Source organism: Neofelis nebulosa, chromosome 13, assembly GCF_028018385.1.
Source record: "Neofelis nebulosa isolate mNeoNeb1 chromosome 13, mNeoNeb1.pri, whole genome shotgun sequence".
Classification (NCBI taxonomy): Eukaryota; Metazoa; Chordata; class Mammalia; order Carnivora; family Felidae; genus Neofelis; species Neofelis nebulosa.
The window spans coordinates 29,250,391-29,317,230 of NC_080794.1; the positions used below are offsets into that span (position 1 = coordinate 29,250,391).

At 40.8% G+C, this 66,840-nt stretch overlaps 1 protein-coding gene across 3 annotated transcripts; it reads left to right on the forward strand.

The window, feature by feature from the left end:
• Nucleotides 1-23,850: 23,850 nt before the first annotated feature.
• Nucleotides 23,851-59,543, forward strand: NRBF2 (nuclear receptor binding factor 2). Of its 3 annotated transcripts, none has more exons than XM_058696454.1 (4): nucleotides 23,852-24,086; nucleotides 42,531-42,615; nucleotides 47,588-47,628; nucleotides 58,019-59,543. In XM_058696454.1, exons 1-4 carry the CDS (start codon nucleotides 24,057-24,059, stop codon nucleotides 58,727-58,729), a joined length of 867 nt encoding a protein of 288 aa, XP_058552437.1. In that variant the 5' UTR covers nucleotides 23,852-24,056; the 3' UTR covers nucleotides 58,730-59,543. The 3 variants fall into 3 exon arrangements, with proteins under 3 accessions (XP_058552439.1, XP_058552437.1, XP_058552438.1); XM_058696455.1 differs by lacking the exon at nucleotides 23,852-24,086 and adding an exon at nucleotides 47,058-47,118; XM_058696456.1 differs by lacking the exon at nucleotides 42,531-42,615 and having other exon boundaries at nucleotides 23,851-24,086.
• The last annotated feature ends 7,297 nt before the right edge of the window (nucleotides 59,544-66,840 follow it).

The following is a 66,840-nucleotide window of genomic DNA, read 5'->3' on the forward strand; positions in this document are numbered from 1 at the left end:
TGGTGTAAGAAAGTGGTCCAAGTTCATTTTTCTGCAATGAACTTGCTGTCCAGTTTTCCCAGCACCATTTGCTGAAAAAATTGTCTTTATTCCACGGGATATTCTTTCCTGCTTTGTCAAAGATTAGTTGGTCATACGTTTGTGGTCCATTTCTGGGTTCTCTGTTTGTTCCGTTGATCAGAGTGTCTGTTTTTGTGCCAGTACCATACTGTCTTGATGATTATAGCTTTGTAATACAACTTGAAGTCTGGAATTGTGATGCCTCCAGCTTTGGTTTTCTTTTTCAAGATTGCTTTGGCTATTCAGGATCTTTTCTGGTTCCATACAAATGTTAGGAATGTTTGTTCTAGCTCTGTGGTGTTATTTTGATAGGTATTGCATTGAAAATGTAGACTGCTTTGGGTAGTATTGACGTTTTAACAATATTTGTTCTTCCTATCCAGGATCATAGCATATTTTTCCATTTTTTGTGTATCTTCTCCAATTTCTTTCATAAGTTTTCTATAGTTTTCAGTGTAAAGATTTTTCATCTCTCTGGTTAGATTTATTCCTAGGTATTTTATGGTTTTTGGTGCAATTGTAAATGGGATAGATTCCTTGACTTCTCTGTTGCTTCATTATTGGTGTATAGGAATGCAACCAATTTCTGTGCATTGACTTTATATCCTGCAACTTTGCTGAATTCATGGATCAGTTCTAGCAGTTTTTTTGGTGGAATCTTTTGGGTTTTCTATATAGAGTATCATGTCATCTGTGAAGAGTGAAAGTTTGACCCCTCCTGGCTGATCTGGATGCCTTTTATTTCTTTGTGTTGTCTGATTGCAGAGGCTAAGACTTCCAATCCTATGTTGAATAACAGTGGTGAGAGTGGACATCCCTGTCTTGTTCCTGACCTTAGGGGGAAAGCCCTCAGTTTTTCTGGACTTTTTAAACTTCTTAGTGCATTTATCCAGGCCAAAAACCCATCTTATATAATCTGTCTTGTTGAAAACAGTTTATAAACAAAATAATAAATGCAACCTTTAGTTTTAGAATAGGCTAGCCAGGTTCTCATAACTGTCCGTTTTTGAATATAAATAAAATGTATACATTTGAGAAGTATATGTTTTTTTAAAAAGTATATGTTTTCCTATGATCTGTTCTGTTGAATTCTCTGTGAATATTATTAGACCAAAATTTGGAAATACTTAACTCTTTCATTATTCAATGTTGACTGAAATCATTGCTCCTTATAACAGACCACAATGAAAGATCATGGCAATTATCGGGACACCTGGATGGCTCAGTCAGTTAAGCATCTGACTTTCAGTTTCAGCTCAAGTCATGATCTCACAGTTTTGTGAGTTTGAGCCCCGTGTCAGGCTCTGTACTGTCAGCATGGAACTTGCTTGCGATTCTCTCTCTGTCCCTCTCTTTCTGTCCCTCCCCCAGTCACGATGTCTCTATCTCTCTCAAATAAATAAATAAACTTTAAAAAAAGATCATGGGAATTATCAAAATCAATAAATTCATCAAAGCTTCTGTTTTTGTGCATTCTATTGACTGTACACGGTTTTTTTTTCCTTTACTATTACTTTCATCCTCTGTTTTCTGTTTCTTGTTTCAAATGTCTTGATGATCATAATTGCTTTTATCCCTTCTGTTAGCTATCATGAATCTTTCCCTAATCTTCATGATTCTGAATACCAGGGCCTTTAGTTTCCGTTGTGATGTAATAAAAAAAATTTTTTTTGGCATTTTAAACCTTCTACCTTCCCTTTCTTTTTTTCAGTACCACCTCATCATAGTTGAATAGTGAAATAATCACTAGTACCAAAAAATAAAGATCTAAAATGAACATATACACAAGAGCAATTCAAATAAATTGTAAATTGCTGTGACATTGCATAGAGCAATGCAATTGTGAAATCAAATCTCTTTTATTCTACATACTTATAGATGACAACGTACAAGAATTTTGTGTCTGAAACACGAGTTTCTTCCAACCACTTCAATCTCTTGGTGCCAATTTCGGGGCCATTTCATCTGGAACCACTCAATTTTGAAGGACAAGAAGTGGCAAGCACATTAAAATGTAATCCAACATGACAAGATGCATAAAACACTCAACTTTACACACATGTATACTCACTGCAGTGCTGTTCAGGTTCCTGCCCTATAGTTTGCTTCTGATAAATTGTTTTGCATGATTCCCATTTGTTTAATGTTTATTTATTTTTGAGAGAGAGAGAGTGCAAGAGGGGGAGGGGCAGAGAGAGGGAGACACAGAATCAGAAGCAGGCTCCAGGCTCTGAACTGTCAGCACAGAGCCCTATGTGGGTCTCAAACTCACCGAAATCGTGAGCTGAGCTGAAGTCGGATGCCTAACTGACTGAGCCACCTAGGTGCCCTACATGATTGCCATTTGTAAAAGCACAGTGTGTTTTTAATGCATGTGCTGTATGATGAAGCGCATACCTGATAGGAGAGGACTTCTAATTGCATAAACTGTCAAAGAGAATCCAATTCCCTTGCTTACAAATATATGTGTGTGAAGATGGGAAGTTTTTTTTTTTCACAGATTAGCTTCCGGCTCAATCTGTTTCAAACATTATCCCCTACATCCTATGTACTTACAGAGAAGGTGCCATAGGACATGTTGATGCCATGATAAGACCCCAGGTCCGCATTTTCATGTCACAACTCTGGGTGAGGGATTGGCAAAGTGGGCTGAATGAATATTCCCAGAGGTCCCGCCATACTGGTACCACTACACTGGTGTGACTAAACCCAAACTAAATGTGTTTGCAACTCAAATCCCCTGAGCTGGATCCTTAATGCAGGGAGAAATATGATGAAGTGGAGATTGGAATGAAAAGAGACAGTGGTCTTGACTGATTGCAGTGAAAGCATTTTGCAAATTGAACAAAATTACCTGATCCTGTGAACACCTGGCTAGAACTCCTTGGAGGTCCTTGGGAGGAGCAGGTGCCAGTGAGGGTCCTTGTGGCCCATGCTTCATGCACTGTGCAGCAGATTCTTTTCTGCAAGGCGATAAAGTGTGAGAGGGAGAGAGTGTTTGCTGTGTCAAGGGCTGCCAAGAAGAAATAGGATGAGGACTTGAAAGAGGACTTCAACTACCTCCATTTTTACTTCAGTCTATACCTTCTAATTGGATAAGTTCTTCCTTCCAGCTTATCTCTTAACTCACATAAAAGACCTTGCAGGCACAGCATCCTCTGACAGGAACTGAATCTACCGCTTCTAGAACAGGGACTACCCTGACCGGCAAGCTCCTGCCCACCTGTGATTGACCCCAAGTCAATGATCGGCCTGACTTTCACTGCCCACCGGCACGTATTCCCTGACCTTTGTTCCACATTTTCCTTAGATAAACCTAGAAGTATTTTGGGCACTTTGGAGACAGTCTTTGAGATGCTAGTCTGCTGTCTTCCTGGGCCTCACTGAAATAAATTCCTTTCTTGTTTCCCCACCACTCATCTCTCTGCCTTTGGATTTTGTCAGTGGCGGGTGGCTGAACCCGGTCTGTGTGGGACCCCTGGAGCCAGGTGTTCTAGCACCCCTGTACCCCGGTTATAGATGGCCCTGCAACATTTAGATTTAGCAAGTGGAGATTTCTGGTGACTTTGAGGTAGTCATTTCACTGGAAGGGGCAGCAGCCACTTTAGAATGGATTAAAGAGAGAATGGAAGGTTAGAAAAGTGAGACAAAAGACGTCTTTCAGGACTTCCTAAAGTCTTCCAAAAGTTCCAAGCCTTCCAGGATCTGTAGTTCAGTGAAAGGAAAAGAACAGTATGTGCACTATGGTACTATTGCTAGATGCTTTGGTATGTATATCTCTCCAAGTACAGGAAGCCAAGAGGATGCACAGTGGGAAGAGATGGGCATTTAAGGATGGGTGGGATTGGGTGCTGATCCAGTAGAGAGAAAGAGAATAATAATGCAGAAGACAAAGGCTAATTCTAGAAGGCGAGTGCCTGCGGTGAGAGGGGAGCCGAGCCATCCAGCTCTCTTGAGGAAGTGCTGCCTGTTGGTAAGTTTGTCTTCACCAAATTAAGGGAGTCTCCACCTGCATAGTCTAAGTGTCTTAGAGTGGGGGGCAGGGCAAACTCAGAATATTTATGAAGTTTTGCGGTCTGTTTGAGGCAGGACTTTACATAGGGGCCACAGTGGGGCTTTGATTAGGATTAGATAAGAATCGTGATATGACAGTTCAGGGTCTGTGGACACAGAGAAGGAAGACAGAGAGGGTACAGCTGAAGGCAAATTGGCAGATTTGGTTAAAGGAAGAGGTTTAAAGGAATTACTTGCAACTGAGTAACTCTATTTTCATTAATTTTCCTGGTAGGGGCGCCTGGGTGGCGCAGTCGGTTAAGCGTCCAACTTCAGCCAGGTCACGATCTCGCGGTCCGTGGGTTCGAGCCCCGCGTCAGGCTCTGGGCTGATGGCTCGGAGCCTGTTTCCGATTCTGTGTCTCCCTCTCTCTCTCTGCCCCTCCCCCGTTCATGCTCTGTCTCTCTCTGTCCCAAAAATAAATAAAAAACGTTGAAAAAAAAAATTAAAAAAAAAAAAATTTTCCTGGTAAAGTTTGAAGCAAGGTCATCAGTTAAGAGTGAGGGGGTGCCAGGGGTGCAGAAAGCCTGAAGAGGAGAGAAAGGGAGAAGCCATCACTTTGGAGAGTAACAAGAGAAGGTTCTATGCAAGGTAGTACCAATATAGGCGTTTGACTGGTGTGCTCCTGGTCTCTCAGCTAAAAGGCAATCCCCTGAAAAGTTACTAATCTCCCAGAAGCAATCCACCTTTCCCCACAAAAAGCATTTTAAAACCATGGTCACTCCCAAGGCAGCTGTGCAGCTGCCCAAAGTGAAGTTCCTCAAAATGTCACTATGTCAACAAAGGTTTTTACTTCTCATTTTAGGACTAACCACCTATTAGAAGACTTTTCCAGATTAGGAGGTAGTTAGCCACAAAAGTGACTTCAGGTTTCTACAACTTCAAACATGGAGAATCATCCAAAACTTTGAAATTACAATGTTTTCTGGTTTCCAGTCTTCTCAAGGTTTTAAGGATCTTAAGACCAAGGTTTTTTGTTTGTTTGTTTTGTTTTGTTTTAATGTTTATTTTGAGAGAGAAAGAAAATACAGAATACAAACCAGGGAGGGACAGAGAGAGAATCCCAAGCAGGCTTTGTGCTGTGAGCACAGAGCCCAACACAGGGCTCAATCTCACAGACCATGAGACTGATAAAGTTTGGGTAATGGGGGTTCGTGGAGTTCAGAGCTGATGGCCAAGAAAGAATTCTATAAGATGTCTTTGGTGCAAAAAAGTGATTTTATTAAAGCACAGGGACAGGGCCATGGGCAGAAAGAGCTGCACTGGGATTGTTGGGGAGGTGACTGTTTTGTTGGGTCAGGAGAGATAAAGTCAAGAGAGAGTTTCCAAAGAGACTTTCATATGCTAAAGACTTACTGGAGGCCTAGCTATTGCCAAGCTAAGGTTGTTTTTCCCTCTAGCAAAGCAGTAACATTAAGATAGTAGGGAGTTCCCAGACTTTAGGCTACAAAGGGATTGCCTTTTTCTGGTAAACTGGTGGAGACTTATCAGTTTAACCATTTGTTTTTGTTTTTGTCCTTTTCTGTTTTGGGGTAGCTGGGAGTGTCCAAAAAATATCACCATATCCCACGGGAGATGGGGGATGGGAGGTAGTAGTGTGCTAGCTTGTGCTTTGCCCCTCACCCCGCCTCACATGCTCCCTCATCAAGATCATGACCTGAGCTGAAATCAAGAGTCAGACACTTAACCGACTGAGCCACCCAGGCTCCCGCTTAAGACTAAGTTTTAATCAGATGTCAATGGGCAATAAGACTTCTTCCCCAGAGTCTCTACAAAGAACAGGGGAATGTCTGCTGCCATTTCCAGGTTGCTCCTCTCCTTGTGACTTGTGTAGCCTTGACACATAGCAAACATTCAATAAATAGTAGTTGTCATAGAATCCACGTCATCCTTTATTTGCTTTCTAGTATCTTAGCCTAAGCAGAGAAGACAAAAGAACTCAATGCATGGGACACACTTACACACTTGAGGCACTGGGGATTTCTAGACCTATTTGGAAAGAATTTGAGTTTCCTCAGAGATGGGGTTTAGAGAAATGCTGCTTTGGAAGGTTGGGTTTTTTTTTGTTTTTTGTTTTTTTTTGACCCCAGTTCTCACTCAAGGTGAAGCTGGTGAGAAATAGGGAACAGACATCCCAGGTAAGTCTGACAAAAAAATGCTTCATAGGTTGTGTTCATTCAATAGTGAACAAAATGAGACAATCAGTAGTTCTATAGGCTCCTTGTGTGTGTGTGTGTGTGTGTGTGTGTGTGTGTGTGTGTGAGAGACAGAGAGGTCCAAGCCTCACCATATTGAATGATGAAGACATGCTAGGTATAAAATTGGGGCATAAAGATTCACATCTAACAAACTTAACCATGTCATTCAAAAGATAATTGGAAGATTCATAAAACATATTAATTCATAGTGCACTATAAGGATGGCAACCAGGAAGGGATACACATTTCAAATTGTGTGATAAATGCCTTCTGTTCTCAGTCTTTTCTGTATCTCTGGGGGTGGTAAGAGTAATTTCATTTGGAGACAAGTGTAAAAGTCTACATTCTGTTAAAAAAGAAACAGCAGGCCCAAAATGGAGTCACTTCTGCGGAGCTGGGTACCAGCAAACCAAGACTTAATACCTAACTTAATTGCAGTTTTAGCCTCTCCCAGGAATGGAATTTTACACCAATCAGTCTGGAATTTCCTGGTCAACACTTCTGAGTTAATCTGCAGAGTATATCTCCACCCTTTCCCCAAGGAAGGTGACCTTGCCTGAAATGATCCTTTCTTTTCTTTATGACATTCTTGTTCCTGCCCCCTTCTGCCTATAAACACCTTCCATTCTGTATGGTTCCTCAGAGCTTCTTTCTACTTGCTAGATAGGATGCTGCTCACTTCATGAATCAACGAATAAAGCCAATTACATATTCAAATTTACTGTTGGGTTTCAGTTTTTTAACAACTCCAAGCCTTGAATGCTAGCCCTGGGTAGCCCTGTTCTGGGGATGCCCTCGTCATTGCTTATTGCAAAGAATATATCTCCCTTAATGACTATAAAATGGAAAATAACTAAATAAAATAGCACAAAACAAAACCAAAGTTACTCATTCTGCCAGAATTACAAAACCAAATCCAAATCCATTCAGTTATTTCTGAGCATTTTGGAGTTTGCTATTACCTATTAATTTTCTTATGGTTTGTGTACAAGAGGTTGTGAGACAGGGAAACTGAAGGGACCTCCATAAAAGACTTTTTTTTTCCAGCCTCTGTTCTTGCTAGGACCTACATCACCACCTCACATATACCTTAATGTATGCCCTCCTTGTACAGGTCAAGGAGCTAATGATTTCTTTGGAGTGTTTCAGCATAATAGGAGTGACAGAGTGAGATCCTCATGAATGCCTTCCGAGACCACTGACCCCATACAACTTGACACCAAGAACTCTGGCTCCAGGGCAAAAGTGACTTATGGAGGACACCTGAGCAATTGTCTTTGTTCTACCAGTTCCCAGATGCCTGAGAAGACACCTGCACTAGACCACATTCCTTGATAAAATCCCCAGACCCCAATAAAAGATAAGACTTTCTCCTTTTCTTTCTGAGTCTCCCAGACACTCTGTACCTGCTCTCTTTCTATATCTTCAGTAAACTCTTTTCTCACTTCCTCTTGGCTCATGTTTGATTTCCATCCTGTGTAAAGCCAAGGACCCTCTTGTCTGGTCCTGCAAGACCCACTCTGGGTCCTTGGACCCAAGCAGGCTGCATCAGTTGGAACAAGTTAATTAGTTTTTTAAAGTCTGAAGTACAAATAAAATAATTTTTTCAATTACTTATTCACAAGTAATATTGACAATGCAGGATGATGAATGAAGTATTCTACTCTGAGAATCTCTGGAACACACCATAAAACACCTCTGGGAGTGGATATATTCTGATTTGAGAGGTCTTGACATGAAACTACAGGTATAGACCACTAAATGCACATTTTAGTTTTCATTTAACTGTTTAGCATGTTTCAGCTGTATTGAAATTTATTTAAGAATTTCACCTACTATCCTACACACAAAATACTAGGTGAGCCACTATAGGTGGAGGGGGGAATAATAGAGGTAATTAAGACTGACTCTAGGGTCAAGGATTTTGCACTTGAATCAAGATGATGCTTACCATCCATATAACACCATGCTCAGTCTTAAACAAATCTATAGTTCCTTTCCATTTAAAGTTAAAGAAGTATCATGCTATGAAACTTCATTCAGCTTCATTCTGTGAAGTTGAAAATGGGGAAAGACTTGAATTCCCCTTCAGGACAAGGAATGGTGCAGCAGGAAGATGAGTCTTCATACCTATTAATGTATTTCCAAGGCAATACACCTTCATCAGAACTGCTACCTGGCTGACAGTGATTGTATGATCACCTAATTTCAGAGATGGTAAAGTGGGAAAAATTATAACAGTAAGCACCCACTACCCGCCACTCTGTTGAGATACAGATCAGTTCCCCATACTGTCATGGCAATATGTCAAGATAGATATGGATATAGATATAGACAATGTGTAGGCTGCTATTCATTTTCATTGCTATATAGTGCCTCACTGCCTGCTTATTCCAATATTTCTCAATTTTTCTCAGGTCCTGCTGTAAGTCTAGCTATGACTAAAGCTGAGAAGAGTGAGGCTTATTGTGGCCGAAGCCTCATCATCATTATCATCATAATTTATGAGGGATTGATTGGAATGCCAAGAAAATTTAGAAGCCATTTAATATGAAAAGTTTGAAAGCTATTTAGTAGAACCAGTGAGAAATCATGAATAAAAGAAAGCATCCTTCAGAAAAGTTAGAGAGGTAGAATCTTTATGATTAACTTTTGGGATCTTGGAAGTGACAAAACCAGAAGATCAAAGATGAAAGAATGTTTGGCTTATGAACTAAAACAGGAAAGCCAGAAGCTAGAAATAAAGTACAGGTAGAATATCCAGGTATAGGAAATAGGTTGAGGATAATAAGGGAGTACTTTTCATTAGAACCTTTGAAAAGGTGATCATCACAATTTGAAACTGCGCACTGTCTAGGGGTGCCTGGGTGGCTCAGTTGGGTAAGCCTCAGACTTCAGCTCATGTCATGATCTCACAGTTTGTGAGTTCAAGCCCCGCATCTGGCTCTATACTGACAGCTCAGAGCCTGGAGCCTTCTTTGGATTCTGTGCCTCCCTCTCTCTGCTCCTCCCCTGCTCATGCTCTCTCTCCCTCTCTCAGAAATAAAGAAACATTAAGAAAATTTTTTAAAAAAATGAAATTGTGCACCATCTAAAGGGAGTTTAGGGTAGAGGGCTAGGAACACAGTCTTGGAAAATGCCAAAGTAACGTATCACAGCAGCTTTTTCCTGTTAGAATAGGACACAACTCTCTCTTCAGAGTTTCCCTCAAGTGTTTCTGGAGTTCTTGAGAACTTCCATTTCCCCTTTTCTGGTTAGTTCTTCTTTGCTGGCTACCGCTGTGGCTTCCTTCTCCTGTGAGTGGTCCTATCGCCTCTGCTAGGCAATATGCCACTTCTCTGGCTCCTGTCCCTGGTGTGGTACTCAAACTGCAACATTCAATGGCAGTGTAGACATGACTTAGGAGGACCCCAATGCAACATGACAGGTGTCCCTCAAAGAATAGCCTCCAGAATTTAGAGAAAATAAATTTCTGTTGTTTAAGTCACCAAGTCTGTTGTACTTTGTTATGTCAGCCCTAGCCAAATAGTACACTCCCTTTTGGAGATGGCCTGTATTAGAATGGAACCAGGCTGGCAGGCTCCCCTACTAACAGACGTCACACTACACTTTGGGTCACTTCTCCCCACAGACAAAGGCTTGTTACTCCTAGGTCAAATGTGTCATGCTGGATTCTCAGGAGACACACAATATCTCATACATAGACACAGCTGGTGGGTTTGTCCTATAAGATCTTCAGACTTGCGTGGGCATGTCTAAATTTAAATAGTAGACTTGGGGCACCTGGGTGGCTCAGTTGGTTAAGTGTCCGACTTTGGCTCAAGTCATGATTTGTGAGTTTGAGCCCCACATCTGGCTCTCTGTTCTCAAGCACAGAGCCCGCTTCAGATCCTCTGTTCTCTTCTCTCTCTGCCCCTCCCCTGCTCACACACTCTCTCTCAAAAATAAACATTTAAAAAATAAATAAACAGTAGACTTCAACTGCAGTAACATTTATTGGGTGGGTAAAGGAGCTTGTGATAGGAAGAAGCAATTAGAAACAGGAGAAACAGAAAGAAGCAACAAACACTGAGTGTTAATACGTATTGTTAACCACACAAGAACATTTACATGTTATTCTATTAATTAATTTATTCATTCAAAAATATTTATTATGTGCCTATGATATGCTAGCTATTATGTGAGGAGCTAGGCTACAAGGCAAACAATAAAAGAGAAATCCCTGCCCTGGGGTGGGGGTGGGGGTGGGGGGGCGCGTAGCTTCCAGTCTAAAAGGACATACAGAGATGTGGAAAACAAAGATAATTACAATGACACATGATGAAGATTCTGATGGAAGAATGATAGCATCCATGAGAAGACAGAGGAAGGATTATGTATTAGTCTGCTAAGGCTGTCAGAGCAAAACACCACAGATGAAGTAGCTTATACAACAGAAATTTATTTTCTCAGTTCTGGGGGCTAAAAGCCCAGGATCAAGTTTGGCAGAATCGGTTTCTCTTAAGGTCTCTATCTCCTTGGCTTATAGATGGCTACCTTCTCACTGTGTCCTCACATGGGCTTTTCCCTGGTGTCTCTTCTTCTTAGGAGGATCCTAGTCTTCCAGGATTAGGATCCCACTCTTATGACCTCATTTAACCTTCATTCCCTCCTTCACGACCCTCTCCCACAGAGAGTTACATCGAGGGTTGGGGCTCCAACATATTCATTTTGGAAAAACACAGTTCAGTCCAAAACAGACTAATTTTTCTGAAGCAAGTCTCATTCAAAGTAAAATCTTAAGTTTGCATGAAAACGATCCCAGGTAAAAGTGTGGGAGAAGCATGCTTCAAACTACAGATAAAGCATAGTCAAAGACCAGGGTGAGGGAGGTGCTTTGGTGGCTCAGTCGGTTAAGTGTCTGACTTCAGCTTGGGTCATGATCTCACAGTTTGTGGGTTCAAGCCCTGCACTGGGCTCTGGGTTGACAGCATGGAGCCTGCTTGGGATTCTATCTCCCTCTCTCTGCACCTCCTCTGCTCACTCATGCTCTCTTTCTCTGAAAATAAATAAACATCTTTTTTAAAAGCATTTAGGGGTGCCTGGTTGGCTCAGCCAGTTAGGCGTCTGACTTCGGCCCAGGTCATGATCTCATGGTTTGTGGATTTGAGCCCTGTGTCAGGCTCTGTGCTGACAGCTCAGAGCCTGGAGCCTGCTTCGGATTCTGTGTCTCCCCCTCTCTCTTTCTGCCTCTCCCCTGCTCATGCTCTATCACTGCCTCTCAAAAATAAATAAACATTAAAAAAAAAATCTTTAAAATAAAAGCATTTAAATTGGCAACATTGTGAAGAATTAAAAAAAAGAAGATCAGGGCACAAGAAAGGATATGGCAAGGTAGGGAACTGAAGGTAGTTTCCCCATTAATCTAGAGAGAGATAAGCAGACAACTTGGGAAGACCTTGAACATCATGATAGAACTGGGGCTTTATCTTAGGGCAGTAGGAAGGCAATAGCTGTAAGCAGGAGAGTGCCATAATCAAATTTGCACTGATCACTTTGGCTTTAGCATAGACAGTAAACTGAAAAGTGGCAGCACTGGAGACAGGAAGACAACCTAGAAGTCTCTTATAATGAGATAGGCAAGCTGGTAGAGGGAATGGAGAGAAATATGCAGAATTGAGAACCCCTCATGATGTAGAATTGACAGGACTTGCTAATGGACTGGGAAAGGAGGACTAAATGGAGGACGGTGCCGGGTTTCTGAGTTGGGCAAATGGGTGGGAAGCTGGTGCCACGCCCTGAGATAAGGAACAAAGAAACACGTGGTCAGGGACAGGGAGGATGGTGAGCTCAGTCTTCAATATATTGAGTTTTAGCTGTATGAGTCATACAAGTAAGGATGTTCACAGCCTTATCAGCTAGTTATTTCGGCCCCTGGTGTAGAGATGAGATTAAAAAAACAAAACTGATATTTCAAGAGGTTGAATTAAGAGGTTGAATGAAGTGGAATCAACACGTTTATCTGACTCCAAGGGCTATGCTTTTTCTACAATAGCCCACAAAATTTTACCCAAAGATCTAGGGTGGCTGAGTGGCTCAGTCAATTGAGCATCTGACTCTTGATTCCAGCTCAGGTCTCATGATCCCAGGGTCCTGGGATCAAGCCCCAAGTCAGGCTCTGCACTAAGCGTGGAGCCTGCTTAAGATTCTCTCTCTCTCCCTCTGCCCCTCTCCCCCAATCACATGCATGCTCTAAAATCAAAAATAGAAAAATAAGAGTCAAATATACTTCAAAATTCAGAATTTTCTGAATTTTCAAAAGTTCATATGGTGCTTATACTGCATATTACAGAACAGAGACTGGGGCAGTATCTCATAATAAATATTTGCATTAACAAATCCTCAATGAATCATGTAAACATGAGTGGGATAAAGAAGGAGTAAATAGTCTCATAATAGGTCAGAATGGGTTTTGCCACCAAATAATTAATATAAAAACTTTCTGTTTTCAGGGAGTACTGGATTCTGGAATTGTGGCTAAAGGTGTACTTTCCAGGGTAATGCAAAGTCATGGAAGTCAATGAAACAGAGTTTCCAGAAGAAAGTGGTGGCTAGTGATATCAAATGTTACTGAGAGGTGAAGGGCATAAATTGAAGAAAAGTCATTAGATGTGGTGATCAAAAAATTAACAGAGATGTCAGGAGAATATGCCTTACCAGGATAAAGTAATGGGAGCACAAATCAACTTTGAAAGAGGTGAACAGTAAGAAAAACTACACATCAACAGATGGTTAAAATGATAAAGACAAAAAACACAATGTATTGACAGCAATTTAAAGCAAATGGGATTTTCATTCACTGTCAGTGTTAGTGTAAATTGGCATAAGCATTTTGGAAAACCGGCTTTATCTACTAAAACTGAACATACACATACCTGTTATGCCCGGAATTCATGATCCCCAAAGACCACTAGGGAGCCGAGTCCGATGCAAAAGCAAAGGGCCTTTATTCGAGCTAGCTGGAGCTCAACCCGCTACCTGCACCGACCAGTGGTGAGGTGAGATGAGATGAGATGAGATGAGATGAGATGAGATGAGATGAGATGAGATGAGATGAGATGAGATGAGAGTGAGAGTGAGAGTGAGAGTGAGAGTGAGAGTGAGAGTGAGAGTGAGAGTGAGAGTGAGAGTGTGGGGGAGAGGGGGAGGGGGAGGGGGAGAGTGAGAGAGTGAGAGTGAGAGTGTGGGGGAGAGGGGGGAGAGGGTTAGCAAAAGCACAAAGGTTTTATAGGGATCATGACCTTAGCCGATTGGCTGGGGAAGGGTCATGGCCTCAGCTGATTGGCTGGGGAAGGATAGCACAATGGCTGCCAAGGTGTGGTCCCAGATCAGCAATTATCAGCTTCACCTGGAACTTGTTAAAAATGCAAATGTTGGGCCTGGTGGTCACAGACCTACTGAATCAGAAACTCTGGGGGTGGGGTTCAGCAATCTGTGTTTGAACAAGTCTTCCAGGAGATTCTGATGCACCTGAAGTTTAAGAACCACTGTGTCTGAGGATCTCTAACATGTTTGGCCTTGGTGTATACAGAACATTTCTCACTGGTCACCTATTAACCATTGGCTGTCAGCCTTGCTGTGCTATATAAATACCTAGCACCAAACACCATCCCCAGAGACTCTGATTAATTGGTTTGGGTAGTGGTAAAATGCTCCCAGGTCATTCTAAGCCTGGACAGGGTTGAGGGCTCCTACCTCTGACCCCTACCTGAGAGAAGCCCTCCTTCTTCTACTCACACTTTCCACGCCTCTCACACTCCCCTTCCTCCCACCTCAGACTTAGGAAGAATGCATCAATCGGTAGCCTGCTTTCTTAGAAAACATAAGTTACTCGAGGGGAGGATGCGTGGTCTGAGGTTTGAGCAGGAACTTCTTTCTGTGGCCATGTTGGGGACATAGTCACTAGTCAGCCGGCCTAGGTCTGCTCTTCATACCCAGCAATCCTCGCCCTATGTATATCCTCAGCAGAAATGCATGCATATCTGCTCCAAAATATATGGACAAGAATGTTCATATTAGCTTTGTTTTGTAGTAGTGGTGGGTTCATGGGTGTTTATTATATTCCAAATACATCAGTTACAAATAAATAAAAAAGTGCCCTGCATGGATTACTAATGATGTATGGTCATGAACTAAGGATTATAATTGACTCAAATCTTCACTGAGGTCCACAAGAAAGGGGAGAGGTGTAAGTTGTTAATGAGAATGGTCCCTGAGGAGGCACTACTCCTTCCAAGCAAAGGAAGAGGTAACAGGTTGAGAGTCAATCTTGAGATGAAAACTGTGTGACTGCACGTGTAGTGGAGAGAGAGCTTGGGCCCCTGTTATAGATCTTCTATGCCAAGCCTAGACTGCTCTTCTCTCGAGTTCTTTTGCAGACTTCTATCTTAAGTCATTTTTATTCTGGGACTTTGTATTATATGCAGGAAAATACAATTCATAACTAATAAGTTCTATTAAATTCTCCATTTGATTTGGTCTAGTCAAGGCTGGTTTCTGCTATTTGCAACAAAAAGAGTAACAATTAAAATAGGTGGCACAAGATTCATGGTCATAAAATCAAAATTTGATGTTCTTTATATTACTTACTTTAAGGCTTCTTATAAGTGAATATACGAAGAAAGTACATTTAATATATATATCTAGGGGTGCCTGGCTGGCTCAGTCAGTAGAGTGTGCAACTCTTGATCTCAGGGTTGTGAGTTCAAGCCCCACGTTGGATGTGGAGTCTATTAAAAAAAAAAAAAAATATATATATATATATATACACACATATACATATACACACGCGCACACACAATGGTTTTATTTATTTTTTTATGTTTATTTATTTCTGAGACAGAGAGACAGAGCATGAGTGGGGGAGAGGCAGAGAGAGGGAAACACAATCAGAAGCAGGCTCCAGGCTCTGAGCTGTCAGCACACAGCCCAAAGCGGGGCTTGAACTCACAAACCATGAGATCATGACCTGAGCCAAAGTCGGTCACACAACAAACTGAGCCACCCCGGCACCCCCACAATGATTTTAAAAAGTGTAATCAATGATTAAAAACAGAGTAGGAGATAGGGGTGCCAGGGTGGCTCAGTTGGTTAAGCATTCAGCTTTGGCTCAGGTTATGATCTCATGGTCCATGGGTTTGAGCCCAATGTCAGGCTCTGTGCTGACATCTCACAGCCTGGAGCCTGCTTCAGATCCTGTGTCTCCCTCTCTCTCTGCCCCTTCACCACTCACACTCTGTCTCTCTCTGTCTCTCAAAAATAATAAATGTCAAAAAAAATTTTTTTAATAAAAAAAATAAAAATAAAAATAGAGTAGGAGAGTGGACAACTGGCCAAGACTCTCAAAAAGTAAATGTCACGAAAGAAAAAAAAAGTCAGGATTTATCTAGATCAAAAGGAAATTAAGAGAATTAAGAGACACAACTATTATATGCAAGATGTGGACTTTGATGGGATCTTGACCTGCTATAATTCTGGCATTTTGCAGGCAGTTGGGGAAATCTGACTATGGTATAGGTTGATGTTAAGGAATTGATGTTAATTTTGTTATGTACAACTAAAGTATTATAAAGTAGGGAAAATGCTCTTATTTTTTAGAGATGAATACTAAAGTAATTAGAGGAAAGTAAAATATTATTTATAATTTACTTAAAAATTTTTTAGCTAACAATAGATGGAGTTGGGGCGCCTGGGTGGCGCAGTCGGTTAAGCATCCGACTTCAGCCAGGTCACGATCTCGCGGTCCGTGAGTTCGAGCCCCGCGTCAGGCTCTGGGCTGATGGCTCGGAGCCTGGAGCCTGTTTCTGATTCGGTGTCTCCCTCTCTCTCTGCCCCTCCCCCGTTCATGCTCTGTCTCTCTCTGTCCCAAAAATAAATAAAAAACGTTGAAAAAAAATTTAAAAAAAAAACAATAGATGGAGAAAATATGGTAAAATGTTAACTGCCAAATACAGAGTTTGTATATACTGGTGTTCGTGATACTATTATATTTGAAAATTTTCATATGTGATACAAACAGTGCATCTATGCAAAAAAGGCTTTGTTTATACAATTACAAAATGTACTTCCTATGTAAGTACCATGTGCTGTGCGCTGATTGAGCCACTGGATCTCCTAAAATATACTTCCTATAAAACACAGACAATAATTACGATTTAATTGAGTAGGATATTTACTCTGTCATAATTGAAGAATTTAAGAGAGTTCTGTAAATTATTTCACCACTGTAACCAAAAATTCTCCAATTGGTTTATTTCCCCGATTATTTTTCTCCCTTCCCCCAACACCCAAACTGGAAAAGAATAGTGTGATGAACATGGCAGTCAAGCCATGGAAGCCAATCAGAGTCCCTCAGGTTTTAGAACTGGTGAGAGAGAATTCAGCACGGAATAACCTAAGTGCCTGGTCAAGGCTGAAGACTGGCCAGCCTCCAGGTATGCTATGAAAATTCTCTGGCCGTAGTCCCAAGGTCCTAACATCTGAGGTTTACCATTCTCCCCACAGTTGCTTCTGGACTGAATGTCAACAGCATATGATGTAAACATGTCAAGATAGAAAGTACAATGTATTTGTCATACTTTCCTTCCTCCCCCTTCCTCCTTCTCCTCCTCCTCCCTCCCTCTTCTCTCTCTCTCCGTTTCTCTCTTTCTTTCCCTTTCTTCCTGTCTTCTTCTGTCTTCCTCTTCCTCCTCTTTTCTCTTTCTCTCCCCCCCACCCCCCCATCCTCTCCCTCTCTCCACCCCCATCTCCCCTGCCTTTTTACTGTTTGTTTGTTTTAGAATCATTTGCTACAGGATTCTAAGAGGGTTTTCCAGTTCCTTGAAGGGTGGGGAAAGTACAATGACTTGTGGAAAGACCATCTCAGAAGTAAAGAGTACAGTGAAAGTGAGAGGTAAAATATCCAATTAGTGGTAAAATTCTTATTTTGTCTGTACCACTTTGCTATGACCCCTTCCTTCCCTGAAGCCCTTACATGTCTTCTCAGAACTGTCAATCAAAGGTCTCCTGTGCTAGTGCTGCTTAGGTAGAATGGCAGCAGGAAGCATGGACACAGAGGCACTAAATAGGTTAACAATGGACTTGAGAATTTTGACAACCTTGGAAAATACTTTTTAAAAGGAAACTGGAGGCAAATCTTTCCTAGAAACTTAAGGAAGAAAATTCTCTAAACTTCTGCCTTATGACTTCAATCATTTCTTCTCTACCATTCAGTTTCTAAGTCTCCCCTCATCTATATTTATTTAAGAGTAACCAAACCTTATCATCTTCCAATATCTCATGATTCCCTTAATCCCTTCTCAATGTGTGACCCCTCAGTTTGAAACAAAGTCCACGTGAATCAGCACTTTGCCACAAAGGGTCAGAGCAAGAGGTAGAAATGGAAGTTTGAGGTCAGTGTAATTGGGGGTGGTGACTATAATGGTTGAAGAGTTTTTGATTATACATGTCTCAGTGTTCTGAAGTGCTTATAAAAAATATATACGGGGGAGTGCCTAGCTGGCTCAGTCTGTAAAGCATGCAAGTCTTAATCTCCAGGTTGCAAGTTCAAGTCCAACACTGGGTGTAGAGACTACATTAAAAACAAATTAAAAATCGTGTGTGTATATATACACACACACACATATACACACACACACATGCACATGTATATACATATATATATATGAAAAGGGTTTCCTTCATGCCACCACAAATAAACACAGAAGTTATTTTTTCTAGATGGAAACAAAGGAGCCCTGCTGGTGCACCAGCAGATACATAGTCCAAGGACATTTTGGGATTCTGGAGAGTTCTCTTCTGCTCCCTTGTTTGACAAACACTAACCTAATACAAAGTTGGTTGAATCATTGCCTTTCTGCCTTTATTTGACTGACTTTTCCCAGGTGTCAGCTTACTGGGTAAGAAACCTGCCCTGAAATTCTACTTTCCTTGGCCTCTCCTCTGTTGAACTTTGTTGAATAGAATGCCTGACTCCTGCCTAACTTGGCTCTCTTCATCCTGGCTCACGCTGAAGCAACTGGACAGCTTGGCTCAGAGACCGAGGAGTTAGAGCCTGCTACTTCACAGCTACCCTCCCCCTCCCTCACAGAGCCTGTTCCTGCCCAGTCTGGTTTGTGAATAGTTCTTGGCAAATACCCTGGAGGAAAACAGAGCCACTAACAATAGAAACTCCCTTTTTAGCTTGACTGGCTGGGTACTCAGGACTGTGAATTTAGGAAAACCCAAAATAACCTGTGTAATTACAGTGGGTTACCCTAACGGTCTATTTCTGCTATTACCAACATTCAATGTCAATCCAGTAGATATTCAGCGGCTTGTAGCGGAAAGAGTACTGGGCTTAGAGCCAGACAGACCCAGATTTCAGACCTAGTTGGGCTACTTAGCAATTTTATGACATTGGGCAAGTCACTAATTTGAGCCTGCTGGAATTGAATGAGCAACTGTACATGTAAGTGCTTGGAACCCTGCAAAGTGTTCTACAAAGTTAAACCCATTGCTTTTGAGAAATGGGGATTAAAAAAGTTTCAGGAAAAAGAAATTTAAATCTTCAAGAAGCACTTGAATCAACTTGAAGCAAGATAGTGTTCACCCTCTGTTCAACATCAAGCTCAGTCTTAAAAACAGACATCTAAAACTATAGTTAGTTTTCATTTAAAGTTGAAGGCAGTCCTACTTTTGTTTATGATGAATCTGGAAAGGGGAAGAATTTGGTGGCTCCTTTCAAATCAAGGATGACGAAGCAGGAAGGTAAGTCCTCATACCAAGCAATACAGGTAAGAGGGTTATCCACTTACATGCTAACTGTTCCAGCCAAGTGGTTTTCTCTGAAATTTAGCCATTGTTTCAATTACTTAAATTTTGATTTTATGTATAGTGAAAGAGGTTGGTTCTTCAGACTAAGACATATTTTTGTCCCATATCACTCTTGTTCATACATAAAAAGCTAAACATAAATGAAAGAAATTTGGTTAAAAGTTTTCTTTTCTCCTTTTTTTTTTTAACGTTTTATTTATTTTTGAGACAGAGAGAGACAGAGCATGAACAGGGGAGGGACACACAGAATCTGAAACAGGCTCCAGGCTCTGAGCTGTCAGCACAGAGCCTGACGCGGGGCTCGAACTCATGGACCGCGAGATCATGACCTGAGCCGAAGTCGCCACTTAACCAACCGAGCCACCCAGGCACCCCATCCTCTTCTTTTTTTAAGTAGGTTCCGTGCCCAGTGCGGGGCTTGAACTCACGACCCTAAGATCAAGAGTGGCATGCCTCTGGTTAAAGGTTTTCTTTAAAAACATTTTTTTTTTTTTACATTTATTTATTTTTGAGAGACAGAGCACAAGTGAGGGAGGGGCAGAGACAGAATGAATCCAAAGAGAGAGAGACACACAAAATCCAAAGCAGACTCTCTCAGCTGTCAGCACAGAACTGTGAGATAATGACCTGAGCTGAAGTCAGACACGCAACCGACTGAGCCACCCAGGTTCCCCTCTGGTCAAAGGTTTTCTAAGGCAATGCAACTTCATCACAACTGCCACCTGGCTGTCAGTGATTATAAGATCGCTTTATATGTCCTCAGACATAGGAAAATAGGGAAATTACAACAGTAAGCACCCATCTACCTGCCGCCCTGCTTGGATACAGAACAATTCCCCATCTAGTTGGGACTTGCCATCACGTCTGGAAGTACCTTTCAAGGACGTGTGGGAAGCACCTGCCACAACCACTTAAATACCCATTGAGGGCACGCCAGTGGTTCTGCCATAACCATGCTGGCTCTTCACCCTCCTGGGCCCTTGCTGGCTGCTCCTGACATTGCTGTGTTGATGATCTGTCCTCGGCCTGCAGACTTGGTTGCTGCCTTGCGCCCAGCACTGTTGCTGCTGCCCCTGCTGCTACCCTTGTTATTGCCCCTTTGGTGGCCCTGTAGGTTTCCTGACTACAGAAGAGACTGTGCTTTGGGTGGATTCACTGGGCAGTCTATAAACGAAGCAGGTGTGGGAGGCATATTGGACTCCCTTTTCCACGATACAGTCAGAGGGGTCCCCCCGGCACCTCAAGGACCATGTGAAGTTTCCTGATACTAACCTTATCCTGATGCCCTTTTCCATGGAGTTCCTGTGCTGAGCAGAAACAACAAAGGTAGAGAAGATGGAGCAGGAGACCAGAAGGGTCTGCTGTCCTCTCCTCCTGTAAATGAGCACACCAAAGGCTTATAACTACACAAACTTTTGAGGTCATCAATCGAGGTGACAACAGGTGTGCCTGGGTGGCTCAGCTGGTTAAGTTTCTGACTTCAGCTCAGGTCATGATCTCAGTTTGTGAGTTCGAGCCCCACATTGGGCTTTCTTTTTTTTTTTTTTTTTTTAATTTTTTTAACGTTTTATTTATTTATTTATTTATTTATTTATTTATTTATTTAATTTATTTTTGGGACAGAGAGAGACAGAGCATGAACGGGGGAGGGGCAGAGAGAGAGGGAGACACAGAATCGGAAACAGGCTCCAGGCTCCGAGCCATCAGCCCAGAGCCCGACGCGGGGCTCGAACTCATGGACCGCGAGATCGTGACCTGGCTGAAGTCGGACGCTTAACCGACTGCGCCACCCAGGCGCCCCAACGTTTTATTTATTTTTGAGACAGGGAGAGACAGAGCATGAACGGGGGAGGGTCAGAGAGAGGGAGACACAGAATCTGAAACAGGCTCCAGGCTCTGAGCTGTCAGCACAGAACCCGACGCGGGGCTCGAACTCACTGACCGCGAGATCACGACCTGAGCTGAAGTCGGCCGCTTAACCGACTGAGCCACCCAGGCGCCCCCACATTGGGCTTTCTGATGTCAGCATAGAGCCCACTTCAAATCCTCTGTCCTCCTCTCTCTCCTCCCCCTACTCATGTGTGTGCATGCTCTCTCTCTTAAAAACAAATAAACATTAAAACAAAAGATTTTAAAAAACCCATCTGCTTTGATTGGAGTAGTAAGCATTCAAGAAGAGACTGAACTATCATGATGTTATAGATGGGTATGAGATTAGAGCAGGTAATATATTAATTTTTTTTAACATTTTTATTTATTTTTGAGACAGAGAGAGACAGAGCATGAATGGGGGAGGGGCAGAGAGAGGAGACACAGAATCGGAAGCAGGCTCCAGGCTCTGAGCCATCAGCCCAGAGCCTGATGCGGGGCTCGAACCCACAGACCGTGAGATCATGACCTGAGCTGAAGTCGGACGCTTAACCGACTGCGCCACCCAGGCGCCCCAAAGAGCAGGTAATATATAAGGAATATCTGAAATTGAGTCTTGTGGTAAATTCTGGAACCTCTCCAATGTGGCAAGTCTGTCAGTGGTGGGCCATTTAGGAATGGATTCTTTAACATGAAATATATTTTCCAGGTGAGCCACAGAAAGCAGAAAGCTTTGCAGCTTTTAAATGTTCTTCCAAAAGCCTCTGGCCCCATCTTGCGAGTTACAGCAAAGACCTAGTGTGAGCTCTTCTCATCTGACTCAGTAATGGGCATGTCCACTATGTTCCCAGTCAGGAGAGCCTGAGGATTTCTTTTTTTTTTTTTTTTTAATTTTTTTTTTCAACGTTTTTTATTTATTTTGGGGACAGAGAGAGACAGAGCATGAACGGGGGAGGGGCAGAGAGAGAGAGGGAGACACAGAATCAGAAACAGGCTCCAGGCTCCGAGCCATCAGCCCAGAGCCTGACGCGGGGCTCGAACTCACGGACCGCGAGATCGTGACCTGGCTGAAGTCAGACGCTTAACCAACTGCACCACCCAGGCGCCCCGAGCCTGAGGATTTCTATAACCCTCCACTGATGGTCTCAGGAGATAAATGGGTTTTTCCCAATAGGCAAAGAAGTCGTCCACGTGTCTGAAGGAATACCTACCTGCAAGTAGTGAAAACAGCCATTGGCAAGCTTCAAGTGCAGCTGCTGTTTCCCAAATTTCAAAGGAATCAGCTGGGATAGCTCTAAAGTCTTTGCAGGCCTGCAACCTTTTCCTTTGATGACATGGCCATGTCCCCAGTGCTCTTCATAGCCTATGACTGGTCAGGTCAACAGCATGACAGCAAGTGGCAGAGAACAGGGCTGGTGGATACAATGTCTGTCTCACCACTTGGCTGTGTATATCCATCATGTCCTCTCTTTTGCTGATCTGAAGTTTCTCTCAAACACTGGTGAGTGCTTGAACACCTCATACTCTCCTTCCTTCCTTGCCCATCTGCCACTGAAGTTTCCTTTAGAGGTATTAAAACTGTCCACTAAACATCCACTAGTTATTAGTGCAGTAACATGAATTTACTACCCACATTTATGGTTTATCAAGAAAAGTTCTGCCTCTGGATTTTACTGCCTCAAAGGAGTCTGTAATAGGATTCTTTGCCATATAACAGATTATCTCAAACTTACTGGCTTAAAACAACACACATCCATTATCTCACAATTTCCATGGGTCAGGAGTTTGGGCATGGCTTCAGTGAGTCCTCTGCCCAGGATCTCACAAGGCTGCAATCAATGTGTACACCAGGGCTGTGGTCTCAACTGAAGCTTGGGGTCCTCTTCCAAGCTCACATGACTCTTGATCAAATTCATTTTTTTGAAGCTGTGCAACTCATGGTGCCTCTATCACAGCTCCCTGTCTGTTCCCTTTACAGCATAAATCACAACTAATTTTTTTGTCAGTGAATTCCTTGACAGAAAGAACCTAGCGCAGTGGTTTAGCGCACAATTGTTAACTTAATCAAGTATTATATTTGGCTATTTGTAATCCATATTATTTTATTAGTTTGCCAGCACCTTCAGGGCTGAGCCCGTAATTATCTGTTTCCCTAGTCCAGGGCCTGGCTTAGCGTTGCTCAAATCTGATTTTTGCTTTTGCTTTTTTTTTTTTTTTTTAACATTTATTTACTTTTGAGAGAGAGCAAGTGAGGGAGGGGCACCAAGAGGGGTACAGAGGCTACAAAGCGGGCTCTGTGCTGACAGCAGAGAGCCCAAAGAGGGGCTCTGACTCACAGACCGCGAGATCATAACCTGAGCTACAGCCGCAGGCTTAACGCACTAAGCCACACAGGCACCTCTCAAATCTGATTTTTTTTTTTTATTTTTTATTTTTTTTATTTTTTATTTTTTAATATATGAAATTTACTGTCAATCAAATCTGATTTTTGAAAAATATCAATCAGGTAAACGAATAAAGGTGAGGACTGGAGAGCAAGAGAAGGCGTAGCAATCTGAGGGATTTGGGGGAAAAAAAATCATGCTGGAAGAAAACCTGAGAGGCCAAGAGCACAACTCAGCCATTTTACTCAAGTTTCAGCAAGGCTGCCCACCCCCGCGTGACGTCAGAGAAGACTTCAAGCAGCTGAAGATACCCCTCTCGCGAGAGGAAAGATAGCCCGCGAGCGAGTGTACGCCCGTCCGGCCCCGCCTTCCCTGAGCCCCACCCACTCCCACCTTGAACCAGTCACGTGTGACGCCATGACGCATGCGTGGCCGCGGCGCGGGGGGCGGGCCCGCGGCGCGCCACCGGAGGAGGAAGTGGTGCGGTTGTTGCTCCCTCTGCGCCCACTGCTGGCTCCCGGGGCGCGGAGAGGGGTAGCTGCCGCCGCCGCCGCTCCGTCGCCCTGCTTACTACTGTTTCCCTCCATGTGCTCCGGCGCCGTCGCTCCCCTTCCTCAGGCCGCCGTTTACCCCGGGGTCTATGGAAGTAATGGAAGGACCCCTCAATCTGGTGAGTAGTCCGCTGAGGGTCGTGTCCGCCCTCGGGAGCCTTTGCTTCAGGAGTCCTGTCGCGTCCAGCGTGCTGCTGACCCTCGAGGCCGGGAGGCGGGTTTGGCGGGGGGTGGTCCTGAGGGGTGGAGGAGGGAGGCAGGCGTGGTCCCACATCGGCGACGCGCGAGGCGCCCCAGACGTTGCTCCCTCTGGCATCCCCGGGAAGCTATCACGTCTCATTTCCCGGCTCCCCGAAGCGTACCCTGCTGCAGTGCAGTGAGTGAGGGGCTTCCACCAGCCGGGAAAGCCACCTACTCTTCGGGCTAGAGGAAATGCTTCAACGCGCCACGTAACCACCTCTCTGCAGCCTGGAGGGGCACTGAAGCCGGCCAGCGCAGCAGTGGTGTGAAATACTGGTTTTAACTTCTAATACATAGTGTCTGAAGTCTCAGCTTCATTACGGTGGAGAGTTCGAGTAATACCCCCTCTCACCCCCTTCTCTTCCTCCACCCATTCATTTCTCGCCTACATTCAGATGCATAAACTGAGGATCACCCTTCTCGAATAAGTTGGAGACAGCTGGAAGAAAACAGGGCCGTCCCTGATTTTAGCTCCGTTTCATCACTTTAGGCATCGTGAAAATACGGTAGATGTTTGCCCCTTCAGAAAAAGCGCTCATAGGCCATTTACTTATTACTTACTCTAGGCATTTCTGATGATCTCATTAAAACAGAAACGAGAAGCACGAGTTCTTTTCTGACTGACCACTGCATCTTTTGGTTTCCTAGAGGGTACCTATTTTGGTTACTTAAGATTCCTTAAGGTTGTAGCCAGACAGGAGGAACTTGTACAGGCACAGGTTTGCATGCCGTTCACTTGCGCTGGTGGGCGATGTTGGCATTGGGGAAAGGGGTGTGTGGAGAATTCGCTTCTCAGGTTGGAACTCTGAATCCTAGTGTCGTGAAAGACCCCCGGCTTCATTTAAACCATTCTATAGAGAAGCAATGGAGCACGGTGGCTTAAGACTATAGATTCTGGAGCTCTACCGCTTCGGTATCAGTTCTGGCTTTGACACTTAATAGCTGTGTGACCTTGGGTACATTTGTTGACCTCACCCTCTTTCCTGGTTTGTTGTGAGGATTAAAGGAGTAAATAGGTGTGAACAGTACCTTGTCCCTAGTACAGTGTAAGAGTTAGCTATTATAGTAATCAGACCATAAGCTCTTAATTTAAAATCTCATTTGTAAAATGAGGTTTGGATTTGCTGAGCTTGAAAAGCCTAAGATTCTAGGACCTAAAGCTGTTTTTCCCAAATGACTGGTGCCAGGTTAGCTGCTCTGAGAAGCGCCTCCTAGTTTTAAGTTAAGCCCACCCCCACTGGTAAGAGTTGTTTACACTTAAAAAGAATTGGACTAGATTTTTGAGTTTTTAAAAACCAGGGACACATCTTGCACTTTTTGTTTTTAAGGTCACATATAGTTTACAGTGAAATAGAATGGGTGGCTCAATACTGCAACTTCACAGGAATATTATTAGAAATAACCAGCAGTTTACAGAGTGCTTCAAAGTTCAAGTGTCCTTGCAAAATGACCATTGGTTCAGTTCCAGTTAGCTTCACTTTATTTGGCCAGAGGCTGCAGTATATACTGAGCCAAGTGCCCCACTAGTGTATGGTAGCTTGTGAGAAGACGGCAGCTGGGTGAGTTGTAGATGGGGCAGCAGAATCACCAGTTTAGGAAAAATTAGTTCAATGGTGACAATAGTATTTTTATAGAGGAGAATTTTGGAAAGAGCCTCGCTAAGCAGGCTAGGATAAAATGTATGTGGACAAGTATCAGAAATTTGGCATCTTGAACTCTGAAACTATTTGAGATTTGAAAGATCTGAGTTGTAGCCGAGCCGTTAGAAGAGAACAGTTGAACAGAGATTAACATTTAACTTGAATCATTGGAATTGTACTTGTAAATAAGTACCAGTGGCAGGCCTCGGAATTTGTCACTCAGTTTTAAAAGACTGTTTTTGTTTGTTTGTTTTTGTTTTTTGAAGGTGATCACTTTTTTTATGTCAGTTAAACAACTTAGTATCAAGTTGACTGAACATGAGAAATAGTTCTCAATACTAGGATTTAATGAGTACCTTTGAAAATCCCAGTAGTTTATACAGGCTTTTTCTAATGACATTTTAGTGTAGTCCAGATTTGTTGTATAAGGACTTATTACAGTACCTAGATTTATAAATATGTGTTCTCAGAGCATCCTTGGAATTTAGGAAGAACTGCTTCGCAGTTCTACAGAGAAACAAGCCTAGACTGAGAGAAATTAAGTAATGACTTAGATCAGTGGGTCACAACTTATTTTAGTATCATGACCTTTTCTAGCAGTACTTCTGAATTAATGTACAGTAGTCACCATTTTCATTTCAATATGTTCCTTATATTGAACTGTGGATTCTGTGTCATTTAGTGTCTCTGCTTTAATGTTGATTCTCTTATGTTATGTTTGGAGTAAAGGCCGTATAGGCTTAACTGCTGGTAGTAGATTTTTAAGATACAGAAAAGACTGGTTCAACTTAGTCATTTTTTAAATTTATTTTTTAAATGTTTATTTTTGAGGGGGGCGAGGGGCAGAGAGAGAGACAGGATCCGAAGCAGGCTCTGTGCTGACAGCAGAGAGCCAGTTGCAGGGCTTAAACTCACGAACTGTGAGATCATGACCTAAGCCACCCAGGTGCCCCAAAATAGTCATTTTCATATGTAATACAGACATTGTATTCTAGTTCTCTTGTTTTTGAAATTGGACAAACGAAAAATAAACTAAATCATATTTCCATCGTTGGGAATAGCTAGTCTTTGGACTGAATAAGTTTTGTTTCATCAGTTTTTTATTTCTTTTTGTGAATTTTTAATATGGACAAATTGTAACTTGTAAAGTTACTTGGTGTATATTTAGGCCTTTCTTTCCATTTAATTTTGGCAAAGTGGGTGCTGTGCTGGTAGCAAATGTCAAAACTTGTGTGACATAATTTGTAGCTCTTTAATTTGTTTACTGCCTATTTGGGAAGTGATGTCAGACTAATTTACACATGACTGTTGCTCATGCTTTGCTTACCTACTCTGCAGACTCTGAGAACAGGGTCCATGTGACTGTGGCCACAGTTGTATGTTTTTGGCCGTATTAAGGGTGCCGAGAATGTTTGTTGAGTAACTGAGCTTCTCTCTAGAGTGGTCAGTTCTCATCTAAGACAAGGAATCCAATATCATGTTTCAAAGAATGGCCTTTTACATACCTGAATTCTTTGTAATTATCATATCTTAATTATGTTGGCGGTAAAATCTTTAAGGTAAAAACCAGGCTGTTTTGAACCACTTCCTTGTTGCCCTGAAAAATTTCAAGTAAAGTTCATCCTGTCACAAGTTAGGTGGGGCTCAATGGAAGGACTGGGGAAAGGTGGTAGAGCACTAAGACTTAACCAACAATTACTAAGTGCTGGGATTGACATCAGGCACTTTATATATACACTTGACCCTTTTTTAAAAATATTTATTTTTGAGAGAGCACAAGTGGGGGAGGGGCAGGAGAGGGGGACAGGATTCGAAGCTAGCTCTGTGCTGACAGGCTGACAGCAGTGGGCCCAATGTGGGGCCGGAACTCATGACACGAAATCATGACAATAAATGAGAACATAATTTAAATATGCCTCCATTGTATTACCAGTATTTACATAAATTTAAATATTTGTTTCCATGACCCTAACAGCCTTTATTTATTAAATGTTTCACATTTTTATTTAAATTCCAGTATCACCTAATAATAGTTTCAGGAGTAGAATTTAGTGATATCACTTACATGTAACACCTAGCTCTCAATCACAAGTACCTTCCGTAATACCTGGCACCCATTTCGCCCATCCCCCTCCCACCTCCCTTTCAGCAACCCTCAATTTGTTCTCTGTAGTTAAGAGTCTCTTTTATGGTTTCTTTCTTTCTTTCTTTCTTTCTTTCTTTCTTTCTTTCTTTCTTTCTTTCTTTCTTTCTTTCCCTATGTTCATGTGTTTTGTTTCTTAAATTCCACGTATGAGTGAAATCATATGGTATTTGCTTTTCTCTGGCTTCTTTCACTTAGCATAATACATTCTAGCTCCTTCCACATCGACGAGATTTCATTCCTTTTGATGGCTGGATAATATATATACACGATATTCCAGTGTGTGTGTGTGTATACATACATACACATATACACCACATCTTCTTTACCCATCAGTCGATGGATATTTGGGTTCTTTCCATAATTTGGCTATTGTCAGTTTGCATTCCCACCACCAGTGCAAGAGGGTTCTCTTTTCTCCACATCCTCACAAACATCTGTTGTTTCCTGTGTTGTTAATTTTAGTCATTCTGACAGGTGTGGCCTGATACTCATTATAGTTTTGATTTGTATTTTCCTGGTTATTGAAATTGAGCATCTTTTCATGTTTCTGTTAGTCATCTGTATGTCTTTGGGAAAATATCTATTCATGTCATCTGCCTATTTCTTAAAACTGGATTATTTGTTTTTTAGGTATTGAGTTTTATAAGTACTTTATATATTTTGGATCTTAACCCTTTATCGAATACGCCATTTGCAAATATCTTCTCCAATTGCAGAGGTTGCCTTTTAGTTCTGTTGATTGTTTCCTTCCCTGGGCAGAAGCTTTTTATCTTGAAGTCACAATAGTTCATTTTTGCTTTTCTCTTGCTTCTGGAGATGTGTTTAGTAAGAAGTTACTATGGTAGATGTCAAAGAGATTCTTGCCTGTGTTCTCTGGGATTTTCACTATCTCTTGTCTCACATTTAGGTCTTTCATCCATCTTGGTTTTATTTATTTTTAAATTTAATCTTTTAATGTTTAGTTTTGAGCGAGTGAGTGTGTGATAGAGAGAGAGAGAGAGAGAGAGAGAGAGAGCATAGGGGAGGGGAGAGAGAGAAGGAGACAGATCTGAAGCAGGCTCCAGGCTCTGAGCTGTCAGTACAGAGCCTGACCTGGGGCTTGAACTCATGAACCACGAGATCATGACCTGAGCTGAAGTCGGATGCTTAACCACCTGAACCATGCAGGTGCCCTGATTATTTTTTTATTTTTTTAAGTAGGCTCCACACCCAGCATGAAGTCCCACGTGGGGCCTGAATTCTGCCCCTGATCGAGACCTGAGCTGAGATCAGGAGTTGGACACTTGGGGCGCCTGGGTGGCTCAGTCAGTTGAGCATCTGACTTCAGCTCAGGTCATGATCTCACAGTTTGAGTTTGAGCCCTGTGTTGTGCTTTGCACTGACAGAGATTCCCTCTCCCTCTCCCTCTCCCTCTCCCTCTCCCTCTCCCTCTCCCTCTCCCTCTCCCTCTCCCTCTCCCTCTCCCTCTCCCTCTCCCTCTCCCTCTCCCTCTCCCTCTCCCTCTCCCTCTCCCTCTCCCTCTCCCTCTCCCTCTCCCTCTCCCTCTCCCTCTCCCTCTCCCTCTCCCTCTCCCTCTCCCTCTCCCTCTCCCTCTCCCTCTCCCTCTCCCTCTCCCTCTCCCTCTCCCTCTCCCTCTCCCTCTCCCTCTCCCTCTCCCTCTCCCTCTCCCTCTCCCTCTCCCTCTCCCTCTCCCTCTCCCTCTCCCTCTCCCTCTCCCTCTGCCTCTGCCTCTGCCTCTGCCTCTGCCTCTGCCTCTGCCCCCATTGTGCATGCATGCACACACTATCAACAATAGGCAAAGTATGCAAAGAGCCCAAATGTCCGTTGATGGATGAATGGATAAAGAAGATGTGGTATATATATACAATGGAGTATTACTCGGCAATCAAAAAGAATGAAATCTTGCCATTTGCAACTACGTGGATGGAACTGGAGGGTATTATGCTAAGTGAAATTAGAGAAAGACAAAAGTCACATGACTTCACTCATATCAGGACTTTAAGAGACAAAACAGATGAACATAAGGGAGACAAAAATAATATAAAAACAGGGAGGGGGACAAAACAGAAGAGACTCATAAATATGGAGAACAAACTGAGAACAAACTGGAGGGGTTGTGGGAGGGGGAATGGGCTAAATGGGTAAGGGGCACTAAGGAATCTCCTCCTGAAATCATTGTTGCACTATATGCTGATTTGGATGTAAATTTAAAAAAAAAAAAAAAAAAACCCAACAGTAGGAATTTAAAAATAAAAGTAAATATAGCATAAAAAAATAAACATTAAAAAGAAAAAAAAAAAGAGTTGGACACTTAACTGGCTGAGCCACCCAGCCATCCGTCATCCATTTTGAATTTATTTTTGTGTATGATGAAAGAAAGTGGTTCACTTTCATTCCTGATGTTGTTCAGTTTTCCCAGCTCCCCAAAGACTTTACTAATAGTCTACTGTTGACTGGAAGTCTTACCAATAACATAAACAGTAACACGTATTTATATGTTATACATATTATGTACTGTATTAACAATAAACTAGAGAAAAAATACTAAAGTCATAAGGAGAATACTTTATAGTACTGCACTGTATTTATTGAAAAAAATCCATATATAAGTGGACCATGCAGTTCAAATCCATGTTGTTAAAGGGTCACCTGTGTTATTTATCTTCTTAGTAGCTGTTATTTCCCCATTTTACTGATGAAGACATTGACATGCAGAATAAGTGGTGACAGTGGGATTTGAAAGCAAGGTTCTCATTAAAATATTGGTCTTACTATTAGATCAGTGTTTGCCCATGTTTTGACTGGGATCCACAATTAGAGATTTTTACATAATGATCAGTACACACATACATATGTATATACTATGTAGAGCTGTCACATTATGCATATGTCTCTTGGGATTGTGTAAAATGCAAGGGCCCTCATAAATTTCACCCAAAACAAAAAAAGCTGAAACTGAAACATTATGATGCCATAAATGTATGTCTGTGTGTATATGCACATATATAGAGTATGTATATATATATTTATAATACTGTGTATCATGCACTCTAATATTTACTAAGATTTTTTAAAATGCTGGTTTTGGGACGCCTGGGTGGCTCAGTCGGTTAAGCGTCTGACTTTGACTCAGGTCATGATCTCACTGTTCCTGAGTTCCAGACCTGCATCGGGCTCTGGGCTGACATCTCTGAGCCTGGAGCCTGCCTCCGATTCTGTGTCTCCCTCTCTCTCTGCCCCTCCCCTGCTTGTGCTCTGTCTCTGTCTCTGTCTCTCAAAAACAAATAAATGTTAAAAAAAAAAAATTTTTTTTTAATGATGGTTTTGACCCACTAAATTGATTTCAGAACTCATTGGTGGGTTGTATCCTGTAATTTGCCTTCACAGCAGATGGCGGCAGTTCTGAAAAAAAGCAACTGAAAATGAGGTAGAAAAAAAGATGCAGCAGAGCTGCATGTGGGATAAGTTGATCCTTGGACTTAAAATCAAAAACAGGTCTTGGCCTTCTCTAACACTTGAGCAGTTATCTTAAGTGTGATTGCATTATATTAGTTTGACCAAGGTCAATTCAGTACTTAGGAGATACTACTTGCCTGTAGGAGACTTACAGTGAATTGATGGTGGAAGGGAGAGTGAATGCGACTTCTCCGTTGCTCTCTATTGAAGACCCTACCACAAGGTTCAAGAGTACATTATATTTTCTTCTGCCTTTTTGATATTGTGTTTGGTATGGTGTTCCTTTTCTTGTCATCTTTACATACACAGCTTTCCCCAGGGACACGGAAATAATTAAATGGAAAGTAATAGAAAGTAACACTGTTTTCCTTTGGGAAAAAAAGACAATATTTAATCTGTACTTAAATAAAATTTTTTTGAAGTTTATTCATTTTTGAGAGAGAGAGAGTAAGCAGGAGAGGGGCAGAGAGAGAGAGAGGGATACATAGAATCAGAAGCTCCAGGCTCCTGGAGCCTGAATTTATTGAATTCATTTGAATTCAGTAATGGCTCCAGCACAGCACAGCACAATAGTGGCTCCAGCACAGAGCCAGACACGGACGGGACTCGAACTCATGGGGCTCCAACTCATGGGGCTGGAGCTCACGAACCGTGAGATCATGACCTGAGCTGAAGTCGGACGCTTAACGGACTGAGCCACTTAGGCGCCCCAATCTATTTCTGAAGCAGTTAGCATGTGGAAGTAGAAGGTACTTCTTGGTGGCTGCAGTCATTAAGTGATCTAGTTTTAGCTAGCATTTTCATTGGTTGCAGGTGATGAGAGCCACTTCAGATTAGTTTATGCCAAAAGGGATAATTTATTGAAAGGGTAATTGATTGGAATCCAAAGAAAGGTGCAGGAAGGGCAGGGCTACATTGCAGGTAGGTCTAAGAAAGTATGGGACCTGAGGCTTAAAGATGATCAGATTCTCCCTCTGCCACTTCAGGCTTGACTGCTTTATGTCTCTGCAGACTTAGTTAATTCCTGAATGTCACAGTAGTTAGAACCACTTCTTGACATATTCTCTGTCCCTAAGTTTGAAAATGCAGTGGAATGAATTCTTTAGTGTCCAGGGGATGAGGTAATTAAGAATATGGCAGTTTCCACAAGAATCATATTGATTGCCTGGAAGAAGAGCAGTTCACAGAGACCAGTGGGATGTGTGTAAAGGGTTGGCTCTTCTGAGGAGGATTCAGCAAGGGAGGAATCTGTACAGGGCACACAGTAAGATGTTACTGTTTTACTTTTTATAAAGGTTTTAGAACATTTTGTAGTAGCGTGCTTTCATTTTTTTTAAAACTTAAAAAAAAAATTTAAGTTTATTTGAGAGAGAAAGATAGAGGGAGAGAGAGAGTATCCCAAGTAGGCTCCACACTGTCAGTGCAGAGCCCCATGCAGGGCTCCAATTCACAGACTGTGAGATCATGACCTGAGCCGAAACTAAGTCGAATGCTTAACTGACTGAACCACCCAGGTGCCCCTTGTGCTTTCATTTTTACTTGAGAGGGAGTAGGAAAATTCTGATTAAAATGTCCTAGAGATTGGGTGGACGAAATAGTGAATGAAGTAAATGTATCAAAGACCAACTCTTTTTCTGTATATATGTATATCCATATATATAGTTATTTTAAATTTTGATGCAGAATTTGATTCTGATATTTTCTGAAATACAGTAATGTTCTGTCAGCATTTTCCAGTCTTTGGTTTTGTTACCAACTTTTATTTTTATTTTTTATTTTTTTAATGTTTGTTTTTAAGAGAGAGAGGGGCGGAGACAGGGTATGAGTGAGGGAGGGGCAGAGACAGAGGGAGACACAAAATCCAAAGCAGGCTCTAGGCTCTGAGCAGTCAGCACAGAGCCTGATGCGGGGCTCAAACTCATGAACCATAAGATCATGACCTGAGCTGAATCAGATGCATAACCGTCTGAGCCACCCAGGCGCCCCTGTTACCAGCTGTAAACATGACTTCTTCCATTCTTCCCTGCAACTTACCATGCATTCCCTCATCCAACTAACCAACAAATATTACGAGTAACTACCTTCTTGTCAGGTACTGTTCTGGACCTCAAGGACTTAACAGGGAATAGGACAAAGTCCCCAATTCTTACAGAACTTTCATCCCATGTCTCTAGTTTTCTTTTCATCTATTGTATCCTCTTTCTGTATTTTCTTTAACATCTTAAGCATAGTTGCTTTGAGTTCCATGGTGTTAATTTCAACATGGATTATCTCTGGATCTGTTTTCATTGTCTTTGTCTTTATTATCAATCACTTTTTCCTACTTCACATGCTTAGTAAGGTTATTTTAATATTTCATGCATTGTGGATGATATGTTGTAGAGACTGAAGTTAGCATCTTCTCTAAAGAGTGTTTTGTTCTGGTTGGCGGTTAAAATACTGGCAGATCACCGTGATCCATCTAAACTTGGTTTTAGGCTTTATTAGGATGGGTCTATTTTAGTTTTACCCATAATGCCTAGAGTGTGATTCTTACTCCTGGGGCTGACCTCTCTGGATTCTCAACTGAAAGTCTCCGGTGTTCACCAGCATCACTATACTCTTCAGGTCTAAACTACAGCCTGTCTTCCCAACATCGTGTAGCTTGTGAAATGTCTGCTTAGAGTGTCTGTTAGGCCTCCTGGAATCATAACCTGGTGCATGTGCAGCTTAGATGTTGGCTACAGACCTGAAAGGACTTTTGTATGCATATTTTTAGGTTGTCGTCTTCAGTGTAATTCTTTCCAATCCTGGACCCTCCTCAAATTCCAACCTTTTTGCTCTACTCTTCATTTCTTTTCCCCAAGTAGATACCACCTTCTGCTTGGGTTTTGTTTTTCTGCACTGCATTTTGGAAAGTGCTCTCAGAAAGAAAGCCTCACCTTGCACTTTTTCCTTTTCTTAAAGTTGTAGCCTTCTGTTATTTTTTTGTTCAGTGTAAAATGTTTTTATATATTGTATCCAGCTTTGTAATTGTCTACAGCTGGAGGGTAAGACAATGCTTATCTTGCTCATCTCCCTGAGAATTCAAGAGGTTCTCAAAGCAAAATTACATCAGTTTATTAATAAACTCTAAATGCCAGAAAGTACTTAAATATGAGATTATAGTATCATGAAATCTAATACTCAGTGATAGGGTATCACAGTCTTATGAGGATTGGCCAGTCACTGCTTTCCCTATTTAAACATTATCTATTTCTAGGGGCATCTGGCTGGCTCAGTCAGTAGAGCACACAACTCCTGATCTTGGGATTGTGAGTTCAAGCCCTATGTTGGGAATAGAGCTTACTTTAAAAAAAAAAAAAAAAAAGATTTATTTCTAAATAGAATTTGAGGCAGCTTACAATAAAAGACAAAGATGCCATACTATTAGTATATGAGATATGAGTTATACAGCAACTTATTCCAAAATTTAGGAGCTTAAAACAGCACACATTTGTTTTCTCATAGGTTCTGTGAGGCAGGAATAACGATATGGCTTAGCTGGGTCCTCCTTCAGGATTTCTCATAAGACTGCCATCAAGGTGTCATCTGGGGCTGTGGTCCCATTTGAAGGCTCCACTGGGGCAGGAGCTGCTTCCAAGCTCACTCACATGGCTGATGGTAGAATTCAGTTCCTTGAGGACTTTTGAATCAGCTTTTGGATTCAGTTCCTTGCTGGCTGTTGGCAGACTACCCTCAGTTCCTTCCCTGAGAGCTTTTTGGTAGGGCAGCCTGCAACATGACCCTTGGCTTTATTAAAGTGAGTAAGGGAGGGGCACCTGGGTGGCTCAGTACCCTAAGCCTCCTGACTCTTGATCTCCTCTCAGGTTATGATCTCAAGGTTCCTGAGATTGAGCCCCTTGTCAGCTCTGTGCTGACAGGTGTGGAGACTGCTTGGGATTCTCTCTCTCCCTCCCTCCCTCCCTCCCTCCCTCCCTCCCTCCCTCCCTCCGTTTCTCTCTCTCTCTGCCCCTCCCACCTCTCCTCAGCTCTCTTTCTCTATCAAATCAACATTTTAAAAAAGTGAGCAAGGGGGGAGTGAATGCTACCAAGATGGAAGCCAGTGTCTTTTGTAACCTAATCAGAGGAGCAACATCCCCTCCCCTTTGCTGTATTCTATTTCTTAGATGCAGGTCACTAGGTTTAGTGCACATTAGAGGGGAAGAGATTACATACGGGTATGAATACCGGAAGGCAGGGGTCATTGGGAGCTATGATATAGCTATGATATAACTGCTTACCAACAGTTGTTGATAAAGAAGTAAAGAAAATAAGAAAATCAACAAAGAATATCAAGAAAATATAATTTTGTGGAACATCAAACTAATAAGCTGCACAGCAAAGGGAATCATTAACAAAATGAAAAGTGAAAAGGCAACCTGCTGAATGGGAGAAAATATTTGCAAATCATGCATCTGATAAGGGGTTAGTGTCCAACAAAATACATAAAGAATTCATACAATTCAATAGCAAAAAGAACAAACAGTCCAATTAAAAAATGGACAGAGAATCTGAAAAGACATTTTTCCAAAGGAGACATCCACATGGCTAACTGGTACGTGAAAAGATCCTTAATAATCACTGATCATCAGGGGAATGCATATCAAAGCCACATGAGATATCATCTCACCCATGTTAGTGTTTATTTTTGAAAGGGGGAGGAGGGGCAGAGAGAGAGGGAGACACAGAATCCAAAGCAGGCTTCCAGGTTCTGAGCTGTCAGCACAGAGCCTGATGTGGGCTCACAAACTCACAAACAGTGAGATCATGACCTAAACAGTGAGATCATGACCTGAGCTGAAGTCGGATGCCTAACTGACTGAGCCACCCAGGCACCCCTCATCTCACCCATGTTAGAATGGCTAGTATCAAGAAGACTAGAAATAACAAGTGCTGGCTGTGATGTGGAGAAAAGAGAACCCTTGTGTACTATTGGTGGGAATGCAAATTGGTGCAGGCACTATGAAAAACAGTATGGAGGTTCCTCAAAAAATGAAAAATAGAGACATCATGGGGCACCTGGGTGGCTCAGTCAGTTAAGTGTCCAACTTCAGCTAAGGTCGTGATCTTGTGGTTTGTGAGTTCAAGCCCCATGTCAGGCTCTGTGCTGATGGCTCAGAGTCTCGAGCCTGCTTTGGATTCTGTGTCTCCCTCTGTCTGCCCCTCCCCTGCTTGTGCTCTCACTCTCTCTCAAAAACGAGTGAACAGTAAAAAATTAAAAAAAAAAAAAAAAAAGAAAGAAAAATAGAGATACCATATGATCCAGCAGTTCCACTTCTGGGTATTTGAAGAAAACAAAAACACGAACTTGAAAAGATATACAGACTATTTGTAACAACCAAGATATGAAAATAAGTGCCCGTTGATGGATGAATGGATAAAGATGTGGTATTTATATAATGAATATTATTTAGCCACAAAAAAACCCAGAGTCTTTCCACTTATGAAACATAAATGGAGATAGAGGGCATTATGCTATTTGAAAAAGTCAGAGAAAGACAAATTTAAGTGATTTCACTTACAGATGGAACTTAAAAGGCAAAACAAAACAAAAACCCAAACTCATAGATTGGTAGTTGCCACGGTGACTAAGGTTAAAATGGATGAAGGAGGCCAGAAGGTACAAACTTGCAGTTATGAATAAGTCCTGGGATGCAATATATAACATGGTGACTATAGTTAATAATACTGAATTACATATTTGAAAGTTGCTAAGACAGTAGACCTTAAAAGTCTTGAGCAGAAGAAAAATTTTTTTTGTAACAGTGTATGGTGTATGATGTTAAAAGACTTACTGTTGTAATTGTTTTGCAATATATACAAATATCAAATCATGTACACCTGAAACTAAATAAATGTTTTATATGTCAACTATACCTGAATTAAAAAAAATATATATCCTATGGGACACAGCTACTAATGATTAGTTAACTGTGACCTATTAGAATGATAAAAGATAATTAGGACAGAAAAGAAAACACCATTTTTTTATTTTTTTATTTTTAAGTATAGTTGACATAGTGTTATGTATTAGTATTAGGTGTACAACATAGTGTTTTGACAGTTGTATACATTACTCAGTGCTCACCATAATTAGTCACCATCTGTCACCATACAATGTTATTAGAATATTATGGACTTTATACCCTATGCTGCACTTTTCATCTCTGTGACTTATAAGTGGAAGTTTTTATTTCTTAGTCCTCTTTACTTCATCTGTCAACCCACCCTCTTCCCTGTATTAGTCTGTTTCTGTTTTGTTTGTTAGTTTAGAAAACACTGCTTTTTATGAAAGATTTATACATTTTTATAAGAAATCCAGAGGGTTAAAACAGACAAAAAATTGAGCTCATTTATTTACCAGCTAGGGAGATGAAAATGAGTTAATGGAGTTGAAGCTCTTGAAGAGTGTTACATTGCCTTTTCTGTCTAACAGTTTCCTGGTCAGTATTGATACTTTATTTAAGGGAAAAAAAAAAAGCTTAATTTGGTCAGCACTCAAAATAGATGCATTCTTAAACATTAAATTGAATTGTTAGTGAAACCACTCAAAGACCTGGAGTGTCTTTTATCCTTTCTGAATGAATATGCAATATTAAGATAAAGCCTTTTCCATAAATCTTACTGCATCTTGAAATACTTGGCAAAAGAAAAACGTGTTAACAGAATTAAAATATATGAGTGCCCAGGGGCACCTGGGTGGCTCAGTCAGTTGAGCATTAGACTCTTGATATCGGCTTGGGTCATGATCCCACAGTCATGGTGGGATGAGCCCCTTGTTGGGACCCACCCTCACTGTGGATCCCATGTAAGATTTTCTCTCTCTCCCTCTCCCTCCCTCTTCCCCCCCCTTTAAAAAATTAAAGATACATATATGTATATATATATATATATAGAGAGAGAGAGAGAGAGAGAGATCTACCTAGATAGATATATATATATGTATATGAGTGCCCAAACTGCTTTTAGAATCTCTCACCAACATTTTCCATTTCAATTGCTTTTTGTTGCTGTTTTGAGTTACTGAAGAAACATAGTTATGGACTTAACATTTAATGGCTGTGATTCTACCAAGAACAGTATTTAAAGAGATCAGTTTTAAACTAGAGATTTGTTTTAAATGTTTATTTTTGAGGGAGAGAGACACAGAATCTGAAGCAGGCTCCAGGCTCTGAGCTTACCAGCACAGAGCCCAACATGTGGCTCAAACTCACGAACATGAGATCATGACCTGAGCCGAAGTTGGACGCTTAACCGACTGAGCCACCCAGGTGCCCCTGAATTAGAGATCTTTAAATTTTGTTTTAAAAATAAGAGGTATTAAAAATAATCATAAAAATAAGAAATATTACCAAGATAATTTTCCTATAGTATCTTCAGTTAGGGGAAAAAAACAAAACAATTTAGTCTAGTCTCCCCAACATATATTGTGAACTTAATGGCAGGGATTGCCATGGCTTTTATTGTCTTTTAACTAATTTTCACTGTACTCTCATTTTAGAGATGGGAAAACTCAGGCAGAAAGTTAAGAAAGCCAGTTTCATGTGTCTAATAAGTGTTCAAGCTAAGATTTGAATCTAGGCAGTCAAGCTCTGTACAGAGACTCTGCTTGCTGGGTGTGTAACAGGAGCTTAGTAGGAACTGTATTTTATTATTTTTTTTTTGAAGTTTATTTATTTGGAGGGCAGGGAGGGGCAGAGAGAGAGGGAGAGAGAATCCCAGGTAGGCTTCTCTGTGCTGTCAGTGCGGATCCCACAAACCGGGAGATCATGACCTGAGGTGAAATTAAGAGCCTGCCGCTCAACTGACTGAGCCACCCTGGCACCCCTGCATTTTTTTTAAATAGGGAATTTGATTGCTGTGGTGCCAAATAACCTAGAGTAGGTGTGTATTTTTAAATGAGATGTAACTCTTGAATTGGCAGAGTGATCAGAGCTTGAACTTTACATGGGAAGGTTTTAGGGAAGTCAGGACAGGGATGAGATCCTATTCTCACCACTTGAGAACTTTTTGTGTGTTTCTTTGGTATTTAATAATTTATTCTGTTATTATGGAGCTTGAAGTTTATTTAGGGAGTTGTACTTCATAGTACAACGTAGAAAGTGGTTAATATCATCAGAGGCATAGAAGAGGCAACCTCAGAGAGCATCTCTTCCTGCTTTTGCAAAGGGTGTCCCGGAGCCAGCAGCTTCAGCTACATGTGGGTAGAATCTCGACCCCCTGTTCTAGACCTACTGAATCAGAGTCTGCATTTTAACCAGATCCCCAGGTGATTTGTATTCCACTAAAATTTGAGTAGCACCGATATAGTCCATGTCTGTCGTCTTACAGGGTCATCACCTGTAAACAGACCCTGAAGGATGAAATAATTTAGCTGGTTAGTGGGAGAGCCAAGACTTGTGCCCAGAGCCCTGGCTTCGTGGTAAGGCTGGATCTGTACTTTGTCGTCCACAGTTAGGAGATACTTTGGAATTTCAGAGTTTTGTCTCTTAATGTAGGGCTTCTTTCAAACCTCAGAAAGGTTAAGGCACATGCAAATTCACCCCTTCCTTTGTGGGTTCCCCCCCACACACCTAGAACCTTGTTGATTGCCATTTGCTTTAACTATATTATCAGAACACATAGAGAAATCATGTTGATTATAACTTAGTTTTCTTCGTGTATATTCTCTTCCCAAAAGATCTGTGTCATTTCTAGGTACCAAAAGATACTCCTGTGTTCAGGACGTATTTTATGCTCAGTTAAAAGTATTTTAAGCCCCTAGCCATTTCTTTTACCCGTCATTATTTTCAGGAATAAATTGAGACTTAGGGACAAAGCTTGTTTAGTTATTATTTGAAGAGTAAACAGCCTCTGAAACAGTTGAAATGGATGATCTTGCTTTTAAATAGTGTTGTGTCTTCCTGACATAAATAGAAGGGAAAATGTAAACAAGCATGCATTGCTGATTTCTACTTTTGTCTTCACCTCTGTTTTACATTGAGTGTGATTTGCAAACATGCCCAGAATATTTCCACTCTGTTGCAAAAGTGATTCTCTGAAGTATTTTTATGAGACATCTGTGGCACAGTTTTTGAAAAGCATTCAAGATAAATCACTTTACACCTGACAGAACAGATTTGCTTTTTGCTTTGTTAAAAAATTGAGGTAAAGGGGCGCCTGGCTGGCTCAATTGGAAGAGCATGCAGCTCTTGATCTCTGGTCCCGAGTTCAAGCCCCACATTTAAGTTAAGGTTACTAAAAAAAAAAAATAACAATAAATAAAGATTTAAAAATTGAGGTAATACACATAGCATAAAATTTATCCTTTCTCATTTTTAAGTACACAGTTTAGTAGCAAATATATTCATTTGTGCAACAGGTCCCCAGAACCTTTCACCTTGTAAAATTGAAACTCTCCACCTTAACTCACTTTTCCCTCCACCCCCTGGCAACCACCATTTCACTTTCTGTTTTTATGAGTTTCACTACTTTAGATATCCATATAAGTGAGATCATATAGTATTTGTCTTTTTGTAACTGCCTTATTTTAATTTTTTAAAATTTATTTTGTGGGGGGTGGGAGAATGTGAGCAGGGGAGGGGCAGAGAGAGGGAGAGAGAATCTCAAGAAGGCACCACTCTGTCAGCACAAGTTCAATGCGGGGCTTGTACTCCTAAACTGAGATCATGACCTGAGCCAAAATCAAGAGTGATGCTTAACCGACTGAGCCACCCAGGTGCCCCTTTTATATTTTATTGTTAACATAATGTCCTCAGAGTTCATGTTGTAGCATGCATCAGAATTTCCTTCTTTTTCAAGGTTTAATAATAATTCTATTATATATGTATGTATATACATATATAAATATATAGAGACATTTGGGTTGCTTCCACCTTTTTTTGACTGTTGTGATTGATGCTGCTATGAAGATGGGTGTATGATGCTTTTTACTTTTTTTAAAGCAGCGTTTCTAAATCACCTGTGAGTTTGTTAGGAAAACTACCTAGTTAGAAAAATTGACTTTGATCATTTCTGACTTGCTCCTTGTCTGCTAACTGTGAAACCTTAGGTCAGATATGTCTGCTGCACATCCTCATGTAAGAAAGGGAATCACATTCATAAAGTTGTAGTAATTCTTTTTTTCTTTTTTAATTTTTTTAAATGTTTATCTGTTTTTGAGAGAGAGTGCAAGCGAGCATGAGTGGGGGAGGGGCAGAAGGAGAGAGAGGGGGAGAGAGAGAGAGAGAGAGAGAGAGAGAGAGAGAGAGAGAGACAGACAGACAGACAGACAGACACACACATAGAATCCAAAGCAGGCTGCAGGCTCTGAGCTGTAAGCACAGAGCCTGGTGTGGACTCAAACTCATGAACCATGAGATCATGCCCTGAGCCGAAGTTGGATACTTAACCGACTGGCCACCAGGTGTCCCATGTTGTAGTAATTCTTAAAGTGTAGCACACATGTAAAGAGGCCAGTGACTACTTATTAATCCATTTACCTTTACATTTGGGGGCACTTGAGCCATTTGCTTTCACATCTGAGTTTGTTGTTTTGGTCAGTGTTACCTGAAAAAAAAAAAATCACTGTAATATTAAATATTGGTATAATTCTTTAGCTGTACAGTATACAGATTTTTATCTTAAATAGTAACTTTAGTGTTGAAAGGAAAGAATGAGTTAATAGAAGCTTGAATTTTACTATTTTATAATTTCCTTATTGTAGTTTATAAACTATACAAACTAGTGAAAGGATCTACAAGATAGCTTTTGTTTTGAAAGGAGGTTGTTAAAAGTCAAGTAAATAAATATACAATCTGTGATTGTAACTCTTGGTTAATCTCTGAAGAATGGAAGAATGTGACTCATTGAAGGAGCTCAGCACTGGTGTTAAACTTGATAGTTTATTGGTAGAGTTGAGAAAAGATGCCAGTCCTCAGATGCTACCTGTTAGATTTCTCATAGATACATCTGTAATGGTTTGATGGGTGGCAAAAAAAGGCATTATTTATCTTGTCAAAAAATTTTAAGTCGTGTCTTTTTATATAATTTGGAGGAACTTAGGAATGTTTGTCTTCTAGGCTCATCAACAGAGCAGACGAGCAGATCGTTTATTAGCTGCAGGAAAATACGAAGAGGCTATTTCTTGTCACAAAAAGGCTTCAGGTGAGTATTCTTTTAAAGAAATACCAAGTCTAAACTGGAGGGCAGTTTCTTTTCTCCAGTATCTCTCAACAGTTTATTCAGAATGAAAGTCACAATAGTAATGATGTGCTGTTGGCCTGCATATACAAGGTTGACAGTATTGACCTACCAGAATGTCAGTTTGGACTATTTTTCAAGTGAGTATCTTGGATTTCTCAGTTCTTCCTAACCTTGTCTTTCTAAACCATGAAGGTTGTATATGCAATACTGGTTGTATATGCAAAATGACTCCTGGACACAGCTTTCTGAACCTGGAGAACCCTAAAGATAGAAGTGATTGCAAGATATCTGTCAATATACATCTTAGTTACTATGGAAAATGGATTTCAGTTAGTTAGCCATTTTGGGTTATGAAAGTAATAACCAACTTAATTCTAACCGTTTAATTTTCACTGGATTTCTAAGATGCTGATAATACTCTTCTGTGGTCTTCCTTAGTTTCCTTCTGAATATTTCATCTGTACATTCATGCCTATGGTGTCATGCTGATGATAGCTTGCTTTTAGGTATGAAATTTAGAATTAATGACTTCTTATCAAACACCTAATTTTATCCCAATCAGTCCCACAGTCTAGCATATGCTGAACTCAAATAGATTTTTGGGGTCTGTTTTGTACAGACTGGTTTCAGTTGGCTAATTAACCTAAAAGCTTTGAGGAGGGAGTGTTTTACTTATGCTGCATTAAAAATAGGCCACCTTTCTTAGAACAAATCTTATAGTCTTTCTGTTAGAGGAAAACACTTTCTTTTTCTTCTAGGCCACTGCAGTGATTAAAGCCATGTTCTTTCTTGGCAGAATATACCCCTCCAGTGTTGCCTTACTGCTGAAATACCACACAGTGGACCCTGGTTTGAATAAGTCCTTTTATGTTAGTGATTTTTGCCTACATGTCCATGATTTTTAGAAAAAAATTCGAGTCTTATTTAAAAAAATTTTTTTAATGTTTATTTTTGAGACAAAGCACAAGCGAGGAGGGGGAGGGGCAGAGAGAGAGGGGGAGACACAGAACAGAGCCTCACACAGGGCTCGAACCCATGAACTGTGAGATCATGACCTGAGCCAAAGTCAGACGTTTAACTGACTAAGCCACCCATGCACCCCTCAAGTCTTATTTTTAAAGAATGAGTTTTGCCACTGAAGTGTACTCCTTCAGCTGTAGGGCTGAGTGCATACTATGTACCCCATAAGTCTTTGTGAATTTTTATAGGGAGTTTTATGGGGAGCTTTATGCAACATTAAACTTGGCAGCTAGTACTCTTTAAATCTTTCATAAACCATATTTTGTTATGAATGAAATTGTTATAGTCACTATACAGAAAAGTCAGTGTACTGGGTTGCCTGAGTGGCTCAGTCAGATAAGTGGCACTTGATTTCTGTTCAGGTCATGATCTCACAGTTCATAAGTTCAAGCCACACATCAGGCTCTGTGCTGTGGAGCCTGCTTGGGATTCTCTCACTCTGTCTCTTTCTCTGCCCCTCCTCTGCTCACGTGTTGTCTCTCTCAAAATAAATAAACAAGCTTAAAAAAAAAAGAAAAGAAAATATATTACACTATTTAAAAAACAACAACAGTGTTGTGGGTGAATGCCCCAGTGAAGTAATACCTCTGGTTAAATAACCCAGAGTCTTTGTGGTTACATGTATATAAAATATATCACAATGGAATGATCAGTATATGTTGTGCATTGAGTGTTAGGAGGTTCTGAATATATAAAAGGGAGAAACGTTTCTTTCATTCCTAATCTGCGTCCCTGTCTTTGAGGAATTAAAACCGATATTGGGTTTTACACGCCTTTCCCCACTTTCTCAGTATCTACAATCTGTGACATTCTCAGGGGTAGAAAAGATAAAGGCAGCCTTTTGGATCCCATTAGTTTTAATTAGGGAGATAGAACTCAAGTGTGATCAGTTAATCCCACTGAGCTGATTTGATTTGGAGTTTAGACTGTGTTAAAAATAGCCTTGTGTTTTTTAGAGTGGAGTTGTGAATGTAATGCTAATTTGAAAATTGACGTGGTTGGAATAAGCTTAGTATTTTCTAAATTGACTTATATCTGGGGCTTATAGCAGAGATGCTTTGGGAGGTATGGGTGTAAATATATTCTGAAGGGATTTATTTTAGAAATATGATAGGGAAGGGCACCTGGGTGGCTAAGTTGGTTAAGTGTCCAACTTCAGCTCAGGTCATGATCTCACGGTTTGTGGGTTCAAGCCCATGTTGGGCTCTGTTCTGACACCTGGGAGCCTGGAGCCTGCTTCCAATTCTGTGTCTCCTTCCCTCTTTGCCCCTCCCCTGTTTGCTTGCTCTCTCGAAAAGAAATAAACATTAAAAAAAATATGATAGGGAAGGTCATCATCTGAGAATGACTGATAAAAAGGAAAGCCTGAAATAGAGAACTTAAGGGCAAAGGAGGTGCCTCTTATCAAACTATGAAAGATCAGAGGAGATTCTGGGACATAAACATTTACCCTGAGATTACATAGCTAAACTTATAGTCTCTATACTTTGTGATCTTCTGATGGATTTTTTTTTTTTTTTAAGTAAGCTCTACACCTGACATGGCTTGACTCCAGGATTGTCAGAAAAATCTGTTGCTCAGAAACCTTGATTAGCAGCTATAGCTGGATAGAATTCTTGCTCATAGTCTTACACCGTCCACTTGCCTAAGTGGGTTTCTTTTCTTTGACAAACAGCAAAAAGAGCAAAAGCTTAAATGCGAAGTTGATAATAGCCATTTATAGTGCTTAGAACTCCAGCAGTTTAGAAGATGAGCAGACCTCAGAGTTCACAGTGTCTACATATACTTGGTTGAAACCTATCTTGACCTGGACCTTCCCATGAAGCTATGGCCGCATGAAAATGATTCTGAGCAGATCAGTCTTTGTCATTCAGAGGCAATATTTTGCTGTGTGTGTGAGATATTCGGTTGTGACTCTGGAACAAATTCATGACTATGTAATCAGATGAAATTTTTTTCTTTTATTAAGACCCAAATATTATTTATTTATTTATTTTTACTTTTCTTTTTTTTTTTTAAGTAATCTCTATACCCAGTGTGAGGCTTGAACTCACAACCCCAAGATCAAAAGTCACACACTCTACCAAGTGAACCAGCTAGATGCCCCCTTAAGACCCAAATTGTAAATTAAAACATGGGAAATACTTTAAGTGGCAGTGTGACTCTTGATTTTTTTTTGGCTTTGGAAACTCATGTCCTTGGGTATTCTCTACTGTCATGTTATAGTTGCAAGGTTCTACAAAGGCTGTCCAGTTGGTTTAAGCCTGGTTTTATGAAACTGTTCCCTTTGTTTAAAAAGTGAATTTACAGCAAACTGTAGTTCAGATGGGGAGACGATGGTATGTGGAAATAATAGGGAAGTGCATCCACACTGTATTGCTGCAATAGATAAGAGTGTCTCAACAGCCTTAAACATGAAGAAAAAGACAAAGAAATAGTCTGTATGCAGTTATATAGACTTACTATAGGAATAAAAGACACAAAAGTTGAGGAAAAAATTTAAGTATGGCTAGAGCAAAGGCTATATAGCCAACTCTGTTTTACTGTTGGGGAAGGACCATCCAGTTAATCCGTATCTTAAAGATTATGGTATAACCTAGCAGGCAACAGTTCTAAGTCATGAACTCAAAATCATTAAAATATTTAGCTTTAAGATGACAGAAACATTGCCCTGTAAGATCTGCAAAAAGGCAAAAAGGAACTTAGTGTAGGGATGAGAGATACTGAGACATTGATAATAAGAAATAAGAAATGGAGATTGTGTATGATCTATTATGATACTTGTTTATACTCTCTTTTGTTCCAGGCAGTATATAAAAGGTCTTCCAGAGGAATACAACAAAATACAAAATGTAATTAAAAATAAGCAGATGAGGAATCCTTAGAAAGATAAAATGAGGAGTGCCTGGAAATATTGTTCACAAACTGTACCATGAGTTCTTGCTTATTTGATAGAAGGAGAATTTGGCTTTAAGCTTTTTAGCAGAGAGGAAAAATGTATTTTTACAGTGACTGTTATTTAAATTCAAGTAAATTAAGTCACCCAGGAACTGATCCTAAGGTCAAAGAGAAGCTTAAGTTTATTATTTATTAGGACTATTTAAGGTCTTAATAAAAGACAACAACTTACAATAAATATGTCAACAAGTTCTTAATGGCTTTTAACTACCTGATTCATGCATGGTAGGTTAGGTTGATGGGATAGCTCAGAAATAATTCAATAAAAGTAGTTTTGAAGGAGGCCAAAATGATTTAGTCCAAGTATTCATGTGGTTAAAAAGACACCTATAATCAATCTCTTGACATTTTTGTGATCATCATAATAAGGTTTTGATAAGGTTTTTGCTTAGTTTTAATCCTCCCTAATCCTATTTTTTTATTAGGCCATCTTTACTTTCTTAATTGTGAAATCTACAAGGATTTTGAAGAGCAGACTCCTTCAAGGTGGGGTAGAGAATATCTACAGTTGATTACCACTGACTTCTTGGAGAAGTTAAGAATCCTGTCTTCTTGGGAGGCTTGGGTGGCTCAGTCAGTTAAGCATCCGACTCTTGGTTTTGGCTCAGGTTATGTTCCTGCAGCTTCGTGGGTTCAAGCCCCATGTCAGGCTCTGTGCTGGCAGTGTGGATCCTGCTTGGGATTCTCTCACTCTCCCCCTCCCTCTGCTCTTTCCGCAGTTGCACTGTCTCTGTCTCTCTCAAAATAAATAAATACAACTTAAGGGAAAAAAAAATCCTATCTTCTTAAAATCCCCACCTTGTTTGATTTTGGGAAGATAATTATGTAGCAGAATTGCTTGGAATTGCTTCTAAAACCAGTTCTTTTTTGTCATAGGAGTGTTGAAATTCTTCCTTTGACCTGTTGATTACAAAATTATGACACTCATTAATGTGCCTTTTTTTTTTTTAACCAGCATATCTTTCTGAAGCCATGAAGCTCACACAGTCTGAGCAGGTGAGACAATTTCTTAATATTTGCATAAGGGTTAGAAGGATTTTCTTGTGGATACTTGAATTGTGTGTAAAATAAAGTATGCCCTTCTCAAAACACTGTAGTCAAAAATACATAAAATGGAAAAGATAGGAGTACTTCAGAAATTAAAACTCAGTGAACTACTGTCGACATCCCAGAGATGGCATGCAGAAACTTCTGTTCTGTTTTCTATTAGTTACTTCTAGATCTCAGATCGAGTGTTTTCCTTAGAGACTTCTAGGGTCTTTCCTGATCATTAACTCATTTCAGTATTAGCTTAGCTCACAGAAAGTAAGCAGGCCTGGCCAAGGGTCGACCAATTGGACTTCCCTTTGCTTGCCAAAAATAATTTAAATCTGAATTTGTCTTTTCCTGAATTCCTAAACAGTTCTGGTACCTTTATATTTGTTTCACCAATGGCTTTAAATGTTTTCCGTGTTAGGGGAGGGTGTACCTAGGTTTTGAAAATGCCTACATCCAAAGATGATTTTCTGATTATGCAAGTGGCAGGGTACTTAGGAGATACTCGGTAAATGTTTGTCTAGTTGAATTAAGGAGATCTTTTCTGTGAGGGGATGTCAGTGGCAGGGAGAAAATGCCACTTCCTCAAACTGAACCAAGAAAATCTGAAAGTTGTGTTTTATTTCCTGCACTTCCTTTTGACAGTGTAGAACTGCTCATGTTGGCCACATAATACATACATGCACTGAGCCTTCTGAGCCCCTTAATAAAAAGGGATTTTAGCTAGTTGTAGTATACATCCCTAAAGCAGAAAGTTTTCTAATTTCAAGCTGAATACAGATGGCATTTAAGTTTTTAAAAATCATATCAGATAGAATTCTATTAAATTGCATTGTCATTTTTTTTTTTAGGCCAGTGTTTTTCTCATTTAGAAAATTTTTAAAGTACCCAGTGTGGGGGTGCCTGGGTGGCTTAGTCGGTTAAGCGTATGACTTTGGCTCAATTCATGATCTCGCAGTTCTGTGAGTTCGAGCCCCACATTGGGCTTTCTGCTGTTAGCATAGAGACTGCTTTGAATCCTGTCCCCTCCCCAATCCCCGGCTCCTCCTCTGCTCTATCTCTCTCTCTGTCCCTACTTTCAAAAATAAATGAAAACATTTTAAAAAATTTAAAAAGTACATAGTATGGTTCACATATTGCCAGGCAATATTTTAAACCAAATATTAAAAAGTTTGTTTCACATACTCTATAGTGAATGTTACTTTTACAAGTAGAAAATTGTTAACAGAAAGTTTCCACAAATACTCACTGACAAAAAACACATTCAGCTTAGAAAATGTTGAATAGTCAACTGTTGAATAACTTGGGTCTTAGGGATGCAAGCCTCCTGTACAGTTGAAAATCTGCCTGTAATTTTTATACCCCTTCTCCCAAACTTAACTACAATAGCCTACTGTTGAGCAGAAGCCTTAATGATAACATAAACAGTTGATTACATATATTTTGTATGTTAGGTGATTATATACTGTATTCTTGCATGAATGTAAGTTAGAAAAAAGAAAATACTAAAATCACAAGGAAAACATTTAAAGTACTATCCTGTATTTGTCGATAAAATAAGTTTATGTTGTCTGTTTATGAGATGAATTGTCTGTTACCACCTATATCAGTACTGTCTTACAGAATACAAAACTGTAGAAATTAATACGTATTACTAACACTAGACATCAAAAATGAAAGTGAAAAACTCGTTTATGTGCAGGTATAACAGTTCATGCACTGATGAAGTCGTAGCAGTGTGATTGCTTTATGGCAGCCTGGTGTAATCCATACTCTTGTTTCACAGTAGCCTAACCTCCACACCACTGTATGAGTCCTTATAAAGGGTTTATGGTCTACAGTATTACAGTCATCCATAATACAGTATTGGAAACATTATTAACATTTTTAAAAACTCACTTATGTGTGATGATAGGCCAATATGCAGTTTTTCCCAATTATGAGAGAGAGGCATACCTTATGGTAGTGTAATTCTTTGAAAGCAAACTTGTAAAATGGTAAGAAAACTTAATCACGACGCCCATGTGAAGGTAGACTGTTCGTTTGCACACAAGCCTTGCACACGACATCCTACACGGTGTGAGTACTTAGGCGGTGATGGTGGTGGCCCAAAAACATCTCCCACGTTCTTGCAGCACAGTTACTATTCCACACGCACACATAGATAAGTTTACTAGCTGTATGGCATGATGATGGTTGACTGTTCATTAAGTGGAAGGAGATCACCAAGGTTGTCACGTTATAATAAAGTCTTTTTTTTTTTTTTTTTTTTTTGCTCACAAATCAGGTTGATGGGGCTCAGGCTCAGCTGGGCTGGGCAGTTCTCAGGGGTCGAGGGCTGTCATGCGGTCAATGGTGGTAGCTGGTGGTGTCATCTCAGAGGTGTCTTCTCTGTCTGGTGCTGGGCTGGGAGGGCTCTGATGCTGGGTCTGAAACTGCTAGGGCTCCTCAGGCAGCGAGGCATCTCTCCTCATCCTCATCCTCTCTCGTCTCTCTCTAATCTGCCCACATGGTGGTTGAGGAGAAGCCAACAGATAGTGGAAGTTCCACAGCATTGTCCCTCCATCTGCCTTGTTCCTTGAATTGACCACAGAGGCCCGCCCAGTTCGAGGGGAGGGGAATTAGACTCCATCTCTTGATAGGACTGTTCAAAAAGTTACAGACATGTTTTATTTTTTTATTTTTTATTTTATTTTATTTTATTTTTTTCAGACGTGTTTTAAAACCACCTCACTGGGGCTAGACTGCCCTGGTTGGTCCACACCTCTGCTTTGCCTTTTGGCTGTGTGACCTTGGGCAAGTTCCTGAGCCTCTCTGTTCCTCAACTGCCATTCATTCTGTCATTTTTAAGTTCAGTTGATAATACAATGTTACATTAATTTCAGGTGCACAACATTGTGATTTGACGATTCTGTACATTATGCAGTGCTGACCATAAGAATAGTTCCAATCTCTCACCATACAGTGTTCTTACAATATTATTAGCCGTATTCCTTCTACTGTCCTTTTCATCTCCATGGCTTACTTGTTTTATACCTGGACATTTGTACCTCTTAATCCCTTTCACCTGTTTCATCCATCAATCCACACCCCTCCCCCCACTCCCATGGCAGCCACCAATTCTCAGTATTTATGAGTCTGTTTCTGTTCATTTGTTTCTTAGATTTCACATACAAGTAAAATCATAAGATATTTGTCTTTCTCTGACTTACTTTACTTAGTGTAAGATCCTCTAGGTCCATTCATGTTGTCGCAGGTGGTAAGGTCTCATTCTTATGCCTGGATAATACGCTACTATTTATATATACTTCATCTTTTTTTTTTTTTTTTTTTAATGTTTATTTTTGAGAGAGAGAGACAGAGGCAGCGTGAGTGGTGGGGGAGGCTCAGAGAGAGGGAGACACAGAATCTGAAGTAGGTTCTGAACTGTCAGCATAGAGCCTGACGTCACGGCTCAAAGCCAAGAACTTTGAGATCATGACCTGATGCTGAACCTACTGACCCACCCAGGCACCCCTTGTACCACATCTTTTTTAATCCATTCGTCTACCCACAGATACAGATTGTTTCTGTATCTTGGCTATTGTAAATAATGTTGCAGTGAACACAGAGGTGTGGATATCTTTTCGAATTAGTGTATTTAGTTTCTTTGGGTAAATACCTAGTAGTGGAATAACTGGATTGTAGGGTTGTTATATTTTTAAATTTTTGAGAACCCACCATACTGGCTTCCGTAGTGGTAACGCCAACTTAACATTCCCACCAACGGTGCATAAGGGTTCCTTTTTCACCACGTCCTGCGAGTATTTGTTATTTCTTGACTTTTCATAGCAGCCATTCTGACAGGTGTGAGATAATATTTCATTGTGTTTTTTTATTTGCATTTCTCTAATGGTTAGTGATGTTGAACATCTTTTCATGTATCTGTTGGCCATCTGTATGTGTTTGGAAAAATGTGTACTCAGATCCTGTGCCCATTGTTAAAAACCGATTGTTTTTCTCATAATGACTTTTATGAGTGCTTTATATAATTTGGATGATAACCCCTTAGTGGATACTTCATTTGTGAATACATTGTCCCTTATGAAAAGTAGGTTCCCTTTTCATTTCGTTGATGGTTTCCTTCACTGCAAAAGCTTTATATTTTGATACAGTCCCATTTATTTTTACTTTTGTTCTTGAAGAGACAGATTAAAAAAAAAAATCACTAAGACCAGTGTGAAAGAGCTTACTGCTTATGTTTTCTTCCAGGAGTTTTATAGTTTCAGGTCTCACAGTTAGGTCTTCAATTCATTGAGTTTATTTTTGTATATGATGTAAGAAAGTGGTCCAATTTAATTCTTTTGCATGTAGTGCAAACACCAGTTTTACCAACACCATTTATTGAAGAGACTGTCTTTCCCCATTGTATATTCTTCTCTCCTTTGTCATGGATTGACTCTATGTGCATTTATTTTTGTGACTTCTACTCTGTTCCATTGATGTATATGTCTGTTTTTGTGCCATGCCATACTGTTTTGATTACATAGCTTTTGTAATATACTTGTGTGTGTGTGTGTGTGTGTGTGTGTGTGTGTGTATACACACACACACACATACATAATATACTTTTATTTTGCAATAAAATCTGGGAGCATAGTACCTCCAGGTTTGTTCTTTCTCAAGATTGCTTTGGTTATTTGGGACTTTTGTGTTTCCATATACATTTTGGGATTATTTGTTCTAGTTCAGTGGAAAGTGTCATTGGTATTTTAGTAGGGATTGCACTGAATCTGTAGATTGCTTTGGGTGACATGGACATTTCAGTAGTATGTCTTTCCATTTATTTGTGTAATCTTTATTTTTTTCATCTGTGTTTTAGTTTTCAGACCATAGGCCACTTTGGTTATAAATTTATTTTTAGGTATTTTATTCTACTTGAGGTAATTGTAGATACGATTGTTGTCTTAATTTCACTTAATGCTATTTTGATATTAGTGTATAGAAATGTGATGGATTACTGTATATTTTGTATCCTGAAACTTTACTGAAATCATTTATTCTGGTGGTTTTTTGGTGGCTTCTTATGGGTTGTCTGTATATAGTATTCTGTCATCGGCAGATAGTGAGTTTTATTTCTTCCTTAACCAATTTGAATACCTTTTTTTTTTAAAATCTGATTATTGGGTATGACTTTGGTATTATATTGAATAAATGGCAAGAGTTGATAGTCCTTATCTTGTTCCTGATCTTAGAGGGAAAACTTTCAGCTTCTAATCATTGAGTATGATGCGTTTTAAACATTTATTTATTTTTGAGAGACAGAGCACAAGCAGGGGAGGGGCAGAGAGAGAGGGAGACACAGAATCCAAAGTGGGCTCCAGTCTCCCGAGCTGTCAGCACAGAGCCCAATGCGGGGTTTGAACTCACAAAACCGTGAGATCATGACCTGAGCCTGATCATCACCTGAGTGATTTATCCTGGAGACAGTCCTGTGTGCACTTGAGAAGAATGTGTATTCTGTATTTGGATGGATTGTTCTATATATATCTGTTAAGTCCATCTGGTCTAATGTGTCTTTTAAGGACAGTGTTTCCTTACTACTATTATGTGTGGATGATCTATCTGTTGTGTAAGTGGGGCCTTAAAATTTCCCTGTTTATTATTGTCAGTTTCTTCCTTTGCATTTGTTACTATTTGCTTTATATATTCAGGTGCTCCTTTGTTGGCTGCATAAATATTTCCAAATATTTTCTTCTTGTTGGAGTAATCCCTTTAACATTGTGTAGTGTCCTTCTTTGTCTCTTATTACATCTTTTGTTTTAAAGCGTATGTTCCCTGATATAGGTGTTGCTACCCCAGCTTTTATTTTGTTCTGTTTGGATAGAATATCTTTTTCCATTACTCCACTTTTATTTATTTTTTAATTTTATTTTTTATTTTTTAAAATTTACATCCAAATTAGCATACAGTGCAACAATGATTTCAGGAGGAGATTCCTTAGTGCCCCTTACCCATTTAGCCCATCCCCCCTCCCACAACCCCTCCAGTAAACCCTCAGTTTGTTCTCCATATTTATGAGTCTCTTCTGTTTTATCCCCCTCCCTGTGTTTATATTATTTTTGTTTCCCTTCCCTTATGTTCATCTGTTTTGTCTCTTAAAAGTCCTCATATGAGTGAAGTCATATGATTTTTGTCTTTCTCTGACTGACTAATTTCACTTAGCATAACACCCTCCAGTTCCATCCACGTAGTTGCAAATGGCAAGATTTCATTCTTTTTGATTGCCGAATAATACTCCATTGTACATATATACACCACATCTTCTTTATCCATTCATCCGTCAATGGACATTTGGGCTCTTTCCATACTTGGGCTATTGTTGATAGTGCTGCTATAAACATGGGGGTGCGTGTGTCCCTTCGAACCAGCACACCTGTATCCCATGGATAAATGCCTAGTAGTGCAATTGCTGTGTCCTAGGGTAGTTCTATTTTTAGTTTTTTGAGGAACCTCTATACTGTTTTCCAGAGTGGCTGCACCTGCTTGCATTCCCAACCATTACTCCACTTTTAGTCTGTATGTGTCTTTAGATTGGAAGTGAGTCTCTTGTAGGGAATATTTACATAGGCCTTTTTTTTTTTTTAATCTATTCAGCCACCCTACCTGTTTTGATTGGAGCATTTTGATTGGAGTCTTTACATTTAAAGTAATTATCGATAGGTATGTATTTATTGCCATTTTAAAAATTGTTTTCTTGTTTTTGTAGTTCCTGTTCCTTTTTTTTCTATTACTCTCTTCCCTTGTATTTGATTATTTTCTTTAGTGTTATGTTTGGGCTCCTGTGTGTGTGGTAAGGGTTTGGTTTGTGGTCGCCATGAGATTTATATATAATAACATGCATATATTGCAGTCTGTTTTAAGTTGGTCATTTAAGTAGGCATGCATTCTACAGGCACTACATCTTTAGTCACCTTATCACCTTCGTGTGCGCACACCCACACGTTTTATGTTTTTGACATCTGTTTTATGCCTTTTTATTTAATGAGACCCTTAACTAATTATTGGAGATTTTGTTGATTTTAGTACTTATGTCTTTTGACCCTCATACCAGCTTTGTCCTGGTCGATCTACTTCCTTTTCTGTATGTTTTGCCTTACTAATGAGAGATTTTTGTTTCAGGTATTTTCTTGTTTCTACTTTTGGCCTTTTATTTTCTGCTTAAAGAATTCTTCTTGTAGAGCTGGTTTAGCGGTGATGAACTCCTTTAGCTTTAGTTTGTCTGGGAAACTCTTTGATCTCTCCTTCAATTCTGAGTGGTAAGCTTGCTAGGTATGTTTGGTTGTAAGTTTTTTCCTTTCAGCACTTTGAATATTTTGTGCCATTCTTGGCCTACAGACTTTTTGCTTAGAAACCAGCCAATAGTTGGCAGAGGATTCACCTCCTGTAACACTATCACCAGAGGCCTAGCCTTCCCCCCTTCTGTAACTGGCATCTTTCTGTGATGTAGCTGGAATTGCATTAAGCCTGTGTATCGATTTGGGGAGAGTTGGCATCTTTAGTATCCTGGGTCTTTCTAATCAAGGAATGCAGTGGACTGCGTGTGCTCCCAGCAGTGGTGCCTGGTCACAGCTGCACAGGGGTCGCAGGCATCCTGCTCAGGCGCCACAGTTCCTACCCTGCTTGCTGTGGGAGGGTTGGGAGAGAGCCACCCCTTTCCCTCTTCTCCCTGCCAGGAGCTCCTACCGCTGGCGCTGGGTCACCAGGAGCCCTGAATCCAGGAGCTTGGAGGCTTGCTTCACACAGACACAGGCACCAGCCAGAAGCATTAATCTTAAAAGGCCAGAGCCCTTCACGCTTTTAAGAAAGACAGTGTCAGTGACCGGGGGCTTTAATTGGTCTGAAACAGAGCACCTGAAAAATAGAACACGTTCTCCATTTCCTTCCAAATTCTGTAATTGGCATAGTTGGTATTTGTTACGACTCTGGTATTGTTTAGTGTGCAGCACGGTCATGATGTTAGAAGACCTAAGACCTTCGGAAAAAATGAATCATTCCACGTTTGTGATATCTTCATTGTGGTGGTCAGAAACACACAGTTTTATACAGGATTCTTGCAGTTCCCTAAAGTGTGTACCATGTGATTTGTGGTCAACTCCTGCAGTGTTTTTCTGTCTCTGTCTTCAGTGACACTTCTCCAGGCTGTGCTGCTGCTCAGGAAAGTGGAGAATTAAATGTGAGATTGTGAAAACCTGTCAGTGATTGCTTCCTTCTAGCCGTTGCACTTGGCTTAGTTGCCAAAGAACAGCAGATATGTTCAGTTCTTTACCAGTGTGTGGTACTTGTATTTTTTCTTGCTTCCCTCCCTCCCTTCCCTTTCTCTTTTCTCTTTTCTCTTTTTCTTTTTCCTCCTCCTCCTCTTCTTCTTCTTCTTCTTCTTCTTCTTCTTCTTCTTCTTCTTCTTCTTCTTCTTCTTCTTCCTCTCCTCCTCCTCCTCCTCCTCCTCCTCCTCCTCCTCCTCTTCTTCTTCTTCTTCTTCTCCTCCTTCTTTCGAGACAGAGTGCGAGCAGGGGGAGGGGCAGAGAGAGAGGGAATCTCACAGAATCTGAGCTGTCAGCACAAAGCCCGATGCAGGGCTTGAACTTGGGAAAGGTGAGATCATGACCTGAGCCAAAGTCGGACACTTAACCAACTGAACCACCCAGGCTCTCCACTTGTTACATTTTCTTCTACCATTTGTACACTTTACAGAGGCCTTTTTTTGGAACGTGTGTATGTTGGAAAAGTGTTTTTGTTTCTGAAATTGCTGTTTCCCATGTTGTACTTTTCCCTTGCCACCCAGTTCGTATGGGGGCTTCATGTTTTTGGCCAGACAGATAGCATATTTTATACTGCTGTTGACAGAATATGATCCTTTTGATGGTGAAAATAAAATTACTGATTTATATAATAACAAAACCCAATATGTTATATTATACTTGACGTTATATAAGTTTCGTCGAAACCAGAGTGCACAGATCTCTACAGAAATGACATTCATGGGGTGCCTGGGTGACCCTGTCTGTTAAACAACCAACTCTGGATTTCGACTCAGGTCATGATCTCTGTGTGTGAGTTCTAGCCCCACAGTGGACTTTGCACTGACAATGTGGGGCCTGCTTGGGACTCTCTCCCTCCCTGTCTCTTCTGCCCCTCCCCCACTTGCAATCTCTCTTTCAGAATAAATTTAGAAAGAAAGAAATGATATTCAGAGAACAGCCCTAAAAATTAGATGTTGTTACAAAGATGAGGAAGGAGAATACCAAAAATTCATTTTCCCAGAATAGAATCTTGCTGTTTCCAAATATATATATAAACATATATATAAAAACATATATATAAAACATATAAAAACATATATATATATATATATATATATATATATATATATATATAAACAGCTGTTAATCTTTTGGGGATCCCCGTATACATAACTAGTTGTTTTTCTCTTGCTGCTTTTAAGATTTTCTTTGTCTTTAATTTTTGACAATTATAATGTGTCTTGGTATGGATTTCTTTGGGTTAATTTTGTTTGGGGCTCTATTTGATTCCTGGACCTGATGTGTGTTTTCTTCCCCATGTTAGGGAAGTTTTCAGCTGTTATTTCTTCATGTGAATTTTCTTAGTCTTGATATTTTCCTTAAATAACTATCCTCATCCCCCAATTTTTTTCTTTTGGTGTTTACTTTGGGTGATTTCTGCTACCCTGTCCTGAAGATTGCTGATCTGTTCTTCTGTATCATCTACTCTGTTCTGTATAATGTATTTGTCATTTCTTTTATTGTATTCTTCTGTTCTGATTGATAATTTCTTATATTATGGAGATATTTTTTGTCTCTCTGTTGAAGTTTTATGTTGATTCTTCTCCCAAGTTTGGTGAGCATCTTTATTTACTTTGAACTGTTTATGGGGTAGATTGCTTATCTTTGTTTCATTGAGTTGTTTTTCTAAGGATTTGTCTTTTGTTCTTTCATTTAGAATGTGTGCCTCGGTCTTCTTATTTTGGCTGATTCTCTTTATGTATTAGGGAGTTCAGCTACATCTTGGTCTTGGAGGAGTGGCCTCACATGGGAGATGTTGGGCTCAGAAGCGCAGACCTCCCTAGTCGCCTGTGTGGCCCACACGCACCCTCTTTTTGTGGTGGGGCCATGACTGTTGTCTTTAAAGACCCAGTTGTCTTTAACAAAATCAGGGGTTCTACTGAATTGCAAACATAGTATGTAAATTTTAAGTGTTATAAAGTTATTTAGAAAGGAGGATCTTGGGATTATATTCATTGGAGATTACTAAAGAGACTTAAATGTTAAATGACACCTTTCCTTCTGTGTGATAGGCTCATCTGTCACTGGAATTGCAAAGGGACAGCCACATGAAACAGCTCCTCCTCATCCAGGAGAGGTGGAAAAGGGCCAAGCGGGAAGAGAGACTGAAAGCCCAGCAGAGCACAGACAAGGATGCGGCCACCCAGCTCCAGGCCCCGCACAAACCCCCTTCTGAGGATGCAGAGGGCCAGAGCCCCCTTCTCTCTGAGAAATACAGCCCTTCCACGGAGAAACATCTGCCTGAAATCCAGGGGGTCTTTGACAGGGATCCAGACACACTGCTGTTTTTACTTCAGCAGAAGAGGGAGCCGGCAGAGCCGTGCATTGGAAGCAAAGCCCCCAAGGACGACAAGACAATCATAGAGGAGCAGGCTACCAAGATCGCAGATTTGGAGAGGCACGTCGAATTCCTCGTGGCTGAGAACGAAAGGTTAAGGAAAGAAAACAAACAACTAAAGGCTGAAAAGGCCAGACTTCTAAAAGGCCCAGTAGAAAAGGAGCTGGATGTGGATGCCGATTTTGTAGAAAAGTCAGAGTTGTGGAGCTTGCCACCACATTCGGAAACTGCCACAGCCTCTCCAACCTGGCAGAAGTTTTCAGCGAATACCGGCAAAGCCAAGGATATCCCCATACCCAACCTTCCTCCCTTGGATTTTCCGTCTCCAGAACTTCCCCTTATGGAGCTCTCTGAGGATATTCTGAAAGGATTTATGAATAATTAAAATGAAAGGCCATAAAGGAGCTGAGAAGAAAGGACAAAATAATAGAATAGTAGTTGATCCAGAAAAAAAAAAGGGAAAACCACACGCAAGGGTGATTCCAGAGATGCTTCGTCGTCTGGCGCACTGTGGGAAGAAGCGTCGCCGGGACTTGGGAAACAGTCACTGTGAAGTATGTCATGTCCGATTGACTGACTCCAGCTGATTCCAGACTTGGCAGACACTAGACTCTCGGAGGTTCACTTTCTCCTGATACAAACCAAATGGCTACCTGGAATAACTTTTTCAAGCAACAGTTATTTTTCTTATCTTCAGGGTTAAAATGTATAAAAGTATGTTATGTATAATTAATCTATAATGCCATAAATGATAATGCAAAAACCTAAATAATATGGTGGCCCGAGGGGCCGCCTTGTGTTTGAAACATGCTTTCTATCATGCATTGACTGTATGCATTTTGTTATGCACATTTCGTTTGTTGAATAAGGCGTGTGAGACACACCTTTCTAGATGAAACTGTGCCACACTTTGCACTACTCACGACATAATGAGAACCTCAAGACTATCAGGAGAAATATTTAAATTTCCATTTTATGAAGAAAGGAACCAAATTGTTATGCTTTTTAAAAAAAAAAAAATTACCGGTTTACATAATTAATCAGGGTGCATTTTAAGTTCTAACTTTTTTGTTTATCGTTTAAATGTATCATTTGAAAATACTAAGGAAATATCCTTTACTGATGCATGAGTGGAAGTAATGGTAGTTGACAGTGTTTGATTGTAAGAGATCAATAAAGTAATTGTGTTTTATACCTTTGTTGAATGTGTTGGTAGTTAAAAATTTTTTTTTTAATGTTTATTCATTTTCGAGAGACAGAGACAGAGCATGAGCGGGGAAGGGGCAGAGAGAGGGAGACTCGGAATCTGAAGCAGGCTCCAGGCTCTGAGCGGTCAGCACAGAGCCCAACGTGGGGCTCGAACCCACGAACTGCGAGATCATGACCTGAGCCGAAGCCAGACGCTCAACCGACTGAACCGCCCAGTCGCCCCAAATGTGTTGGTAGTTTAAAGGCACGTTTTGTATGGTTTCTCTGTTGTAAATCCTGAAGATGAATTTGAAGAGATTCAGCCAATGACAAACGACTCTGGTATGTTAAAGTTGTTCTCCGTTGTTGCAGTCTGTTTCCCCGACAACTGAGGTGAAAGAGCATAAGGAAGGTCCTGAGGTTTAAATGTGTGCCTGGCCGCCTGGACAGTGCTCAGTTGCAGGCGGCTATCCCCGGGATCCCTGCCACCAGCCAGGGCACGGTGGTTGGGGAGCACCACGCGGGCGCGGTCCCACCGCTGCAGCAGGAGTGGGGGTGGGGTGAAAGTGAAACGTCTGGGTACAGACCACAGGGGTGTTTAAAGCATGGACTTGGCTTATTGTGTGCGATTGTGGGAGGGACAGACAGATGGACCAGCGCACCACACTGCCTTAGAGACTGGGTCAGGGACTGCCGGGTTAAGGGTGGGATGGGGCTCACACACAGGGTGATGAAACTAGCAGAAGTAGGAGGAGTCCAGGTGACTGTGCCAGGGCCCCATTTGTTCAGGTCTCATCTTGCTGCAGATGAAACCAAAAATAAGCTAGCTTCTTACGAGTAAGACTTCTATTCTCTGTTAAAAGTTATGTCAGTTTGGGGGCGCCTGGGTGGCTGTCGCTTAGGCATCTGACTTTGGCTCAGGTCATGATCCCATAAACCGTGGTTTTATCACCCACATCGGGTGAGCCCCACTTCTCTCTCTCTCTCCCTCTCTGTCCCTCGTCGGATTCTCTCTCCCCCCCCACCCCCTCTCTGCCCTTTGCTCACTTGCGTCCTCTCTCAAAATACAATAATAAAATGTTATGTCAGTTTGTCCATCTCAGTGTTGGAATATCCCAGACTCTGATTTATCAAACTTCAGATTTAAAAGTTTGTGCCTCAGATAAACTTATGAGTCTTGATATTTGTCTCTGAAAAACGAGGTTGGTAGGGCACCTCTTTGGCTCAGTCAGGTAAGCGTCGGATTCTTGCTTTTGGCTCAGGTCATGATCTTGTGGCTAGTGAGTTTGAACCCCACGTTGGGCTCTGCACTGGCAATGCAGAGCCTGCTTGGGATTCTCTCTCCCTTCCCCCCCCCCCCCCCCATCTCTCTCTGTGCCGCCCCTGCTTGTGCGCTCTCAAAATAAATAAAATGAGCCTGGTTGTATTTTGACAGGAGCCCTTTGTAAGCCCTGCTCCTTTTCCACCAGCAGTGTCTCCCTTGCTCCCTTCCCTCTTTCTCCATCAGCAGTGTGGCCCATGCTTATCAGAACCCCATTCTGACCATCTCCGAAAAGTACACGCTTAATGGACTTCTTCACTTGTTCTGAAGCTCCTACACCAGTTGCTCTTCAATCTGGTTAAATTTTGTGTTTGAATCTTAACATCTGTTGTCTTTTGGCCAACACAACGTGGCACCTCTGGGGCATCCTAGCGGTGTCTTCCACTGACTAATTAAATAAAAACACATGGCCATCTCCTCTGGGGTTTCCAGGTGTTCTCGTGTCTTCTGTTTGGCTTAAGGCACCGCATGGGATTTAGGAATAGCCTGTTTCCACTAAATGGCAATGCATTACGCTTGTACGGGAAGCTGAGTGGGCTCCTGTACTAACTTACTTAGTTGGTGGCTTCTCACTATTGAACCCAGATGGCTAGCTGGATGTTAGAAGGCCCGGAAGGTGCTCAGGTTTGGCTTTTGCAGAATGATAAACATTTCTTTCAGAAATTAAGTGGTACGTGGTAAGTCTTAGCTGTCCTGCCATGGTAACCACAGGTAACCTCTAGTTCCTGGAAACCATGCGTAAGAGAAAAGAGAACAAGAAACTATTTCCAAGATCGTTTCTTCAAAGCCATTGTTTATCCCTCATGTTTTAGCAAGTTTATTGAAATGAAAATATTTTGTCTCTAAATCCATTCAAAATGTTAAGTACATTATCTTTCTGCTTTTAACCCTTTGTAGGTACTATTTCATGTATTTTGGATGTCAATTTTTAAAGCCTTTAAGACCTATTACCTCATAATGAAACAAATTGAGGTCCAGAAAGTCATGACCTACCTGCAGTTTTCTACCAGCTTGGAGACAGAGCCAAGAGTGAAGTGGTTTGACAGTCCTGGGCTGTTGTTACGGGGCCACAGGGGGATGAGTTCTCCTACTGTGGCGAGTGACCCGGACGTTCCCATTCCTCTTCAGGTACTTCCCAAGGACAAGTTGGGGACCACCTGCTGAAGGTTGTTGGTCCTTACACTCCATTGTGAAAAGCCTGTCTCCATTTCCTGTGGTGTCCCTTTTCATTCGTGCAGGGTTGTGATTAAAGTGTTGTTTTAGATGGTGAAGAATACAAGTGTGAGGCAGTTGGCCATAGGATGTTTATAATATACGTGAAGAGTCCAGGCTTTCATGAACTGGAACAACAGTAGCTATTGTTGGATCATTCTAGATAGACCAGTAGACTATAAATGTAAACATCAAAAGTGATCATTACTATATTTTGTCATAATCCCAGCATAGCTGAATTGGAGACCTCTGCGGGAGCAAATGGTATAGTTTGAAAAAGGAGAGCCTCTTCAAGATTCGCCTATTTTGCCACAGTTGGAATAGTGTCCTTGAAAAGTCACTGCTGAGCAAGCAGTGCCATCTAGTGGACGGTGAGGAACTTTTCTGGTTCTCGTTGGGTCAAAAGGGGAGTGTGGGCTGCAGTTAGGAACTCTTTAACTGGTCACTAGTAAATACCTCATATTTAAATACTCTTCTAATAGTAAATATTCTCTTATTCAAGTCGTTTGTAGATATGCATAGGCAAAAAGGGAAAGAAAGCCTCAATTTAAATCAGATATTTAACAAACACCCTCTTCTGCCACTAAACCTGTAAGGTAGCTGGTGCAGCCTTCATGGAAGATGGAACGTGACCAGAGGATGGGGAAATGGCTTCCTCCGTAGGGAACAGTATGAACAGTATGGAGTCCGAAATGGGAAAGAGGAACTGTAAGCTTGGTCACAGTCAAATCCTGGCAAGACACGTGAGGAAATCTGGTGGAGGCTCACACAGATTGTCAGCTCATTTCCTAATGGTGAGGGGGCTGGGATCAGGTCCTGGTCTTGAGGAGTGGAAAATATTTGGAATATGCTCCCCAAGATTAGGATTGCTCAGGATACAAAAGGATCTCAGAGAAGCTGGGCTCAATTTTTGTGGTTCTTAGCTTGCTTCTCCGTTGTAGATGTTAAATTGGGAAAAGAGGGTTGGGTTCTTGGTGTGACATAAGGACAAAAAGTGAAGGAATCAAGGATACAAATGAAAATATAGGTTTTTTTTCCCATTAATGTTTATTTTTGAGAGGGAGAAAGCAGGGGAGGGGCAGAGAGAGAGAGGGGGACAGAGGATCTGAAGGGGGCTCTGTGCTGACAGCAGAGAGCCCGATGCAGGGCTTCAACTCATGAACTGTGAGATCGTGACCTGAGCCAAAGTCAGATGCTTAACCAACTGAGCCACTCAGGTGCCCCCAAGTGAGAATGTCTTTAGTATCAACAGTCCAAGATGTACAAAAGATGTAAGACAGGTTAGATGATTATGGAGCATAGTAGGATTGAAGTAGTAAAGTCTCAGAAGGGGTTCCCAAAGGCAAAGGATACTTTCTAGAAAGAAAGGTTGTAGTCTGAAAAAGGGGTTCTTGGTTTGAGGAACCAGACTTTTAGCTCTATGCTCCCTTGGAGTTGGTTCCCCAAAGAAAAATTTTGCTGCTGAGGGTTATTATAAAGACCCAGAGCCTCTCTGTTGCCACCATACGTCTTTTGTTGGCTTACAAAAAATTTTTTTAATGTTTATTCATTTTTGAAAGAGAGTGTGTGAGCAGAGGAGGGGCAGAGAGAGACACAGAATCCAAAGCAGGCTCCAGGCTCAGAGCTGTCAGCACAGAGCCCGATGTGGGGCGTGAACTCACAAACTGTGAGATCATAACCTAGCTGAAGTCAGATGCTTAACCGACTGAGTCACCCAGGCGCCCATTTTGTTGGCTTTAGATCAGATGAATACCCTGTTCTTATGAGAAAATAGCTGCTCACAGGGAGGGGCCTATTTGAAACAGATGTTAACCTCTGCCCCCAAACCCTTTAGTTTCAGGGTTAAAACTAAATATGGATGCAGCAAGAAATTGAGTGGGACAAGGGTCATAGACCCATTTTCATCTTTAGGTAGTTTTCATTTATTTAAAAAGCCAACACTTTGAGGGCTGCCTGGGTAGCTTGGTTAAGTATCTGTTGATTTTGGCTCAGGTCATGATCTCCTGTTTCATAAATTTGAGCCCCATGTCAGGCTCTGTGCTGATGGTGAAGAGCCTGCTTGAGATTCTCCCTCTCCCTCTCTCTGCCCCTCCCCCGTTCACTTGTGCAGGTGTATACATACTCTCTAAAATAAAAAATAAACCAACACTTTTGGGTAATGTAAATTCCAGAAGGACCTTTGTTCCATTCTTTAGAGTTGATGGACACTTCTGGGGAAGACAGCAGAATGGGAGGATTTTAAGCACACTTGTCAACCTAAGGAGCTCCACACTGAGACACAAAGTAATTAAAATAGTAAAAAGTAGTGATAAGGGGAGAACTTTAAAAGCAGCAAAAGAAAACAGTTACATACAAGCCCATAAGGTTATCTGATTTTTCAACAAACTTTTCAGGCCAGGAGGGAGTGGCATGATGTATTCAAAATGTTGAAAGAAAAAAAATGCAGCCAAGAATTCTCTATCCAGCAAGGCCATCATTCAGAATGGAAGGAGGGATAGAGATTCCCAGACTAACAAAAGTTAAAGGAATTAATGACCACTAAACCAGCCCTACAAGAAATGTTAATGGGGACTCTTTGGGTAGAAAGGAAAGACCATAGGTAGGAGGAAGTCGCATAAAAGCGGTAAAATTTTATCTATAAAAATCAGTTAAGGGATTCACAAAATAAAAGGATGTAAAGTATGACAGCAAACATTTGAAACATGAGGGTGGTATGAGTAAAGAATGGGTTCAAACTTAGGTGACTGTCGGCTTAATATGGACTGCTATATGCATAAGATGTTACATATGAACCTAATGGAAGCCACAAATTAAAAACGAGTAACAGATATACAAAAAATAAAAAGAAAGGAATCCAAGCGTATCACTAAAGGCCAGCACACTTAGAACAGATCAAGAGAAGAAAGGAACAGAGAAGAACTATAAAAACCATGAAACAAGTAACAAAATGGCAATAAGTTCATGCCTATCAAAAATTACTTTGAATGTAGATGCACTAAATGCTCCAATCAAAAGACAGCGTGATGGAATGGATAAAAAACAAGATTTATATGTTGCCTATGAGAGACTCATTTCAGACTTAAGGCACATGCAGATTGAAAGTGAAGGGATGGAAAAGCATTTATTATGCCAATGGAAGTGAAGAAAAAAGCCAACAGAGCAATTCTTAGACAAAATAGACTTTAAAACAAAGACTATAAGAAGAGACAAAGACGGACATAAGTGAAACAATCCAACAAGAAGATATAATAGTAAATATTTATGCACCTAACATGAGGGCAGCCAAGCATATGAAGCAGATAATAAAAATAAAGGAGGTAATTGATAATAACACATTAATAGTAAGGGGGTTTAATAAACCCCACTTACATCAATGGATAGATCATCCAAACAGAAAACCAACAGGGACATAGTGGCTTTGAATGACACATTGGACCAGATGGATCTGACAGATACATTCAGAATATTCCATCCTAAAACAGCAGAATACACATTCTTTTCAAATGCATATGGAACAGTCTCATCACCTATTAGACCACAAAACAAGTCTCAACAAACTCAAAAAGATCAGAGTCATACCATGCATCTTTTCCAACCATAACACTGAAACTAAAAATCAACCACAAGAAAAATTCTGGAGAGAACACAGATACATAGAGGTTAAATAACATGCTAAGAAGCAATGAATGGGTCAACCAAGAAATCAAAGAGGAAATTAAAAAATACACGGAGACAAAATAGAAACCAAAATACAGCAGTCTAATATCTTTGGGATGTAGCAAAAGTGGTTCTAAGTGGGAAGTTTATAGAAATACAGATCTGCCTCAAGAAGAAAAATCTCAAACAACCCAATCTTACATCTAAAGGAGCTAGAAAAAGAACAAAACCCAAAAGCAGGAAGGAAATAATAAAGATGAGAGCAGGAATAAGCAAAATAGAAACTAAAAAAAACAAAAACAAAATCCAAAAAGATCAAAAAAATCAGGATCTGGTTCTTTCAAAAGATCAACAAAATTGATAAAACTTTAGCCAGACCACTAAAGAGAGAGAAAGAGAGGAGAGAGAGAGGAGAGACTCAAAATCAGAAATGAAAGAGGAGAGGGGCACCTAGGTGGTTCAGTTGGTTGAGCATGTGACTCTTGATTTGGGCTTGACTCAAGATATCACCATCTGGAGATTGAGCCCCATGTCAGGCTCTGTGCTGACAGCACAGAGCTTGCTTAGGATTCTCTCCCTCCCCCTTTCTCTTTGCCCCTCCCCTGTTTGCAAGCTCTCTCTCAAAATAAATAAACACTTGGGGAAAAAAAAGAAAGAGGAGAAATAACACTACAGAAATACAAAGGATTATAAAAGAGTACAAAAATTATATGCCAACAAATTGGACAACCTAGAAGAAATGGGTAAATGTCTAGAAATAACATAACTTCCCAAAACTGAATCAGGAAGAAAGTGAACAGACCAATTACCAACAATGAAATTGAATCAGATGGCTTTACAGGTGAATTCTACCAAATATTTAATGAAGAGTGAATATGTATTCTTCTCAAACTATTCCAAAAAATAGAAGAGGAAAAATGAAATCTTCCAAATTCATTTTATAAGGCCCACATTACCCTGATACCATAAAAACACTACAAAAAGAGAACTACAGGCCAGTCTCTCTCATGAACACAGATGCAAAAGTCCTCAACAAAATTTAGCAACCCAAATTCAACAATACATTAAAAAAAATCACTCACCATGATCAAGTGGAATTTGTTCCCAGGATGCAAGGG

Excerpts from the sequence above, each read along its gene's own strand:
- NRBF2 (XM_058696454.1), top strand. The coding sequence starts at position 24,057 with ATGGAAGTAATGGAAGGACCCCTCAATCTG. Across the intron at positions 24,087-42,530 it reads TGGAAGGACCCCTCAATCTG|GCTCATCAACAGAGCAGACG; the intron begins GTGAGTAGTCCG and ends TTTGTCTTCTAG. Across the intron at positions 47,629-58,018 it reads AGCTCACACAGTCTGAGCAG|GCTCATCTGTCACTGGAATT; the intron begins GTGAGACAATTT and ends TCTGTGTGATAG.